The sequence below is a fragment of the Eubalaena glacialis genome, chromosome 9 (assembly GCF_028564815.1).
Source record: "Eubalaena glacialis isolate mEubGla1 chromosome 9, mEubGla1.1.hap2.+ XY, whole genome shotgun sequence".
Lineage (NCBI taxonomy): Eukaryota > Metazoa > Chordata > Mammalia > Artiodactyla > Balaenidae > Eubalaena > Eubalaena glacialis.
In genome coordinates this window covers 118,174,593-118,246,681 of record NC_083724.1, presented here as the reverse complement: position 1 = coordinate 118,246,681, position 72,089 = coordinate 118,174,593, and the positions used below count along the sequence as shown (strand labels likewise).

At 38.2% G+C, this 72,089-nt stretch overlaps 1 protein-coding gene and 2 long non-coding RNA genes across 6 annotated transcripts; 2 read left to right on the top strand and 1 right to left on the bottom strand.

Moving 5' to 3' along the window:
* The first annotated feature begins 1,332 nt into the window (after positions 1–1,332).
* On the top strand, positions 1,333–17,202 carry LOC133097564 (uncharacterized). The gene is made up of 3 exons (XR_009702029.1): positions 1,333–1,369; positions 1,482–1,521; positions 16,871–17,202. It is a non-coding gene; the product is annotated as an uncharacterized LOC133097564 (long non-coding RNA).
* A 5,257-nt stretch (positions 17,203–22,459) lies between these two features.
* Positions 22,460–62,422, top strand: LOC133097563 (uncharacterized). Its single transcript, XR_009702028.1, has 4 exons — positions 22,460–22,552; positions 29,443–29,517; positions 58,214–58,305; positions 62,385–62,422. It is a non-coding gene; the product is annotated as an uncharacterized LOC133097563 (long non-coding RNA).
* On the bottom strand, positions 24,997–52,481 carry HPGD (15-hydroxyprostaglandin dehydrogenase). 4 transcript variants are annotated; one of them, XM_061199484.1, is made up of 7 exons: positions 52,165–52,481; positions 51,747–51,870; positions 48,511–48,617; positions 40,962–41,058; positions 28,960–29,036; positions 26,205–26,368; positions 24,997–25,214 (listed from the first exon to the last, which is right to left on the bottom strand). In XM_061199484.1, exons 1-7 carry the CDS (start codon positions 52,255–52,257, stop codon positions 25,076–25,078), a joined length of 801 nt encoding a protein of 266 aa, XP_061055467.1. In that variant the 5' UTR covers positions 52,258–52,481; the 3' UTR covers positions 24,997–25,075. The 4 variants fall into 4 exon arrangements, with proteins under 4 accessions (XP_061055467.1, XP_061055471.1, XP_061055469.1 ...); XM_061199488.1 differs by lacking the exons at positions 26,205–26,368; positions 28,960–29,036 and having other exon boundaries at positions 25,152–25,214; positions 52,165–52,478; XM_061199486.1 differs by lacking the exons at positions 24,997–25,214; positions 26,205–26,368; positions 28,960–29,036 and adding an exon at positions 31,532–31,715 and having other exon boundaries at positions 52,165–52,479.
* Positions 62,423–72,089: the final 9,667 nt, after the last annotated feature.

The window sequence follows — 72,089 nt, the reverse complement described above, 5'->3', positions numbered from 1 at the left end:
TTTAATACATGGAGATTTCTTTCACATTTTTATTGAATATATATTACACACATATATATATAATACATATATACATGTAATATATGAATATATATTCACATAATCTTCAAACACCCATATTTTGAAAATATTCTGAGAATTCAATAGAAAAATTCATGAATGAGTTTTACAACAGTTTATATATATTTAGATTCAGGAACAGCCAGGCTATTCACAAATAATTTCAGCTTTGGGTAAATGTGCTGGGATGACCACAGTCATTCTGCCGAAATTTCCTAATCATTTTTTGGGAGGGGTGGGGTAGGGTAGGAGTAAAGGTCTATGCAGGCTGCACTGAGGCCCTGACAGTCCCTGACCTGGCCAGCTGGTGTTTCTGAGCTCAGTATTGGACCTGTTGGGATAAATGCTAATAAAGATAAAAATAAATGATACAAATTAAAAAATAAGAATAAAATAAAATTACTTGAGCACTCATGAAACTTACACATACATATAGGTAATATACTACATATACTATGTTATATATATATATATATGATATATGGCATATATATAATTTCTCTTTAAAATTCACAGGAATCCTGTGAGATAGTTATTATTAATTTGATTAACCCAATTTTCTATATTAAAAAAAATTAAAAGTAGAAAGAAATTAGTTACTTATAGTAAATGGAAATTCTCCCATTCATTACTACCCAGACCTGGCTTCCTGGCCTGGATTGTGCTAAGGTCCTCTTGCTTATCTGTGTAGGAAGAAATGTACTAAAACGTATTTGGCAGACTCAAGGCCATATTAGGCAACTGATGGACTTGAAGTTAGACCCCAAGGCAACAGCTAAGACAGTTCTTTCTTTAGATAATAATTATGCAGGGAAAAGCAAGGAGCTGATTTTAAAAATCAAAATGAGCTCTGTCATGAAGGAACAGAGCTCACACCCAGAGGGAAGGAAAGTAACCGTAATTGCTGTGACCTTCTGCTGTTACTCAGAGGCCTTTGGACTCTGTGTCTGAGGTGGCTACCTTATGAATTGGCCAATATATAACCTAGTGGAATGAACTTTAGACATCCATGTGGGAGGCTGAGGTTCTAGACTTAGCTCTACCAGTGAGTCAAGTAGCTTGAAGAATGTCATGGGAACAGTGGGTAATCTATTAACAGGACAAACAAAAACAACATGCTCAAATGCTTTCAAAGAAAGACATTTTAAACACAAGATATTATCATTATTGTTTTTAGAATAAGAAAATAAAACCCATTGCTGTAGTCCTAAAATATTTCCTCTGGAGCTTAATTTTCCCAGTGTTTAATGAACGTTTTCGTCCATTTCCTTGCAAATGTGTGAGAAAGCCAGAGGAGAAGTACAAGAAGGTAGGTACCTGGGTTATCCAAGAACAGCACGGTAGGAAAATACAGGAGCATTTAGATATTCAAAACCTGAAGGTTGCCGTTGAGCTACATTTATTATTTATCTGTTTTTTAGGATTTAGAAGTTGTCTACCGATGTTTGGGTAGCTAGAAAGGTAAGAATAATAAATTATTTTTTAAAATTTAAATGTATTCAGTATTTTTTCCGTATAAAATCTCATGACTTCTGTAGTTGTATTTTGTTTTTGTTTTTTTTCCTCTTGGAAATATGACTATAGTGAAGGTTAGAAGTCATACTGAGGAATTACTTCTCTAAGATTTTAGCAAATGTCATATTTTAAGGCTGTCATTTACACAATCAAAGCTTCTATCTTTGAGGTAGACATTTTCAGAGGGAAATGAAAAATAAGTTCCTCAGTTTGCCTTATACCATTATTTCAAGTTCTTTCTGATAAGTACCTCATGTATTTTCTAGAAGTTGGATTCAGATTCTTTGGCTATAAGAATAAAGTATAATTATCAACTGATCACAGGGGCCATCGTGAGAATGGTGTACTAATGAACTTTCTAAATATTAATTTTTCAGCATCCTTAGAAAATTTTTTTAGAGACTTATAAACCAATTTAAATAGATCTTTCTGCTGAGTCTAGGATTCTCTGCTACCCTGTATCTGATTTAGTAACTTCAAGGTTCCCTTCTGGGTTGCATTACTAATTTCTAGGGTGGGAGTGGGTGGGTTGGGGAGAAATGAGGGAAAATTAAGACTGTGGATCCTGTGGCTTGATAAACTTTGATATTCTACCAGGCTTCTACCAGAATGCCTATGGAGGAGAACAGGCTACTGGCAAACCTGCTGATGTGGAACCTAGAAGCCTAAACAGTGTAATTTTAAATATTTCCCGATTAAACAAAGTAAAAGGTCAGAATCTCAAAAATAAGACGATATGACATTAATCTACTGGTAAATTGGTACCATGGTTCAAATGAGGCTTGAATGGTATACCTTTCTTCCTGAAAGCAAACCATAAACCAGATATATAGGACAGGAGTTTTCACTTCCAAAAATTGTACATGGCATTAGTTTTTCTTAATATTCTAATTTTACACACCAGAGAGTTTTGTTACTGTTATCATTTTTCTATATAAAATATTAACTCAATACCAAGTGGTCAGGTTGTAGTTTTATACCTTAATGTAATCTCTCTCTCTCTTTTGGTTAGAAAGAAATTAAAACATATTTTTTTAAGGTCTTTTATCTGTAGGGAAAAAAATGGTTTTCCCAAACTGAATTTATAGACATTCTTCTTTCAAGCTACTCCATAAATATTTGGAAACCTCCCTTAAATCAAATGACCTTTTATTTGATATGTTACAAAAAAGGCAGTTAAAGATGTAGTGGATAGATAACAGAATGGAAGGAAAAAGAAGGACCCCATTTCTTTTGGAAAAGCAAAGTTTATTAAATGAAAGCTCAACCAGCTTTTAACTATGTCTGGTTGCAATTCTAGTAGTTAATCATTGCTTTTTGTCCGGTGAGACAAGTAGAAGTTTTTCGCAAAGCTGGTTCCTTTCCAGTTTGGATGGAAAGTGCAGCAGAGAAATCATGTCAATATCTTGCAAGGACAGATTGCCAAGAAAGTCATTGACTGGCAGCATCAGGTGAAGTGAGGGGGTGGGGAAAGGGGGTAGGAAGGCGAAGCCTCAGGTTTAAAACGTGGCATTGATTCAGTTTGTTTGTAGCAGGTTTTTGGCTTGAACCCTCTTCTACTTCAAGGACATGTTCTTAGGACTTTGCCAATTGTTGGTGTCAGGGTTCATACTCAAATGTAGACATACATAGTCCGAATATTAAGATATCGTTTATCAACGTTCTCTACATAGACTGGCTCTGGAGAAAATTACAGAAAGTGAGGTTAGGTTTTTGAATACCCTTTGTCACTTTACTACTCTTTCCTCACCCCTTCCTTACGATCTGGTCTCCCCTGAGACCTGCCTTTCCCCTGCAGGCTCGCAAGATCCAAAACTCTCTTCCACCCCATTCCTCCACCTAATAACATTTGTATTCCATTTCCTGAGGGTTATTTCTCTGCTGGAGCTAATCTGATAAGGTAATGCCTGCTCAGTTGTTAAGTAATAAATAATTGCCCCTACTTTGCCCATCTAAGATTATAATTTTGAATAGTAAGATCTTTCAAAGCTTTATCTTTGAAAGCATGACTAATGTTGGGTATTTTATAGACTAGAGAAGCTGGTTAGTAGAGAGGACATATTAGATTAAGCAACCTCCCAATGGCGCACTACCCTTTCTGGGCATATTCTTCAAACAAGACTTTCATAGTTGGCATCCAACATTTATTAAAAAGCACTTGAATTGATGACCACATATATATACTATCAAAGGAGTGCTTGGTCCTGATAAACTTAGTTGCTTTCCATCTAATATTCTTGAATTCATGAAATGCTGCAGTGAGTGAAAATAAACAGTAGTGATTAATTTAACCTTTGCTATATTCTAGTATTTGCTCTCTGGATAAGTCCACCTTCCCAGATGATTTATGTATTAGTTGGGATGTTTTTGGTTGTAAGTAACAGACCTCCAACACAAATTAGCATAAATAACAAAACAGATATACTGGCTCCCATGTCTGAAAAGTCCGGTTGTGTTTTGATTAAGGCGGTCTCCCAGTTTCTGTGATTCCCTTGGCTGTGCCCTCCTCTGCATGCTGGCTTCATCCCATTCTCACTCTGGTTCCCATCACATTCTCAGAATGGCTGCCAGTAGCAACCAGGGCAACATGTTACTTGATTCACATCCAAGGGGAGAGAGATTGTCGCTCCTATAACCATTTAATAAAAGTCTTGAGATTTACTCTGATTGGGCCAATCACTGTGGCCAGGAAGAAACCAAATGCTGATTGATCTGGATTTGGGTGAAAGCCTCTATTGAACCAACCTTTGTTTTAAGTGGGGAAAAAATAATATAGCTTGGAGCTGGGATGGAGTCAATCCATCCAAAGATCATGGTGGATGGCATACTGAGTGAGGGACATTTCCAAAGAGAATCTGAGGGCAATTTGCCAAAGTGGAATAAATTCTAAGTATGTAACCAAATATTATTCACCAAGTTCCTTTATGTGGAGTGCATTCTTTCAACTTTTTGACAAATGCACAGGAAAACAGAGGTATAGAGTTAATTGCTTGTCAAACAGGAAAATTGTATGTGACTCATATCTAGCTCAGCAAAGAAAGCTCCTTTTTTTTTTTTAACATCTTTATTGGAGTATAATTACTTTACAATGTTGTGTTAGTTTCTGCTGTATAACAAAGTGAATCATTTATACGTATACATATATCCCCATATCCCCTCCCTCTTGCGTCTCCCTCCCACCCTCCCTATCCCACCCCTCTAGGTGGTCACAAAGCACCGAGCTGATCTCCCTGTGCTATTCAGCTGCTTCCCACTAGCTATCTATTTGACATTTGGTAGTGTATATATGTCAGTGCCACTCTCACTTTGTCCCAGCTTACCCTTCCCTGTCCCCGTGTCCTCAAGTCCATTCTCTACATCTGCATCTTTATTCCTGTCCTGCCCCTAGGTTCTTCAGAACCTTTTTTTTTTTTTAGATTCCATATGTATGTGTTAACATACAGTATTTGTTTTTCTCTTTCCAACTTATTTCACTCTGTATGACAGACTCTAGGTCCATCCAGCTCACTACAAATAACTCAATTTCGTTTCTCTTTATGGCTGAGTAATATTCCATTGTATATATGTGCCACATCTTCTTTATCCATTCATCTGTTGATGGACACTTAGATTGCTTCCATGTCCTGGCTAGTATAAATAGTGCTGCAATGAACATTGTGGTACATGACTGTTTTTGAATTATGGTTTTCTCAGGGTATATGCCCAGTAGTGGGATTGCTGGGTCATATGGTAGTTCTATTTTTAGTTTTTTAAGGAACCTCTCTACTGTTTTCCATAGTGGCTGTATCAATTTACATTCCCACCAACAGTGCAAGAGGGTTCCCTTTTCTCCACATCCTCTCCAGCATTTATTGCTTGTAGATTTTTTGATGATGGCCATTCTGACCGGTGTGAGGTGATACCTCATTGTAATTTTGATTTGCATTTCTCTAATGATTAGTGATGCTGAGCATCCTTTCATGTGTTTGTTGGCAATCTGTATATCTTCTTTGGAGAAATTTCTGTTTAGGTCTTCTGCCCATTTTTGGATTGGGTTGTTTGTTTTTTGATATTGAGCTGCATGAGCTGCTTGTATATTTTGGAGTTGCTTCGTTTGTCAGTTGCTTCGTTTGCAAATATTTTCTCCCATTCTGAGGGTTGTCTTTTTGTCTTGTTTATGGTTTCCTTTGTTGTGCAAAAGCTTTTAAGTTTCATTAGGTCCCATTTGTTTATTTTTGTTTTTATTTCCATTTCTCTAGGAGGTCAAAAAAGAATTTTGCTGTGATTTATGTCAGAGTGTTGGCCTATGTTTTCCTCTAAGAGTTTTATAGTGTGTGGCCTTACATTTAGGTCTCGAATCCATTTTGAGTTTATTTTTGTGTATGGTGTTAAGGAGTGTTCTAATTTCATTCTTTTACGTGTAGCTGTCCAGTTTTCCCAGCACCACTTATTGAAGAGGCTGTCTTTTCTCCATTGTATATTCTTGCCTCCTTTATCAAAGATAAGGTGACCATATGTGCATGCGTTTATCTCTCGGCTTTCTATCCTGTCCCATTGATCTATATTTCTGTTTTTGTGCTAGTACCATACTGTCTTGATTACTGTAGCTTTGTAGTATAGTCTGAAGTCAGGGAGCCTGATTCCTCCAGCTTCGTTTCTATTTCTCAAGATTGAAAAAAGCTCCATTCTACTCTAGTAACCAAATCTTTACTCTTTCTTAGAACTGGATACACATACTTAATCATGTGAGAGATTCCAAGGAGCACATGGTTAAATGACACTTCTAGCCCCCAGCTGTGTGGGTAAGTTCTGAGATGCCGCATATGATTAATTTAAGAGGAAAAGATAGTAGCCAGCCAAAGTTATGAATTCCACATAACTGGTGTAAGATTTATGTGCCCCTCCTGAGACTGAATGCAGGGCATGTATGTGTCTCCTATTTATAAAAAGGTAATTCTGAGGAAAGAACACATTCAGTGCTTAAAGAGTTGCCTAGGAATCTATTTCCTTTATTCTCATTTCTCTTCTTGATTCTATTGCTATGTCTTCTAAAAATCAATCGTTAGAAATTTTAATTTGATGTCCTTATGATAGCTCTTACTTTATTACAGTGAAGGGAAAAGGAAGAAGAAAACCTGTCTTCAACTTTCAGATCATCATGTTCAAATATTTAAGACAATCCAGGTAGCAGAAAGCAGCAAATAAGTATTTTTCTGCTTGGTATTGACAGGTAGGCCTAGAGAAGCCATGCTCCACTCCCCAACTTTATGGCTACCAGAGTCTCTACATCTAAAAGTACCTCTTTATCTTCCTCTAGTGCCTAGAATTCTTATCTGTAGGCTCACTCCTTGTTTGCTTTTAGACCTTATCCCAGCAAGTTACTTTTTAGAATTCTTAATACAGACTACAGAGTAAAACATGCTGTTCAGATGCAACTTAAATCACGTGCCAAGCTTAGAATGTAATATGTTTGGCCCTTGCATATCTGGCCCTGGCTGTGTGTCTTTTTTCATTGGATAGGACATACCTGAACCAGATCAACTGGAATCCTTACAAGAGTTTTAGAAATAGAAACAAAGTTAATATCTTTCAGAATGCCAGACATGTAGGTGTAAAGGTAGAAGCATGGGAGCTATTAGTGGCCATATTTTCTACTCTGTGGACAGGACAAGCCAGGATGCAGTTACTACTGTGGTATTTGAGTCAAACAAAATCATGAAGGATATGCAAGCTCCAACAGATATACCTAAATCTAAAAGAAAACAAACAAAAAAATACAAAATCTGATTAAGTGGTGAAAAAAATATAGCTAAAGCCTCAGGTGGCAAAATTCCATTTATCCAAATCAGATAGAAATATAAGCTAAAGGAATGTCTGAAGCCTGCTTTCAGAGGCAGGAATGGTATCAGTCTGTATGTCTGCTGACCCAGACCTTTCATCCTGACCCCAAATCACACAGGTCAATAGCAACCTTGACACACTGAGATGACAATACCAGTTCTTCTCTGAATAACAAAACAATCTCCTTGAAGAGGTTTAAAGTTAAATATAGACATGGTTAAGTACATACTTTGGTATTAAGGTAGGAAAAATATGCTCATATTTGGTAATAAGTTATTTATAGTTTTAATATATGTAAATTATTTATTGATGCTATGATGGTTGATTTCATATGTCAGCTTGAGACTTGGCTATGGTGCCCAGCTGTCTGGTCAAACACCAGTCTAGATGTTGCTGTGAAGGCATTTCTTAGATGTGATTAACATTTAAATCAGTAGACTTTGAGCAAAGCAGAGGACCCTCCATAGAGGGGATGGGCCTCAGTTGAAGGCCTTAGGAGAAAAGACTGAGGTCCTCTAAAGAGGGTGGAATTCTGCCAACCACCCCACCCTCAACATGCTCCCTGCCAGACTGCTTTTGGACTCAAGGCTGCAGTGTGAACTCTTTTTGGAACTACCATCTGGTCAGTCTGCCCTTTGGACTAGCCAGTTCCCTCTGTCTCTCTTTCTCTCTGTGTACACATTGCACACACACACATGCACACACAAGGTATTGGTTCTGCTTTTCTGGAGAACCCTGACTAATACATATTTATAACAAATGACTCCAAAACTTAGTGGCTTAAAGGCACAAATATTTATTATCTCACAGTTTCTGTAGATCAGGAATCAAGGTGCAGCTCTGCTGAATACCTCTGCCTCAAAGTCTCTTCAAGGCTGCAATCAAGGTGTCAGCTGGGGCTGCAGTCTCATTTGAAGGCTCAACTGAGGGCAGAGAGAGGGCGGTTCTGCTTCGAAGTTCATTCACCTGGTTGCTCACGAGATTCAGTTCCTCGTGGTTTGTTGATCTGATTGTCCCAGCTCCTCACTGGCTGTTGCCTGAGGGCTTCCCTCTGTTCCCTGCCAGATGGGTCTTCCATAGGGAAGCTCACAACACAGCAGCTGGCTACCTCCGAGTGAGCAATCAAGAGAGGTAGGAGGTCACCAAAGACAGAAGGCAGTTTTTTCATAAACTCATTTTGAAAGTAACATAGCATCACTTCTCTTGCATTCTATCCACTAGAAGTCACTAAATGCCAGCCTTCCAAGGGGAGGGTATTGCACAAGAATGTGAATACCAGGAGGGGAGGAGGGTCATGGGGGGCCAGCTGAAAGTTTGCTACCACATTTAGCTTGTTGGAGAATCTGACAGTTGAGGTTTTTTAATTCTAATTTAAAATCATAATTAAAGAACTGATTTGAACTTGGGATGTATGTTGCAAAACAGGAGAGACTTTTTTTTCTAAGATTGTAAAGACTACTGAGATGCTTGAAGGGACTTCAGATTTATCATATTTATGAATTTAATATGTTAGGTTTACTACAGTAGTATAAATACTTGAGAAAGTACTTGGGGGAAACTTCACTTGTCAGATCAGGCAACAAATGTATTAATCTTACGAATGCATCTAAAATGTTGAAGGCAATTACATTAACTAATTTGTGAGAAGCCTGCGTGTTTAGTGAGTTCTGTAACTTGAGTGACTCAAAGAGCAGTCAAAGACCAATTTGAAAGTTATTGTTAAATTCTACTAAATTTATAAATACAAGTATATGATGTATATACATATATATATGATTAGGGGCTTAAGGGAAACTAAAAGTTTTAGAATTTTTTACTTTAGTAAATTGAATATCAATTTAAGAGAATCCCAGTATCTATAATTTGTCCTTTCTTTGAAAAATAATTAATGCCCTCAGAGAAAATGAAATCTGACATTGATAAAAGCAAGTCTTCAGAGAGAGAAACAGAGAGAAGATTCAAATAGATGAGAAGAAGTGGGCAGTGCTGATATTTTGGAGATCTTGATCCCAGGTGTTCCTGCCCACCATCAGCTGCATTCCTGCCCTTGAGTTCTGGAAGACACCTTGGTGTCCGTATAATTTTTTTCTCTTGAAACCAAGAGCCCAAACTCATGTTTTTCCCTAGAATCTCTTCTGCAGAAATGTAATTTGTGAAACACAAACTGGAGACACTGTCATCTCTAATAATAGTAACTATGAGAATCAGAAAACCTCTCCAGGATGGGAATGATGAGACACTGTTTCAGTCTTGACCTGCCATCCTTTTTTCCCAGATCTGTCCATTTCCCTATTTATTAAAAATAAGTAGATTTGATAGTTGAGCCCTGCCTTATGTGGCTATGGAGGAAATAATCAATTTCAAACTGTGCTGAAAAGAATGATTCTGGGTCAAGGTTGCTGATATTACCGTTGCATTTCAGTGACGCTGATGATGCTTTTATAAACTTTGTTTTTTCAACTTTGAGTTGTCTTCCTTGTCACTGCTCATTTCTCACGTGGCACTGCTGATTCTGATTCTTAACTGTGCCCCTGTCTGTGTTTACCTCTTCATCTCCATGGTTACTGCATGTACTGAAGCCTCTATCATCTCTCCTATGGAATTTTGTGATATTTTCCCACTTAGTTACCCAGATTTTCAGGTCAGCTTTTATCTGTTCCATTCTGAACCCACCCCAAGCTCATCTTCTCAAACACAAATAAGTCCATATTCCCTCTTCTCAACGTCCAGGAAAGGTCCCCCCAACTGCCAAAATAAAGTGCAGACCTCTTAGAATGACACACAGGATGCTTTACACCAGCTTTCAACCCTAAGTTTTATGCTGAAATCATAAGGAACTGATTTTAGTTTGTTGAACCAATTATGCACTTTCCCTCTCCTTGGAACCTCTTCCTCCAAATTCTTAAAAATCTGTCAAGGCTGGGCTCAAGTGTCTCCTTTTTATGAAGTCTCTCCTTCCCTGACACACCCAAGCAGAGTCTCCGTTACAATATTCCCATCCACCTTGTACAGAAATCCGTTACAATCTTTATAGCATGGAATTGTAATTTTTTCCTCTACATGTTTGCTTCCCAAACATGATTGTGAGCTCCTTGAAGGCAGACACATAACTTATTCATCCTTGGCTGCTTGGTTTCTAGGGCTGTGCTTGAAACAAGGAGGTTATTCAATAAACGTATGTGAACTGGAGGTAGATCTATTAATATTCTTGGAATTTACAACATTAAATGTAATTTAAATTTAAAAATTCACTCAGGAAATATCCTACTTTAGAGCCCTAAGAAAATTATTTAACTTTCCTTACAAATTTCTCTTCTATGGGTAGAAAGGACTGGTTTAGACTGTAACAGAGCACTAAATTAAAGTAAAGCAAGATTGTCCCTTTCTTGAGATAGAGGGACAGGAAAGAATAGAAAAGTACTTTATTGCTTTAGTTTTTTACATGCAGGTTGAAATGTCATTAAATTAAGATTTGTCACAAATAAGCTGAAACACAACAGGGTTGATTGACTATATTTAAGTTAAACAAGGGGGAGTTTAAAGAAGGGCTAGTTTTCCCCTTTATTTACCTTTTGTTTCAGTGTAAAGGGGGAGAACACAAGCAGGGATGGACTCAGGGAAGCTTATGACTGAGAATTACTCGGGCTGACTCAGCCTCTTCTCTTTTCTATAAAATGCTTAAGGAGCCAAGAAGAGGTCCATGAAACAACATACTAGCATTTGCCTTAGAAACCTCTAAAAATGAGGAGCCTATTAAAAGAGAAAGTCTTAGAAATAGAGTCACAGATGTAGAAAACAAACTTACGGTTCCCAAGGGGGGGAAAGGGGGAGGGAAGGATAAAATGGGAGACTGGGACTGACATATACACACGACTATATATAAAATAGATAATAAGGACCTACTGTATAGCACAGGGAACTCTACTCGATACTCTGTGATAACCTATATGGGAAAAGAATCTAAAAAAGAGTGGATATATGTATACGTATAACTAATTCACTTTGCTGTACAGCAGAAACTAATACAACATTGTAAATCAACTAGACTCCAATAAGAATTATTTAAAAAATGAGAAAGTTTTATTGGAAATCTGCCATTTCTCTTCTTTCTGGCTTTCTACCCAATCAAGTTGTGCGTTTGCGTGTCTGTGTGTGTAGAGCTCTCCAAATAGTGCTATTCTGCTTAGGTTTTTTTGTTGTTTTTTTTAAGTTTTGAATATTTTACAGCAATGACAAGAAAAATGGGATTGCTCGGAGTTCAGCAATCCTCATTAGTCACTCACCACAACTGGTAATTAGATGAAAAAGATGATGGGAAGCAGGGACTAAGCAGGACTCTGTCATCCTGTGTGTGAAATGATGCTGAGACAGAGCAACCCAGCAACCCTGGTGCCTGACTTGTTTTAAACGTTTTAGAACACAAAGAAAGAATTGTCAGGGATAAAGCCCTACGGTGGATGGGCCGTTTCGGGTTATGACTGATCACCCCTCACCACTAAACAATTCAGGTGAACCAGCAAGTAAAAAAGCACTTAACTATGTGATAAGCACTTAACCAGCGAGGTATTGGACACCATGGAAAGGCCTGCTTTTCTGTCTTAGGTGCTGTGATTATAATAAGAAAAGCTTATTCATTGTTCAGTTGCATCTGAATCAACAGTGATTACAAACATCTGTATGCAGATAATTCAGAAATCTATTCCTTATGCTTTTATACTAGGCTAAATATGAAAACCATGTTTCTCTGAAATTTATCCAAATTTTTTTCCTAGCATCTTTACCCTAAAACTTCCATCATCCCCTCCCCCACCCCCAATTTTAATTTTCTTCCACTTGCAGGAATTCTATCCAAAGCATCCCCTGGCACATTCTCCTTCTCCTTTCAATATAGGGAAGATTTACAGATGAGGATAAAAAGGAAAGAGAATAAGCAAAAGCTGGGGTGGGGTGGGGCTGGATTGGGGGAAGCCTATAATTTGATAAGGATGAGCTCAGATAAGGCAGGACTGGTGAGTGGTGGTCAGATTGGGAAAGGTCTGGAATGTTCGGCTGGAGGTCTGGACTTCATGCCTCTGGAAACAGAAGGCAGAAGGTTCTGAGCCGGGGAGTGACCCAGTTAGAGCGTGTGTTAGGTTACACCAAATCAGTATTTCGGATTAATAGACTAGGACAGACACTGGGGACTTAAGAGCAGTTAATGAGAAAAGTAAAAATACATTAGCACATGTAGGATGTTATGAGAACTTGATTTGGGGCAGTGGAATTGGGTCAGAGGGATGAGGAAAACAAAAGGTCAAAGACTAGAAAGATCCAACTTTCTGACTCAGTTTCATACAAGGCAGCATGTTCATCCCCATAAAACCCTAGGTGTCTGCTTGTGTTGTTCCTGTAAACTTTCAACATCCCCTCACTGGTAAGACATAGGAAGTGACCAAAAAAATCATTTTTACCATAATACTTGAGCAGCCATCAGATAAGGGTGATGAAGTTTACTTAAGAAAATGTGCTCAAAACATCCACCTTGCCAAGAGAACCTCCCCCCTCCCATCCCCATGGGCAGGAAGAATGGAGCAGGCCATTTATCAACTAACATTTTGTGAGCCTTGTGCCGCACAATTGGAATAAAGTAGTCTTTGGATTTATCCAAAATTAGGCAGCCGCTGTGATTCATTTGAAAAGGTCCCTGCCATAGGCTGGAAGTAGGCACCCGGCTATACGATGGGGAAGCAGCAAAGTAGGTACACAGTTCTGGAAAGCCTCCTACCAAATACTTCATCTATTAAATAGATAGGGGAAACCAGACATTAAAAAAGTTAGAAAGGAAGCAAAATAGTGCAGGAATACCATAATGACCTTTTGTGACTAAGGAAAGTATCAACATTATCATGGATGGTATTTACTTTGTATAAACTAAACTGCAAAGACCATTATATAGTGCATAGAGTAGAAACAAAGTTAAAAGAGGTTTAAAGCTCTTTTGGTCCAATTTCCCACTTAGGTAGAAATGCTGTGCACAATATCCCTAATAGGTGGCTAACTGGTATCAGCCTCCATCATCTCAATGAGCAATGAATTGTCTGCTTCCAGGGCAAATGTATTTCATTTGGAGTATCCTAATTCTGATGGTACCTTATACCACATCACTTGGACCGCCACTTATTCACAGTTATGTTCCTTGGAGAAAACTATGTCTATTCTGTCTTCCTTACAATAACTCAAATGAGAATTTTTGTCCTAACTGCAGGGGGAAACCAAGGGGGTTGTAAAGAGAAGTGTGGGATGACAAATTACGATTTGCTCACTCAAAGACCTGTTTGTCTTCTGTTGGGTCCACCATTATACGTACTGTTTTTTCTTCTTTCCTTTGGACTTATCAGCTAATTATTATTAAGATCTCTTCTAATTAGCTTACTAGTTATACATGATTTATCTTATATATTACCCTAGGCATGCTTGATTTATTGATATCTAATATTAATTAGTGGTTTTTAACCAAATTTTAGAAAATACAGATACCTTAGAGCACCTTAACTGTATTTACTCTTAACTTTTGTGCTTTCATATATGTTAAATCCTGGAAGTCAGTAGTTTCATTGCTTAATAAAATAAATACTTATTTCTATTTCCTCACTTCCCTTTCCTTTTCCAATATCCTTCATATCTCCCTGCATTTCTTTTCCTTCATCTGGGGATCCTTTCTGCTGCCTGAAAAACTCCTTGCTTGTATTTCTTTGAATGTGGATCTGTTGTGATAGGTTCTCCCAGTTGTTTTTTTTTTTTTCTGGAAATATCTTTATTGCACCTTCAATTTTGAAAGATTTTTTTTTTTTCTGAATGTAGAACTCTAGGTTTTTTGTTTGTTTTGAAACTTTGAAACATTATTTCATTGTCTTCTGACTTAGGCAGTTACTGGTAAGAAGTCAGTTGCCAATTTTATTTTTGCTCCTTTGCTTCCCTCTGGCTGGTTTTAAGATTTCGTCTGGTCATTGGTTTTCAGTGGGTTTTACTATCTATTTGGCAAGGCGTGCTTTTCTTCTTGTCATTTGTATTGATTCTTGAATCAGAAGCTTGAATTACTTTTGGAAAATTCTTGAACATTGGCTTCAAATATTGCTCCTACCTCAATTTCTGTTTCCTTCTTTTCTAGGACTCTAATTGCACCTATGTTAGACTGTTTTAAGGTCTATATTTCCTTTATACTGTTTTCCGTATTTCTCATCCCCCTTCCTCTTTTTGTTTCAGTCTAGACATTTTCTGCTGACCTATTTTCTTATTCACAGATCAGACTCACAAATCCTCTCTTCAGCTATGTCTAATCTTTAATTTCATCTATTGTTTTCTAAATTTCCGTTATTTTCAGTTCTAGAACTCTTCTTTTTTTGTTTCTAGTTCTTTAGCAAAATTCCCAATCTTGTCATCTAATTTTTAAATATACTAATCATAATTATTTTAAAGTCTGTTTCTGATGACTGCAATATCTGGCCCTTAGGGACTGTCTTTAAAAATACATATTATTTTATCACTATCTGTTTTTATGTGTATTAATTTGTATTGGAATGCTAGAAATTGTGTATGAAAAGTTATGGAAGCTTTGGCTGATAATTTTTCTCCAGAGAAGGTTTTTAATAGCATATGGCAGACAAGGAGAATAATAGTATATCAGTTAAATCTAATACGATATTAAGCTGATTTGAGTCTGGGTTTTAGTCTTCATAAGGCCTGGTCTCTATTTCTGGTTTGCCCTTACTTATAAAGTATAACCTTTTAGGGGCCTCAGATGAAAGCCTGGGCTGTTTTTTATTACCTCACCACCATAGTGGGAACTGGCTCTTACTTTTTTCTCCCTCACGTAGTGATACTGATGAGAGCTATGCTTAGCTTTTCACCAAGTTTGCCTGTCTCTCAAACCAAGCTGCAAATGGCTTCGGGGGGAAACTGGCTCAGATCGTTGTGCTTTCTTTTCTGTATATACTTTCTTTCCACGATCTTTTCCTCTTAAGTCCTGGCTCTTTGGTAGTCCTAAGCTCCATTTCTCCATGCCATGTAACTCTGTAAGTCTGTTCTATTCTACTTCTCTGCAGTTCAGCAACCATGCTCTGCTCAGTAAAAGCATCTCTGTGCTTTTACAAATTGGTGGTGTCTCAACAGAAAATAGCAAAAACACCAGGCTCATTTCAGTGGGTTTATCTTCTCTCCAGCATCTTGGTCCCTTAAATTCTGATTGCCTGGATAGCTTTCCTATGCCATCAGTGAGATGATTTTTTTTTTTTTTTTTTTGCATTCAATCAAGCTTTTTTTAGTTTTCTTTCTTTCTTCCTTCCATTTCCCCCTCTCCTCTTTTCTTCTTCTTCTTCTTCTCCTTCTTTCTTTCTTTCTTGAAGCCCATCAAAGCCAGAGGCTACTTGGTAATTTTTATGCTGTTGAACATACTATATATATGTTTTTTCTGTTTTTAGGAATTTCTCATATTTTTCTATACTCTCTTTGTTTTCAGAGCCTTCCTGCATTAGTTAGCATTTGTTGCATAACAAAGAACCCATACATTCATGGATTAAAAGAACAATTTATCTATCTTGCAATTCTGGAGGTTGGTGATTTGGGCTGGGCTCAGCTGCTTTGAGTCAGGCTTGGCTAACCTTTCAGTGGGGCTCACTCATGTATCTGCTGCCGGCTGTGGGGATGGCTGGGAACTGGCTAGTAGGAGGGTTTTGGTTCTTCCCTATGTGAGGTCTCATCCACCAGCAGGTTAGCTTCGGGCTTGTTCATGAGGTGGCGGGATTCCATGCACAAAAGCAGAAACATGAAGAGACCTCTCCAGAAATCACACAATATCGATTCTCCTGCATTGTTGTGACAAAGGTGGTCACAAGGCCAACCACATTCAGGGTTGGAGAAATAGACTCCACCTCTCACTGGCAGAAGCTGCAAAGAATTGTGGCCATTTTTTGGTAGTCTACAATGCTAAAGTCATCGTTAATTCTAATAATTTAAATTTCTTAGACTTTTGCTCATTGATAGTCACATCCATTGCAAACAATGATAGTTTTGTCTTTTCCTTTCCAATTTTTTACAATGCCATTTCCCTTCATTGCCTGATTGCACTGGATTGACCAGTCAGTACAATTTAAAATAAAAGGAGAGAGAGTGGACATCCTTGATTTGTTCCCAATTGCAGAAGAAAAGATTTTGAAAAACTTTTCAATATTAATATGCTGTACTTTGTGGATACTTGTATTTTTTCTGCATATATTAAAATGATCATATGATTTTTAAAGTTATTTTGTTAATATGATAATTTCACTGATTCAATTGACTATTAGACCAAATTTAATTACTATTTTAACCAACTTGTTGATTTCTGTTATTTTTTGCTGTGGAAGAGTTTTTTGCTAACTTATTTAGAATTTTTGTATTTATGTTTATTGTGGCACAAGTTTTATTGATCTACACTTTTTAAAATAATGTCTTTGGCAAGTTTTGGTGAAAATTAATAAAGGAAAACCTCACTAAGATGGAGTCAGGAAGCCAGAAGGGGGAGCTCTCAAGCAGTACCACCTGATGTCAATTACAGGCAGCATTGTCAATTACAGACCCCAACAGAAGAATCATCAACGGGAAAGAATCATCCATCACAGGTCCCAACAGGAAAAGATGTACATGGTGTCTCCTACAAGAAATTGACTACCCCAGCAACTCAGCCAGTGAGAAACCGTCATCACCCTGAACTCTCATTTTTCTCCGATGGACTTTTTTCAAAATAACCCCTTCCATCTTGCTCCTTTTCTCTCTATAAAATAACATTCCTCTTTGTTGTGTATTGGACTTGCCTATGGCTTTTTCCATAGCTTGCTTTTCCTGAATTGCTATTCCTCTGCTATTCCCGAATAAACCCATTTTTGCCGGTAAGATAACTGTTTTATTTTTAAGGTCAGTATTTGAAATCAAGGTTATAACTTGGGAATTGGCTTCTTCTGTATTCTGGGAGAGTCAGCGTAACATTGGAATTGCTTCCTCCTTAAATATTTGAGAGAATTAACCAGTGAAGCCATCTGGGTAAAGACTTTCTTTATGGGAAGTATCCAATTATAGATCAAATAAATAGGCTAGTTTGCAATCTCTTTAGTAGTTATCTGACTAATCCAATTTTCTTTCTCTACTTGTGTCCATTTTAGTAAGTTGTATATTTCTAGGTATTTTCCCATTTAATGTAAATATGCAAATTTACTATTGCAATTTGTTAATAATATCCTTGTACTATCTTTTCATTTTCTACAGAACCTGTTTTTATTCCTGACGTTGTTATTCATGAATTCTCCTTTTACTACCAATAGTGTGAGATGTTTTACCCCAGTTTCACCTAATTTAAACTCCATCGACAGGGTGCTGCTGAGTGAAAGAGTAACAGCTCTAGCTAATAGTCATTTGATAAGTTTGAGCTTATTATAGTTCTGGCAGGAGAGAAATGGCACTCTCAAACTGGGCAATTTGAAGAGAGCTGAGTAAAACAATTATTTATAAAGTTCTCTGTGGTGTTCAGGGAAATAGCAAGGGGGAGTGTAGGACCCTGGGGTAGTAACTGCAGGAGATTATTACCACCAAGGACCTGGAGAAGAGAGTGGTTACCAGGCTGTATTGTGAGTAGCTATAGGGAAAGGACTCCCAGACAGACGCTGATACCAGCAACTCAGGAATGAAGCCAAGAGAAAATAGCCCGACCTCGCTTTCCTCTGGTCCTCCAACCTCTTTTGAGAGCCTCCTGTTGACTCAACCAAATCAGGTGCTGACAGGCAAAGGAGTAGTTAGTCTTTATATGTCAGCAACCTGGGAGGGCAAACACAAGATATGCAACACATTTTGGATAGCCATTTTGGTATACTCCTCAGCAGTGTCATTGGCTTAGTAGGTGAGTACTTAGTGAGGCTGCAAAACTGGAGGACCTTGTTAAGCAAAGATGAAACATTTGACAAGTATATTGTCTCCCCTGCCTACTCAGGCTGATTTCTAGATGAAGAGGTTGGAAGACAGAATGCTAGTGGTATCTTTTGGTGTTTTCTGGTTACCTTTAGCAAGGAATAGAACTAGGAGTTAAGCTCAGGCTGATATAGGTTAGTTGGCAGTAAAAATGGAAAGAAAAGGAGAAGAGAGAATCCAGAAATTTGGAGCCTTTTGGATTGAAAACTCAAATGGTTTTAGAGTCCAAATATGAAAAGGTAAGATTCAGAAATGTTTTCTGCATTAAAGATCCATTAAAGCAGAGCTCTGCCACAAACTGCTAGTGTAGAATTCCCTCCAAGCTGGCTTACCTCAATGTAACTACCCTTATGTTGAAAGAAGAGAAGAAATGGGGGGAGGAGATTCAAAGAAATACATCAGCCTGGAGGATTATGATTAGTAATTATGACTATTCAAGATATCTGGGTGTTTTTCAGGCAAATGAAATCAACTGGAAGCAAATAGATCGGAAGCCTACTCGGTTTTCTTGAATTGCTCAGCTAAAGAAATCACACGCCGGACTGAAAAAGCCTTTAGCTGTTTAAGACTTAAAGTAAACCTTGGGTTTTGAAACTTGCATTGACAGGATAGCGTGTGTGAAAACTACATCACTTCCCAGAAGATCTGGTACCAAAAAAACCCCAAAAACCCCAAAAAACAAACAAACCACAGAGGGATAATACAGCAAAAAAGCCAGAGTCCCCCTCCCCCTTAGGGCAAAGCCAGAGCCACCCTCCCCCTCCCCCTTCCGGCACAATGGTGAAATCATTAATCCCAAATTGAAGACTGTAGGAAAGTCAAGAAAGTCCCCACTTCAGGGCAGAGACCTCACAATGCCTTCTTGTAGGGTTGTACCATGGCTATTGACCAGTGATCCCATCCTTCCCTTTTCTGAATGAGAGATCTGATTGTAGACGTGCCCTCTGCTCGTGACTATAGAGTGTGTGCTCAGGCCAGATAAATCGTCCCTTGATCACGAGAAGCCACAGTGTCCTAAAGGAGAGGGCAGTGCCGCTATTGGAGATCTGGATTTGAGTTGGGTACAGTAACTGCCTGGGATTTTAGGATGTTTCCCTGGAGTGGGAGTGAATGTACTCAGTGTGAGGAACACGGGATTTATAGAGACAGTAGATGTGGCAAAGACAAAAGATGTGTTTGTCCCTTGAAAATTCATGCGCCCTTTCTATTGTGTAGAGTTGTTTCTGGGAGGCATGTATGTGTCTGCATTTCTCAGCATCTAGATAGGACTTTTAGACTAGTTCTCACCAGTGGGCTATGAGTAAAATAATGAATGTTATTTTCGGGCTGAAATGTTTAAGAAGCAGGTATACGTTCTCCATTTTTTCTTCTCCAGTCCACTGGCTGGAACTGAATGACTGCAAAGCTCTAGATGGTGGAGCTACAAGGCGAAGAGCCTAAACCACCTCGTGGAAATATGCTCACTGAATACCAGCATTGGACTCTGTGTGAGCAAAGAAAAACAACTCTATTGTGTGAAGTCATGAATTTCAAGGTTTATCCGAATCCTCTGCTACTCATACTCAATGATTACAAAGTACACAAAGTTCTATAAATTACTTTGTGGGTCCAGGAGCAAATTTATATCTATATGTTCCTCTCTATATATCACACATATATAAATTTAAGGGCAAAGAAATAAAAATTTACTTAAGCTTATACATTTAGATTTTAGATAATGGTGTCTGATTAGCATTCAATTGCTTTAGGGCAACCTAAATCTAGGAATTTACCAGTTTATCCTCTTACAATTTAAACTCGGGAGGTTGAACCCAACAATGTGATAGGATTTAATGACAGTCAACATGTTTTAATATCATTGTATCCTTCACAGCATCTATACAGTGATGGAGAGACAGTATTTCTTGAGTATAAGACAAAGAAGGAATTAATAATAAATTAATAATAAATTCATGCATCTGTATGCCTAAATGCATAGGCTGTTACATACATGCACGGTGACTGTAAGGTCACTAGCTATTGTGGAATTAGACCCCAGAATATTGCACCATTATATTATTATGGAGTTAGAGTGATATCTTCACTCATGACTTTTAAAAGCAAGTTGGTGCTAAAGCTCAAATCTATGACTGTAGCAGGGAAAATATCCAATGTATGTCATGCCTGTCACTTGCCTATTTATTCTCAAATCCATTCCTTTCCACTACACTGCTTGGCTCTGTATCACAAGGGGCTGACCCTGCAAACTACATTTTCCTGACCCCCTTCTCAGCTGGGAGACACTGACAGGATACTGAAGGGCAGGCAGATGGGAGATTTCCTCTTACTTTCATTTAAGGTGGCATCCCTGGCAGGGCAGGTGGCATCCCTAACGCCCACAGGACAGCCCCTGCTCTGTAGTCCCAACTTTGCATGGCAGCCTCCCTGGTGGTTCCTGGTGCAGCTGATACCCTACATCCCACCAGTTCTAGAGGTGGTGGTGCCTTCCTGCTGGTGCTGGATTACTTCATCATCCCATGCTTGGCTCCTCAGTTCTTCCAGTACCGTTGTAACTGGTTCCTCATATTAGAGTCCTTCAGACTTGAATGCTGTTTTCCAGATAGGACCCTAATCAATATATGTGTGCACTAATGGCTACATAGAACACCATATATAACACAACTTGCATATATAAACTTACCAACAAAATAACTTTTCAGTGATTATTTGTTGAATGAGTGAATATATGTATGGAAGGGTTACTTGAAAACTGGGGGGAGGGGGAGATATTTTAATGTTTCAAAGTTAAACCTAGAAATCTCTATTAATATTTTGTGTAACTGTTACCAAGTCCAAGCTTGTACTGCTCACCGCAGGACAGGCCAATAAATCGAGAGACGACTTGTTGGGGCAAGGAATAGCGACTTTATTTGGAAAGCCAGCAGACCACGGTGATGCTGGACTAGTGTCCCAAAGAACCATCTTACCCGAGTTAGATTTCAGGCTGCTTTTACTAAAAGGGAAGGGGGGTGTGGCTGGTTGTTGCAGACTTCTTGGTGCCGGAATCCTTTGTTCTTGCAGCTGTCCAGTTAGGTCTGGTCACAATGATCCAATAAACCTCCAACAAGACAAATGCTATTCTCTGTTCTGCAACTTTTTATCTCTAAATGAATGGAAAAGTGTTACACCTTCAAAGGTCAGAGCCTTGAGAATGGGCTATCCTGTATATTCTTTTCTAAAAGGTGCAGAGCCAGCATGACTAAGCACAGGCAATAGAACACAAATGTTAGAACTAAGGAAAGACTTAATAAGGAGTCAGATTTGCTCTTCTCTGTTACATAACTATATGCTGAGGAGGAAATTTTAGTAAGAGGTGTTAGAAACGGTGCTAATAAATTTGAATGGAGCCCTAGAATTAAAATGGTAATACAGTCAGAAATTCAAAAAAGAAGGAAATCTAGAGGGAAAGATTACAGCCATTATTAAAGCAAGTAGCTTTTCAACCCTTTTCCACTTTGATTCACAATAAGAAATATATTTTATATTGAGAATAAGTGCAATCATATATGCATGAGATGCCTGCTATATTTTCTATTCATTTTCTTCTCTTTTCTTCTAGCATATCCTACCCAGTGTGACACAGTTTGAAAACATGGGTCTCAGCATATTACAGGAACCGTGATCATCTTTGAAAATGTATCCAAAGGATTAAGGCATAACTCATCCTTTGCTCACTCTTTCTTTGTCTTCCTCCAGAGTGGCCACCTATTGTTTTGGTTATCTCAGCGTGTGTTCACTCCCTTTCCTCTTGGAAACTATCCCTCTCCTTTTCTTAGTCCATAGCGTTCAGGTCAACTTCCTGCCCACCTCTCCTGTCCCCCCGACTCTCCAACTTGACCAGCTCTGGGGGAAGCATGTCATCTGGTTTTGGTCAAGCAGAGAAGCCATCTCTCTGACCACAAGGAATGTCTCAACAGTTGGCACATAAGCTAAGATAGGCCAATGAACTCTCACCAAAAACAGTTTCTTGTTTGGCCAGACTGGAAGCTGGTGAGAATCAGGGATGGATGCTGGGAGCCATCAGATGGAGAGAGCTGCTTAATAGAGAAGCTACCAAGCGGGAAGGGATGGAGGGACGATGACATTTGTGATCCTGGATCCGGTCATTTTTCCTGAGCACCAGTAAACTGAGTTCTGAAATTCTAATGTAAGTAAAAAGCTATTTACAAATGATACTTAATTTGTGAAATGACTTAAATTAGAAATGTATACTTTCAGACCGCTTCAGTATCCCAAATTTATAAACAGATAGGGCAAAATTAGACTGAAATCATCACATAATCACTTGTATTTTAAATGGTACTGCAAATATTTAAAATTATGTTTATAATTTTATAAAATTGGGTTGAATATTTCAATGGCATTATCCAGTCTCTTAATCTTTTTTCAGTGCCAACATATTTTCAGTTTTGCTGCACTGGGAGCCCTACATCATTTATTAAGAAAAATAGGTTTGAAAAAAATTATTTACATTAGGGTTTTCACTGAAAAATTCAACTAAGGAAATTAAGACTCCCCCCCCACCACCGCAAATTTAATTTTTTTTTTTTCTCAACCAGTAAATAGAGGTACCCTATTGTTGTGGTCCGTGCACGGGTTGGAAGAAGAGTTTCCAGACACTAAGTATTTTAGATGAGAGTGAGTTTATTGAAAACGAAGAGAGAGTTAGTGAGGGGCGCTGCCAATACAGGGGCCGACTTCCTGATAGACTAGGAAGAGCCCACCCCCTTTGTAGGCTAGTAGCCAACTTTTATAGCCTCAAGACAAAGAAAATTCCTGCTGGCAGGATGGCATTAGGTGATTGGTCAGGATGCTACGTGGTTGCTACGTGGTGAATATTTTACCTAATATGGACTCAAGGGCTGTCCCGTTTAGGTCAGGAAAGCCCATGGCAACAGTTGCTACGGGGGCTCAGTTAATTCCGGAGATTTTTGTCCTGTGCCCTTGATATAGGGCTCCACACCTATAACATTATAGATTTATTTAAAGCTATTTATATAAGATACATTTTAATGTAAAAATAACTTTTAAAAATATAATGCATATTTTTTTTTCAGTTCTACTCAGTATGTGGTTTTAAATGTCTGCATAGTTTATTGATTTAAAAACAATAATTCAAAGCACAAAGTATATTGAAGGCTGCCAGTGCAAAGACTTATCCGCAAATGAAAAGTTTAAGCTATAGCTTTGAACATGACCGTGGAAAAAAAGAGTTGAGATAAATGATATTCCTCATACCTATATCATCGACTGGTTAGTTACTGCCACAAGGTATGAACAAGTTTGTGCCTAATTATACAACTTCTCTTAGATGTTCACTGATGTCCACTACTTGGTGTTTTTCAAAGACGTTATGTGGACATCTAGACAACAGTTACTCATATTCAACGCACTCCCTAAAAGCGAAGGCAACAGTTCTCTGTGGCAGAATTAAAACAGAGCAAGATCTGACAAGCTGCCAGTATCTCTAGGAATCCTTATTCATCTCGCGTGGATGGATTTTGCTCCCACCTGGCAGCTTTGGCGTTAGCGGGCAGAATGTGTTACTTCTACAATATTTCTATGAAGAAATGATTGATTTGGAAATCTTGTGCTTTCACTATTATTAGCATTAATTATTGCTTGCAAATAGTGTTACCCAAAGCAGGTGCATTTCATGATCCTATCTTAAAATACCTGACAGGGAAAATGGCAAAACATCACACCTATTTTTACCTCTTGTTATTACCGCTTTGAAAACACAAAAGCATCTTCAGCTGAGGTGTTGACAAAATTGGTTTCTTCCTCTCAGTAGCTATACATAGAACACTAAGTAACTTCTGAAGATTAGAAAAAAAAAGTTTTATTGAAAAGTAGGCATTTTTGAAATTGGTACCAATAAACAAAGAAGTAATCTGAAAAAAATTACATTTGTATTTTTTTCTTAAGCATGTTTTAGGAGCACTAACTATCCTTTTTGCTATAACTATTAAAAGTTTCATTCCTGAGATTTTTGTAGTCAAAATTCTTAAAGTAAGCAAAGAGGAAAGAAATGTTTTCCCCAGATGGGAGGCTGAACTGTGGATTAACATCTCAGCCAGTTAATTTCTGTCACTTTTCCATACATTAGATTTTTCATTTAGGATATATTCACACTGTAATTTATTCCTTACCTATGGGCCCCCAAAGGTGCCACATCCTCGAAGAGCTGAAATATTCAGCTGAAAGATGGTATATAAGTAAAAGTTATTGTTACTAAATATTTGCCATTGTAGGTAGCTTCCTTCTTTTAAAGTGCGAACATAGAAACAAAATGAGTTTTTCACATCTGGTTTGATATAAATAACAATTCAAGTATCTCCTTTAAAATGATGTTCTGAAAAACATTAACATTTATGAATCACAAATTTAAATATATTCTCTGCAAGGCAGAATATTCCTGGAATATCCTTTGTTTTAATCATTACTTAGACTATAAAGATCAAAACCTAGCTTTGGTCCACGTCATATTTTTGATAGTTCCTCATTTTTTAAATCTATATACTTAGCTAATCATTTAGAAAAAATGAACATCACATGCATGAAAGGAAAGCTTCAAATGATAACATTTCATTTAAAAAGCTGTATTCAAATGAAGATGTGGTCTAAGTCATTTGTGCTTATTTTCAGTTAAAGCTGACATATAAGATGTTCACTGAGCTTTCGTGTGAAATGGGGTTGTATCATAATCTTGAAAATGAATTCCCTTAGAAGTTGTGATCTTCATTATAGCCCCATTCAAAGCGTCGTCTTCAATGAGTGTTATTAATCCATTGGCAATCATTGATGGGCTAAAAATAAAGGAAACATCAGGGTTTTAAAATTAAAGAATGAGGCATAATTATCACATTGTCTTATTTTTGAAGTATCTATCACCTTTAACATGTAGTAGGGAAATGTATATCGTGCAGCTATTGCTACCTTCGTTTTTTATTCAATTAGGTAACTAAATTATAAATTTAGTGGTAGATTTCCACACCCACCCTTCTGTTATTTTATAGCAAGGATCCATAAATTTATATTTATTATTTACATTGAGTAATTGATTATTTTTCCATCTTTAACCTATCAGTAGAATTTAGACTTATCAGATAGAAATGTTTATTAGAGTAGAAATTTGAAGAATTGTAGCTAACATTTACTGAACGTCTATTATTTATCTGCTACTGTTTTAAGTACCTTACATACATCAACTTATTTGTGGACTTTCCAAAGTCCCCTAAGTTTGTTTTAGTATTATCCCCATTTTACATGCAAGAAAATCAAGGTAACTAGAGGTTGATGGATAAGTTCATGGTGGGTGTGGTGGAGTCAGGATTAGATCCAGATGACTCCATCCTGTGAGATGCCAACTGCTCTAACTCAGACATGGTTCCCCAAACATGTGTGTTGATCAGTTGTTTCTTAGGAAAGTGGTTGAAGTCGGGGGGCATATTTAATTTCACAAAGGGTATGTATGAATATTGCTTGGAATTTAGGCAGATAAGGTATCATTGCTTCCAAAGACAACTAAACATCACCTTTTAAAAAAAGTATCTGATCATGGTTGAAGGTATTAATGATGCATTCTTTATACCTAAAAGCAAAATTCATGATGTGTCAACATATTCTGTTCAGAAACCCAGAAGAAGTATTTTTTTTCAGAGATTTTGTCAAACCAAAACTTTGAAGCTTGCCTGAGTTTCTAAAATTTAAAAGCTAATTTTTTTCCTTTTGATTGCTTATGTCTAGATAGCACTTTGCTCCATTGTATAAAGGAAGATAGGTATAGTTTTACTTACTCCAAAATTCCATAGTATTTCATCATATCCTTGATATGATCTGTGTATTCTATATATTGTCCCATGTTTTCTTCTTTTTCAATGGATTTGAGGATGGGTGTATTAACAAAGCCTGGGCAAATGGCATTCAGTCTCACACCACTGTTCATGAGATTAGCAGCCATCTGCCAATTGGAAGTAGAAGGTTGCAGATTTCAGGAGTTTTGTAAATGTATAACATAGGATAAACTGATAATTAAAGCTAGTTAAAAGACTGATGTGAAAAGTACTAGACAGCTATCCTAGCTATATAACGATGACAATGGTAAGGCTGACTGGTGGCAGAAAGTAAAAGAATACATAACTAAAGTGCTGAACTAATTCTTGCAAGCCTCACCTAATTACTTTTTTTAAAAAATCAATATTACTGGGCAACTCCTGAAAATACTTGATTATCTAAAGCACTCTTTATCTACTGAACACTGCAGGCAGCTAAAGGTAATAAGCTGAGGCTTAGAAATGATATCCCAAGTTTTCTTTGAAATTGGGGTTGTATTAAAGAGAATACTTACTTAAAAAATACTGTTAGTGGAAAATTTTAGGACTTTGATTGATTCTAAAGACACTCTTAGTAATTTGCACTATCTGGAAGACAATTTTAATTATTTTTAGACTAACCTTTGGCTTTTATTTGAACTATTTATAAAACCAAATGTAAGTCAATTATTTGTGGATTCCATTTGCTTTCTTGCTAAAATTTATTCATAACCCCCCTAATCAATATTTGTGGTGCTTTCAAGGTTTTCTGTGGACAAGCACAGAGTAATAAGAAATTTGAGTTGCCCGATGTGGACTAAGGTCAAATAAAACGATACTCTGCTTTCTTGTTTCAGCTCTTACACCATGAACAAGTGTCCTTTTCGCGGTACTTGCCCATGTTTTTCTCATCTTTGTGCTTGTGTTGGTGATTTTGCTATCTGAAATGTCTTCAAGGCATAGTGCTGAAGTGCTATCTAGTATTTCTAAGTGCAAGAAGGCTGCAATGTGCCTATGGATAAAATACACATGTTAGAGGAGCTTCCTTCAGGCATGAGGTATAAATGCTGTTGGCCATGCTAATACAATACATATTAAACACAATGCATATTAAATAAGGTGTCTTTAAACAGAAATATACATAAAACTAGGCTATGTGTTGATTAGTTATTCAAAATGTTGTAGCCAGAGGTTCACAGGAACTTAACCCTGAATTTCCCCTATGAGCAACAGTTTAGTACCCTCTAATTCAGTGTTTGCAAGTGACTTTATAGAACATAACTAACAAATAATGAGCATCAGCTGTACAGGTGTCCAGTCTTATAACTGTAAATGCAACAGTTCTGGTCTTTGCTTTGTAGTAGTGTTATGTGGTCATTAAAAGTTGAATTAAAGATTAAGTCTTCGCAAATTAAAATTTCCAAGCAATTTCAATTAAGAGTGTGAGAGCTGCCAATCTTCCTTTTTGACTGAACATTTACCATTCACCATCTGCTTTCTCTATCCCTAGCGTTTCTTGTTATCAATGATTTCCTGTTCGTCTGGCCCCTCTCTCCATTTCACCTAGACTAACCACTGTAGAGGTCTCCCAACTGCTCTTTCCTTTTCTGCACTTGTCCTCTCTCATACATTCTTTCTGAATCTCTCTTTTTTTGTCTTTTTTTGGTTTTTTTGGCCATGCCACGCAGCTTGCAGGATCTTAGTTCCCCGACCAGGGATTGAACCCAGGCCCTTGACAGTGATAGTCCTAACCACCGGACCACCAGGGAATTCCCATACATTCTCTAAAGAGCAGCTAGAATGGTCTTCTTCAAATGGAAATATAATCTTGTCACTCCTGTGCAGAAAAGACCCATTGACGGCTGCATTTAGAATAAAATCCAAGCTCATGACCCTGACTCATAAGCCACCTTTTGTCTGGCTTCTGCTTACGTCTCGTCAATCACCATGCTACTTGCCCCTTGCTCATCAGGCTCCATTCAAGCTGCCCTTTTTTTTTTTTTTTTTCAGTTATTATAAAAAGGCACTTCATGCTATCAATGCATGTGGTCAGTTAGTTCTAAAATAGTTTTCTAAGCTCTGTACACTTTCACCCTAGGTCTCCATGGAGACAGCATCCTTGACAACCCTATCAGCTAAACGCGGGCCGCACCCCTCCTTCCATCCTCCACGCTCTCACTCATTTTTACCATATCTTCAGGGACAAGTAACACCTGGGGCATACTGCATGTTCCATTTAAGGAAGTCTTAAGTTAATGATTTTTAAATTTGGAGTCAATTTCAAAAAATAAAAAAAAAAATAAGGAATATCTTCCCATTTTTTACCCTTAAGGATATTTTTCAGTAACCTGTGTTTAGAATCTACTTCATTTTTAAATTGTCTATTCTAGGGACTTCCCTGGCAGTCCAGTGGTTAAGATCTGTGCTTGCAGTGCAGGGGGCACGGGTTTGATCCCTGGTCGGGAACTAGGATCCCACATTGCCGTGTGGTGAGGCCAAAAAATAAATAAATAAATAAAATGGCTAATTTCATGTTAATATAAAATTATCTATTCTATATTTGGTCCTTTACATGATCTGAAAACTATTTTTAATAATAAATACTGAAGTAGAACTTATTTTTCTATCTTTAATCCAGATGTATTGAATTCTGACTCTGTTGCCCTCTACTTCATAGAACTCGTGCGTCACATACGCACAGAAAAGAGAAAAAGAGACACTGCGGTCGTTGTATCCTCACCGCTGCCGAGCGTGTGAATCCAATTATGCCATGTTTGGAAGCACAGTAAACAGGCTGTTGTGCAACAGGCATCAGCCCTGAGACAAACAAATAAAAAACAAAAACACTTTTATTAAAAAAATAAGCAGACAAACCCCAATACTTGCTATGAAAATGAATAATTTGTGCCTGTTCCATTTTAACATTAATCTAGAAAATACACTAAGGTAATCACTGGACAACTTTGTAAAACTCACTAGTCCAGGCATAGTTTATTCCTCCTATAACCTCTCCTATACTGTCCAAAATTTATGGTCAGTAAGCTACCGCCTAGGGATGTAGCCAAGAGTGGTACATAAGTTTTTCTGCTTCCCTGATGAAGTCAAGAGAAGTCACTGTTATCTAAAACACCGAAAGAATCATCTTGAAATCCAGTAAGTTACTACCTAACTTTCAGTTTTTATGTCTGGATTTTTAAAAAGTGTATATTCTTTATTTTTTAAGGCTTCCAAATGGCTGAAGGAGTTTAAACTGCTTAAGCGGGATCTGGAGAGCATTATTTGTCTTCATTATAAGTTGGTAAGCATTTCCCTGTCACGAATTGCACTGAACAATGCCGCTAAGTGTTTAAGAAAATTAAAAGTTAACTTCTTTTGATTCTGATCTGTAGCAGATGCCTAGATCTTCTCATCCCATGACTTAGGAAAAGAAAACCAGAAATAAAAATGTTTGATCCTATTTTATTTCCTTTCATAATTATGTACTCAGCAACAGAATTCAAGCAGCTTTAGAATTGGCTTAATTTTCCATTTACACACAATAGTAACTGCTCAAAAATACGATTAAATCCATGGTGTGGAGAAAAAGTGGTACTGCAGCAGGTATGGCATCTTTTCTCTCCTATCTCCCAGCCCGACGTTACCCCCTCCCCGCTACCAGAAGAAACAAAACAAGAAAAACTGATTTTGCTGTAGTTATTATCACTATCAAGCTTATTTCTCATAATGGTCAATTCTCTATCTCAATCAACAGTGAAACTTTTAACTAGAGCCATTTGTACATCTTGGCTTTTAACTAATTTCTTGAGTTAACGCGTTCTACCATTTTTAAAATTTGTGATTTCTCCAAGGAAGAGCGATCCCTGATTACTTTAATGTTATTAATGTCAAATGTCATGATACTACTGAATGATTCTGCTGAGACGTGGTCATCTCCACCCAGCTAACTAGTCCCAGAACCCCACCGATGGAAAGCGTGTTGTACCAAAGTGCAGTAATAAAGGCGGACCTTAACCACTCCCTGGGTGCCTGCCAGGCCTCAATTTATGAAGTACGTTTGCTCAAGAGCAGTTTAAATCCCTGGGGATGGTAGATCACACAGAGTGCCTCCTCCCAATGATCTCAAAGTATGTAACGTGGTTCTCATTTGTTTTGTTTTTTTCGGTTCAGTAACATGTGTAAGTTAATTACGTTTGTCAGTGTCAGTCAACAAGAATTCATGATGCCTCCACAGGGTGAACAGGTGTATTAGGAGATCGAGATAAACAGAATAAACTGGTGCAGCCAGGCGTTGCTGCTTCTTGTTCTTGTAAGTTAGTCACTGTTCTACCCGCTCCTTCAATGTTTATAAGACCAAGGTAGTGGCTATAGGTGGCATTCACGGACAGCAGGAAATGCAGAGTGAACCTGAGTCAGAGATGAACTGTGGACAGCCACAAAAAACGCAAGGATGTCAAAGATGAATGGGAATGAATTTCTGTTACGTATGTGCAGGCACTGAGCTTCCAAACCCAAACTGGTTCAAAGTGTCACAGCAGCAAAAGAGAGCAAATACTGTTGTGTTGGTTCTGTCTAAGAAGCCAGCTGCAAAACACATACTTTCCTTTAAAGGTAGAATTGCAGATGCAATCAGAATTTGTTTGCATTTTTAAAGTGGCACTTGGTTTTATGACTCTCGTGGCACTCCAATGACATTTTCACTGCAATCCTGCAGAATGTTTCCTCTTGCATTGCTTTCACTCTCTGGCATTAGATCAAAGGCTGCATAAATCCATGTCAGACATTCAGAAATCAAGCATCCTTTTAAGATATTTTTACAGCTCTTTGGTATAACTGGCATACAATAAACTGCATATATTTAAAGTGTGTGGTTTGATAGGTTTTGACATAGGTCTACACCCACAAAACCACGACCACAATCAAGATATGAACACAGCCATCCCCTAAAAGTTTCCTCGTGTCCCGTCATCCTGTCCTTCTGCCTTTCCCCTCCCCCTAAGCAACCACTGATCTGTTTTGTGTCACTATAGATTAGTTTGCCTCTTCTAGAAGTTTATATAAATGTAATCATACAGTGTAAACTTCTCTGTCTGACTTCTTTCACTCAGGATAATTCTTATGGGATTCATCCATGTTGTAATGTGTATCAATAGCTCATTTCTCTTTCTTCCTTTTTTTTTTTTCTGAGTGAATGGTATTACACCATAAGGATATACCTATCAATTGCATATACATTGCTCTTTTGATAGATATATTCAGTTTTGGGGTCTTATAAAAAAAGAGAATTCTATTTTTCAATTATTTTATTTAGGCAAGTTGTAGTTAATTTAGTTAAGTAGAGAGTTTTTCTTTATCTCCCCAGTACATGTAGATTTTAACTGTGGCTCCTTATGGTTCAAACCGGTAAAGATGTGTGGGGCTTTGTCCCCAACTTGCCAACTGACTTTCAACGTAGAAGTTTGCTCTCTCTCCCTCAGTTTGCTGCTTTGAAAAGGGAGGCTGAAGGGAGAGAGAAAAGGTGTTTTTTTTAAGGCTTTTCTTTTTGACAATGATTTTAGTTGGGGTGGAAATGTTTCAGAAATCCAACATTTTCTATTGGGTCTCACGATCCATTTCTCCCTTCCAAGTATAACATTACTGCTGTTGTGGTCAACTTCAGTATCGTATTGTTTAGCCATACCTCTGTTACCAACCTTAGACCTGTAGCACCAACATATAATGTTTCCATTATATGTTGCTTCAAATAAAAACCTGTTCTGAGGCTAGTAATAAGGGTCAGCTCAGAGAATTGTTCAGGGTGTGTCTGATATGACTCTGGGGACACCACTCACATGGTAGTTTGTGGAGATTGTGCCCCACAGAGTTCCTGCAGTTTACAACCTGCACAACTGTACATGGCAGCCCTCCATGGTAGAGGAGGATGACAGGGCAAGAGACTGAGAAGGCTGAACCAGTGGAGGTAGGAAGAAAACAAGCTAAGCATCATGTCACAGAAATTAAAGACGGGAATATTTTAAGAAGCCTAGAGTGGTTACTTGTATCACGTGCAGAATCAAAAGAGAAATGGCTTTTCTTTGAGATATGAACGTCTCAAAATCACTCATCTAAAAATAGTAGCCCTCTTGGTTTCACCTCTTTCTCCAGCTGCCTCTCCACTGCTGCACAGCTCACCCTAACCAGGCTTTCCTCTGACCAGTCCAGTCCAACAGATGTTGTGGCAGTTGCCAGTGACGGACGTCTGCTAAGGCCAGGTCTTCATCGTGCTTGATACTTTGCTCAGTAGCAACCAACACAGTGAATTACGCTCTCCTTGCAACACTTCCCTCCGTACGCTGGTGTCCTTCCACCTCACACTCACCAGCAGGTCCTCTCCACGTCCTCTGCCGGCTGCTCCTCCTTGACCAGACCCAGAAATAGGCCGGGGGACCCGAGAGCTGGTCCTGGTCCTCTCTGCTTTTCTATGCACACTCTTTCCTTAGGTGACCTTATCCACTCCTGTGGATGAAATTCATTCCCTCCATGTCTCTTTCATTCTCATTCTCTCTCTCTCTCTCTCTCTCTCACACACACACACACACACACACACACACACACACACAAACACACATAATTTTCAAATTTAAATTCCAGATGTCCAGCCAAGATCTTTTACTCTGTCTTGAGATGGGAAATTTAGTCTTCTTCCCTTAAAATACAGTGTGTGCTAATTCAAAAGGTTTTATAGGAGTGAATTCATTTTAGAAATATGTGTTTGGTACCAAGTAAGCGCCAAATATAATGAAAGCATGTTTTAAATAGTTAGTTGAAATGTATAAAACCAAGGGGAGGATCACCATTTGACCAGAATGTTATTTCTTATACTACTTAACCATTTAAAAATGTCCTTTTAATTGAATTAGTCGAGACAGATTATAGCACAGTAGTTTGGATTTGGGGTGCCAGACTGGCTGATCTCAAATCCTGAATCCACCACAATGAGCTCTGTTACCTTTGGAGGGGTTGCTGCTGCGTACCATGGTGTTTTTCCTCTGTGAAATAGAGTAGTAATAGTAGCTATTGTGAGTCCTGAATGAGCTAATTTACATAAAATACTTAAAACGGTGCCTGACACATAATAAGCATTACTGTTTGCTATTATCTTTATATAAATGTAATCATTTTTCCTGAAGATGAAACATCTCAAGTCTTGTTTATTGTTTTATTTACCTGTTTACCCACATCGTACCTTTTAATGAAAATGTATCTTTTGCACTAAAATGCCACAAATCTGGTACAGCATCCTAACTGGGTTTGGTTTCCGAACCTTGGCAAACCGTGGACTCTTGCTAATCCTAATTCAAAAGTATTACAGAAGTGCATTCATTTAAGAACTATGTATTTAGTAACTTTAACTACAAAGGATATTGACGTAGTATTTTAAATCTGCTCTATTGAGAGCCCCTGGAGCAGGGGTAGGGTAGAACTTTGATATCTGACCATCCAGATCACCCCATCTGACTTCACAGGGAGTTCTGCCAGGATAGTGACTACAGGCCCAGTTGCTGGAATGAATTTGGATTTTTTAAAATCTTGCAAATTAATTCCCATATGCACAGCAAAATTATATCGTCTTCATGTTAAAGGATTTAAGAATAACACAACAACGGACTGAGACCATGAGAGAACAGTCTCTAAAAAAAAGTCATTTTGTTTGACGTTGTGAGGAATCCTTAATTGTGCTTAAAAATGGATGCCTTATATTTAAAAAGTTAAGAATAGATTTTCAATACTTATTTATTCTGGGCCCAGCACTCTGCAAGTTTACTTAAAGAATTGTGAAATGGCTCTCTCTCCAAAATACAACACGTGTAATTAGTTGCAGGTTTATTTCCGTCCTAACTGTAGATTAAGAAAAATAATCTCAACAGAGGGAGAAATTCTACCCACGAAACAGAGAAATATTTTCTACAGCCACTCAGGATAATAACACCAAATGGCACCGACTGATGGGATAATTATGAAAAAAACTTTTAAATACCTGAAAATGACACATGTAATTATAGAACAAATAAAGAATTCATTTGGAAAAGTAAAATATCATTTCCCTTTCCACATTAGTTCCTCTATCTTTGATATTCTTTCTACCTGTATTTACAAAAGATAACTTTAATATCTACATTTCACAGAAGGTAAATCGCTCAAAAAGTTTTTGTGCAAAAAACTGAAATCTGCTCAGACGGCAGTTGTACTGAATCCTTGAACATATTTCCTTTTAAATGGATAGAAATTATGTAAGATAGACTATACAGAAGTGCTAAAGAAATTCAACTTAGGAAAGGAAATTGAGAATCTAAGGATCCTGATCTTTGCATGATAAACTTGAGTTCAGCAGCTGTGCTAAAAAGCAGGGATCGAAATTCCTCACATTTTCTTTACAATCAAAAAAGAAATGGTCTACCCATCTTTCTGTGGTTAACCAGCACTTCTCTAATAAGGAAAGAAAAGAGAACTGGTGAGAATCCATTTATCTGTGTTTGTGCAGAAAGTGGACCAAAGTAACTGGTGGACTTCCTTATTAGATGCTTTTCCACACAACAGAACACCTTATCTGTGGCTGCTTTTTTTCCCCTCAGTCGCATGCTTGCCATTAACAAATTATGTCTTAAAGTATGATCTGACATAAAAAGTGGCATAAACTTCCACAGAGCGACTACATCTTCTGTGATAAAAATCTTTCCAGAAAGGTAACCCCAGCAGCACTTTCCAGGGATTGTTAATTCTCAGAAAGTTGTCCCTAAGGGCCCATCACAATCCCCCTTCCTAAAAGTTCAGTGATTCCCTACGCTGTGATCAGAGGAAACCAAGATGAGCTTTCTCAGCCACTCAAAGAATGTCCCTGTGCAAACTAGAGGCTGGCTCCTCAAAGTGTGGGCCAAGGACCAGCATCAGAATTGCGGGATCCACCCCAGACTTACTGAGTCAGAATCTGCCTCTAAACAAAGCCCGTAGGTAATGTCTCTCATGTTGAATTCTAGAAGACTAGTCATTTTTCTTAATAGTCTTTGTGGCTAGGAAACCCTAAATCTTTTATCCGTTCCTCAAAAGGCCAATTTATAAATATTTAGACTTTCCTACTGATTCCTTTTCGTGTGTGTCTTCTTAATAATTTTAAGCCATAAGACAGCAAAACGGACACCACAAAGACTTTCGCTGGTGCTAAGCGAGGGAGGTGGCCCACGTACTCATAGCCGTTGACATCTGACCAGTTAAGATCCAGATAATGCAGATTCAGCCGTTGTAGGATATACACTAAAATAGAGCAACATAAAATTGCTTTTATTCCTTCTGCTAATCCTCACCACCTTTCCCATGTGCTGCAGCTTGTTTGAGAGGAATTGTTCCACTATAAATTGGAGGTAATTAAACGGACTTCTATCGCAGGGATTTGTAAAAGTTAAATGTGATATCGTAGAGCCAATAGTTCATCACAGCACCTGGAACTTGGCACTTGCTAAATATGTTAGTCCCGCTTCTTTAAAGCAAAGATAGTTGCAGAGGGTTGTACCACGTGATTACCTGAAATTTCTGGTCTGCTGTGACATTCCAGTCCGACTGATCTTGAGGCCACGTGAGTTCTACAGCCTTGTACCTCTCACTGGGCTTCTGTTTCACCTATGCCACGCTGACTAGTGCTGCCATGTTGACGAGACGCGGGCGTATAGCCCTTGGGGTAGAAACTCTGCCAGTTACTTTCATAGCCCCATTTCCCTTCTGTCCATGTTTAACATGTTTGGTTAACTTGAATGTGTTATTTAAAGTGGTAACTTTAGCACTTCTACTGTAACAAACTAATTACATTGTTGTAGATACAACTTAGAGCTCAAGTGAGTATGTCACTGGGCTGGTTTTTAAGACATGCTAAACAAATTCTAAGATTTTCAAGTATTTTCTTGAGACTCTAACGTTTTCAATTCAGAGCAGATACGACCTTCGTGGTGTCACTCACGAAATGCTACCGAGTGACTTATTTTTGAGGCATAGCAAACACCAAGACCTCAGTAGCTGAGCAGGTGGGAGCAGGGTTGGTGGGCAGACTCCTTTTCCTGTGATGACTACTCTTCCTTTCCCACTAAGTGTAGAAGAAGCATAATTGACTCCTATGGGATGTCTCATGGGCGCAGAGCTGTTTATCTGCTTTAAACCAGACTTCACTCTTCTCTCTTGTTCAACTTTTTCTTGTTTGATAGTTAAGGATGGATGTGGTAAAATGAGTGCAGGTTTATATATTATGTTTATAGACAAAAACTCGTACAGAAGAATCTATGTGGTTAAACAGAGGTTGGAACAACTTCCAGGGCTTCCAGGGACAAGCACACCCTTCCCTCAATACACCGAGGAACCACTCTCCACTGTGACTACTCCTCTGTTTGTTCAACTTATTAATTGCATCTGATACTCGGTCTGCGTCAGCGGTCATTACTCATTAACTTCTCTGCCGAAACCAATGTGTCAACTTGAGGTTTCATTATGACACTAAATGATTCTGCTGGATCTGTGCAAGAGGTCATGGGATGGACTCTGGTTGGGTTGAATGTTAACCACCATTCCTTCAGCAGAGCGACCAGTAGGGGGAAGAGAGGGCAAGTCTGAGAGGAAGGGATATTTGGAAAACACAGAGGAAGCAAGCATTAGAACTACTCTTCCTACAAATTTATTTGTCCATTATCCCTCATATAAGCTGAGGAGTCAAAAAAAAAAGAATTACTTTGACTCCGGTAACCCCTCAAAAGACTTTTTTGGTCATCTGACCTCTGCCGACATGCTCCGACTTCAAGGGAACAAAATTGTTGATATGATTTCTGAGGAAAGTGTGAGGATGTGAGACGTCTACATTTATCTTCTGCTACTATTACAAAATCCTGTATTTTTATCAAACTGATCTCATTATGGGAAGAACAGAAGCTCTTGGTGAGTGGATAAAATTCAAGACAATACATTTTAATACTCTTTGTGAGATGAGGACACCTCAGTGACAAAGCCCAGGGTCAGAGGAGGGGTAGCAGGGGCTGTCTGGATTGGCCAGAGGCAACAAGGAAATGGTGTAGATGCCACAGGTATGGAGGACGGGCATTATGAAGGTACCCAATCAAGTATAACGGACAGAGACGAACTACTGAACCATGATCAACAGAGTTACCCTGCCTATTGGGAGGAATATCAGCGGGAGAACCAATTTGCTTTGTTTGTTTGTTTGTTTTTAAAATAACTTTATTGGAGTATAATTGCTTTACAATGTTGTGTTAGTTTCTGCTGTATAACAAAGTGAATCAGCTATACATATGTTCCCATATCTCTTCCCTCTTGCATCTCCCTCCCTCCCACCCTCCCTATCCCACCCCTCTAGGTGGTCACAAAGCACCGAGCTGATCTCCCTGTGCTATGCGGCTGCTTCCCACTAGCTATCTGTTTTACGTTTGGTAGTGTATATGTGTCAGTGCTACTCCACTTTAGACTGTTCTGCTATTCACTAGACTGTAAGAGTGTCAGAAAGGTAATTCAAAGCCAAAGTGGTCTCCTCGTTGAATTTATATCCATTCATTGTTTTATCTGCACGATTAGAGAAGGATCCACACAGGGTTCCCAATACTGGCTCTGAGATAGGTAAGAAGAAAATTCACACCCAGGATGGGTACTGTGACAAAGCAAGCTCTTAGCCAAGAAAGCCAAGTGGACATCTAATTGTAATCCCTAAATTACTCTTCTCTATGGCATGTTTTGACTTGTGATGTTGGTAAGCTCCCCAAATGGTTCCAGGGCTTTACTCTGTGTGTGTCAAATGGGGCAAAAGCTTAAGCTTTCGCTGAAGGTTTAATAAATAGTCCTGAGATTAAAGTAGTGCCCAGGAGGCCTGAAGATACTAGCAAATCGCACTGGCTTAATCAAGTTACAGGAATTCAGTTTCTCTTTCTTTATAATTAGGCTAAGATAGAGAGACAGACTGACAGACTCATAGATAGAAGAGAGAGAAAATCAAGTGGTTAAGAGCAGGGGATCTCGTATCAGGCTGCTAGCATGAGAACTGCAGCTCCCCCGCTTCCTTGCATGTAAGCTTGTGCAAGAAACCTAAGCTCCCCAGGCTAGGTTCCCTTATCTGCAAGATGAAGATTATAGAATCTACTTCACTGTGCTGTTGAGAGTATTAAATGAGAGAACACACACGCAGTGTTTAAAAGAGTATCATGCAAACGGTGAGTGCTCAGTGAAAGTTAATTTTTACGATATATTTAAATATTTTTATTGGATAAAAGGCAGTACTACCCTGCATTTCTCTATTCATGCTCTTTGGGGCAAGTAAGCCTCTTCCGGTACAGAGGCTCTCCCAGGGAGTCCTACATTGATTCAACCCTGAGGCCTTCTCTCTTTCCTGAGATTGAAATCAGTGCCTCCAATGATACAAGGTCAAGAGTCTCCTGGTATGGTGTTCATGGTTCTCCAAGTGTTACCAGCCCCCTTAACTTTAAGAGAGAATTCATGGAATTATGTCTTAATCACCACCCTAGGTTCTTTTGTACATTTATATTTGTATTAAACTATTAAATATTTCTTATTAATTCTCCAATCATATATATTTTTTTCTTACGATTTCATTTCAAAATAGTGTAGATTTAGCCGTGACAATTTGCCTTTTGGGTTCCAGCCTCTGAGAATCTAAACTTCAGCCCTCTCTGGGGCTGAATATCTCTTTTAAGTATTGCCCATGCTTTCACCTTTTAATGTACTCTTGGACTTGAAATGTTATAATTTATAAGTAGATGACATGTTAGGAAAAATAACCAGATTACCCTGAACAATTTATAGAACTAGGGCTATAATAACTCTAGGGATGGCATTTTTGTCTTGAAGGAACTCAGAAAATGAGATGCGGGTTTACTTTTGAGAACTTCTGAAGAGGGAGATGTCTAAGTTTCCACTCGTGCTAAGTTCACAGTGGTTTAAAGACCATCTGACGATGATTCCTGGAGGAATGAGAAAAACGCTGAGCCTCAGACACTAGTGTGGTCACAGGTACCTCCAAACCTGACTCCCCCAGTGCCACTACAGCCGGGAGGTGGAGGACAGGATGGAGGGGGGGTGGCGAGGAACACCGATTCTGCAATTACCACAATAACTGAAACCAACCAAATGACTGAAGAAAGTCTCACTGTTTTTTGGACACGAATAGTTTAGACTTGCTGTCAATATTGGTCAGTGTTCTAAAATTTCATGATTTCACTTTAACTATTCAAGACCCATTAATGATTTTTTCCTAGAATTTTCAAAGTAAAGTCTTTCTGCTCCAAAAGTTCCTGCCAAAGGTTTATAGCTAATACTGAGTAAGACGACATCAGCTGATCGTAAATCACACTGCCCCGGATAAAACACAGTTTGGATTGCCCTTTGTGGCAAGGATGATCAGCTCTCCTCTGACATCCACCCTTAGACACACAGCTAGACTACATTTCCCAGACTCCCTGTCGTTAGGTGAGCCATGAGGTCAAAGCCTGTAGGAATGTGAGCGGAGTGAGGTTTGCCATTGCAGGGCTGGGGTTTAGAAGAGGAGCCACACCTCCTCAGGGTTCTCTCGCTCTTTCTGTAGGAGAGAAAGGAGTCCCCCAGTGCCAGCGTAACCCTGGAAGTTCCACGCTGAAGAGCTTCTGCCAGCCTGGTTTCCCAAAAGACTGCGTACAGAAGAGGTTCCCTGCGGCAAGGATCTTGCCCTGGGCTGATATATGAGTGAGGAATAAGCTTACGCAATGTTTAAGCCATTACACCTTTGGGTCTATTTATTATTGCAGTTTAGCACTGAAAGGAGGTGGAATATGCCACCCAAAATATGTCACATGGGCATAAGGGTGAATTTGAGCTAAAGGCACTTGTAAAACAGCAGGTGCAAGGGAGCACTTTAATCTCCCTTTTCTTCCTGAAAGCAGGACACAGAATCCCATGGAAAAGATGCTGTCCTGGTACCAGAAGGAAAGAAACCTTATTGCTGGAGATGGGAGTCAAGGCCAAGAGACATCTGTACAGACGTTGTTAAAATAACTTTATCTTTCTTTAGTCTCCCCATATATTTTAGTTACTTTCCCACAATTGCCTTGCTTTGTTCAACCTAGTTTATAAACACCGAGGCCTTGCCATTTCTTTGGGTCTTCATTTTCCTATGGGGGCTCTCGTGGACGTGCAAAAACCTGTATGCTTTGCTCCTGTTTGATCTATCTTGTGTCAATTTCATTCTCAGGCTGGGCCAGAGAGGCTGAGAAAGTAGAGATCAAGTCTGGCTTCCCCGACAGTATATCCCAACTAACTATATATGCCATATTTTAAAATTAGACACGCTTACTAAAATCACACAGGAGTAGAGATACCTTAACTTTGTTTTAGCCCTTTTTAGTCTATCAAAGGTGCTTTTACATGTTTTACTGCTTAGGAATCTCACAATAACCTTTGACAAATAGCGACTCTGGGAAAATATATATACGTTTTTTTTTAAAATAGTACTGCATAAAGATAACTTTAAAAAGTCACAATTTAAGATAATAGGAATAAACTTAGAGTTTGAACTTCTGATATTATACAACAGAAAATTCCATAGAACCAGTTAAAAAAAAAAAAGGAAACCAAGTTTCAATTTCAAACCTGAGTTGATAATAAATACACTTTGAAGAGTTACTTTTGTGGTCCCAATTACCAGTAAGAAATCATTATTAACATGATAATTGTCCTTACCTGCTAAAGAGGACATATTAATAATGATGCCACCTTCACCTCCATTTTGCTTGCTCATGTAATCCAAACCCAGGTAGGTTCCACTGATGACAGAAACCTAGGCCAGGGACAGAAATGGGAAAAGCAACAGAGCTATTATACTTCATCATACGGTCACACACCAACGTTTTTATTGCTATCCCAGACACCGAGGGAGATTCCTGCACATGTTATCAATGAAAGATTTTGAAGTGGCTGTGTTTCTTTAAACGCATTGACTGGATTCTCTTTTATTTGCCTAAACTTGTAGAGCTCATCACATCTCTGCAAAACTTCACTTAGTTGCCTGCTCTTGAGATTTTATGATAAAGGTTCTATTCCAAGTGTCTTGTTACTTTCACTAATCCTCAGCATCTTCAAGAATTCTGTATATTCTTTTTATTTTCTAAATACTGGATACAAAATGCATTCACCCTTCTTAGCACACCGTTCTGTTGTCCAACTGTTCCGCATCCATCTGCTGTTTCATTCTGTTGGATCTTGGAATATGTAATAATGGATGCCCTTGATTTCCTACACAGTTTTCATTTCCTCCTTCTATTTTGCATTTGCATCTACTTCTCCTGCATGTAATACAGAGGAAGGTGATCTCCCCTGTTTTAGTGCAAACAGCGATTCATCTATTTCAATCACAGAAATCCCATTCCCCTTGCCTGTGACTGGTTTAGGAGCCAAATGTGACCATTTCTGGCGAGACCTGAGAAGCAGTCAGCTGGAGGTGGGGTCTGGGTTGGGGAGGGTGACGGAAGAGGACTCTGCGGAGAAAATTGTCATTGCTTTTAAGAAAACCAGGAAGAAATGACTGCGTTACTCCTTTTTCATTGCTTTGTATGGGGGCGATGGCTGGAATTAAGTTATATTGATAGCATCTTTAAGAGGAAACCACCATGATGGCTGGCAGATGGGAATGAGATCTGGGAGCTGCGGCATCAAGCAATCCTGAACTCTGTGTCGTATGAGATCACATAGCTGTTGTACCCAGTTTGAGCAAGGGATTTCGGTTCCTTGGACATATGGTCTTCAGTAATGAAATCACTTCATTTTGTTCATCACTCCTGCAGCTGTCCTTTTGAAAGCTTACTCTGCTTTGCTACTCACATCCATGTATAGGCACCTTTTTGGTTTTATTCTAACATTTAAGAATTAACCACTATCAAAATCAACTTGTGACATGAAACATATTTGAAACCTTACATTCCCTTTTAGATTTAAGAACTCCTCTCCCTTCCAACTCAGACTTTTGAAAGGTGAAAATTTGCTTTCCACATCTTAATTCCTACGTCTCTCATTCTTTACAACACTGCAAAGAAAATGATACAACAGATAATGAGATAACGAGTCTGAACCTGAGGATATATATTGGTGGTTACCTTCTTTTTATTTTAAAAAGTCCTTTTGGAGTTTTTTTGACAAGGATCCAGAGTTGCCTCTCTACCTAACAGTAGTTCTAGCACAAAAAATGTAAGCTGAAGATTCTATTCACTTAAGCCATGCATCAGTTTGATATTAAGTAGGCTTAGGGAGAATGAGTAAAACCTGCACATGATTCCCTTTAAAAAGGAAAAACAAAACATTAATGGTTTATATAAGAAGGAAAAGAATGTAGATGGCTGAAATTACTGAAGTCAGTTAGATTCTGTGTGTTTCTGCCCAAGTCTCCAGCATGTCGGAACAGAATTTCTGTTTATGTGTATTGGCGCTACGCTTTTATTCTCAGGTATTTACAGCTTTGCTGACACCTGCTTTTGTGTTTTCAACATCTACAAGATGCAGCCAGATAGAAAATTTGGGAATGTTTTTAATTTTTTTTTAAAAGCCAGATTTATTTCCTGGTTTTTGATGGAGAAGGCAAAGGATTATCCTGCCATCCATTATCAGGTTAAGAACTGAGTAACTTTTCAAATGAAAGGCTTCTTAGGATAAACCTGCAAGACAAAGGCTAAGGTTTTAGCTGTACATATAAGAAATTTTCACCTCTTTTCCTTTACTTTGACAACCTCTTCCATATGCCAGATCATATATTAATGGAATTGTTAGAAAAACATAGAATAAAAATGTTTCCTAAATATATTTGTGGCCTTTTGGCAATGTTTATACATTGTATAGATTGGGTCATTGTAATATCAAGCATCCAGGGAAAAAAAGAAAACAAAAATTACAGATATGTTCTCGCTACAAATACAAAAAAGCTGGAATCTATAGTATTATTTTAGTCCATTTTGTAAAGGTAGTTAAAATTTTGTATTTGACTCTCAAAAATAGAGGAAAATCCAATGTCTACTTTTACTTAGTGAGGATAAATGAAAATTCAATTATTGACAAAGTGATATAATTAACACATGCTTACTCAACATTTTTAGTTACGAAGAGACAACTTTTACATGTAATACTGAAATTGTATAGTATTCCAAATGTTAACATACTTTTTTTTTTTTTAACAAGTTAAAGCATTCTATAACTTAAAACCACTCTCATAAATTCCCCTATCCTGGAAATAATTCTCTAGTAATACAGATAAATGATAAATGAACTTGTTTAACTCCTCTTATTAGGCATAATGTCTTCCTATTATACACACATATATGTATATATGCTCCTATAACATTTGTGTGTATGTGTGTGTATGTGTGTATGTATTTACTACGGAATTTTCCTAATCTGTCATTTCCTTTATTTAATTTCCCTCCAGTCTGCAGTTGCTTTTAGTTTATTTATGGTTCTTGTGCTACACTGTACTTAAAGCAATTTTTTAAAAGATTCTGTCATCTAAATCATGAAACTCTGCCTTTCAGGTTTCTTGTTTTTTCTCCAGCCAGTTCTCAAGGGATACTAGTATAGATGATCATTTTTTTCCTGAAACCTTTTCTCATCTTTTATTCTTCCATGTTCAATCTTTTAAAATTTCTGCTTATTTAGGGGGTAGATATGATTGTCTTCCCCCTTGCAGAAGCTACTTATAAAATTTAGCAAGCTCTCCCTAACTATAACATTTCAATGGGATCTTTAGATATGGCAGAGTAGCAATAACAGAAAGTAGTTACTAATTTAAGGTGTAATCAACACCCTTGGGAGCCAAGAAAAAGGAGTACACTTGACAACACTGTTTCTATCCATTTCCTCAACTCTTCATTAGAGGCAGTATAGAGCAGAGGGGCCCACCTCGTTTAGAAATGAGATAGTGCGAATGAAGAAAATGTAGGTTTTTAGTCTCTGGATGAGAAATGCAATTTATTGAGTGACCGCTATGTAGTAGCACTGTGCTGGATGCTTCATTACAAATTATGGTTTATTGAGGCTTAACCAACCTTAGAGGTAAGAGGATTACCTTCATCCTTTCACAAACTGGGAAATTCAAGATCAGAGACATGAAATAAAAGTTCATGAATTTTAAATTCAGGTCTGAAACAAATCTTTTTTAAAATCCCCAACAATAGCCACCTATTTTGTTTAATTTTTATTTGAATATACTAAAGGAGTCAATGTAAGTTAGTCATATGTCCAAATTAGGTTGTAAGTCCCATCTGAGTGGGAATGAATTATTTAGGTTTATTAAAGCTTCAAAAAGTAAAATAAATACATTACCAAATGGCCTTATCAATATTCAGAGTTAAGTCTACCTCTGCCCAATGGCCAGACCAACCTTTGAGAGTTATACAAAGACTCATTCTTTCCTGAACATCCCCTGTGAGCCTGAGCAGCTATAAATAAGGCAGCTGTGGCTGGTTTCAGAGTGAGGAAGCACAGAGGAGCCTAGTGGAAACAAAAGGCTGGGAAGATGTTTACTGTATCTCTTGTGTGGGAAGAGAGGTGAGAGCTGCTGTCTGAAGAATAAAGAAAGGGCAAATTTGCTAAGGAGTAAAAGTGGAAGGACATATATACTGTTTGTCATACACTGTTTGCAACACTGATGTGTTAGGAAACCATCCAAACATTGTACTGAAACACACAAATGAATATCCATGTATGCAAAATATCATAGAATAGCAGTTTATTTTTCTAATACACTTTAATTGAACATCTATGTATGCAAAACAAAAATTTTCTGCCTTCAAAGAATTTACAGTAGACTAGCATAAGTTATACATGTATAGAAATAATTCTAATAAAATTTAAAAACTGACATGCCTTATAAGGATGGTATAAACTATGTTGTATAAAATTTCAGAAGAGGGAAAGATACATGGTGAGGTCCTTTAAGCCGTTACTCTCTGACATAGACAAGAACATGGAAAAATATGCAAAAGACCACACAGGGAATTGTACAAGGAGGTAAATTACATCCAGAGCAGAGTTGAAAAAATTATTATACAAACCACACACAAATATTTGCATTATACTAACAGAGATAATCAAGTTCTAAGGATAATGATCGGTCAGACTCTAATCTACTTTTGCAATGGGTGTTGTAAGTAGGAGGGGAAGTAACTTGTTTTTAAGTTATATATGGGTAACAAAGGTTATACCTTGTTCTTTTTATGTAATATTAAATAAATGTCATCAGTCCCTGGAGTTAAGCTAAGGAGTGGCCTTTGTCAGCAGAGTTCAAAGAAAAGTAAAGGCCAGCTCCAGGAGAGTGAGTTGTAACCAAACAGGGCAAATAAAATTCCCGTCTTGCAGAATTTTCTATTTGCAGATAATGCAGGAACTTTCCAGATTGGAGCAGGTGTTTATTCACCTGTATATTTATTATATTAAAGCAAACATGCCCTCTCTGCTGGATGAAGATAGATAATTCGAATCCTATTACCTCTGAGACAATCTCTTCACTATTTTCATGTTTCTTTATATTAACTCTAATCATTGCACATGTTTTCTGACAGCTGATTTCTCAGAAGAAAGGCACAGTAGGTGCCCATTATGAATGCACTGAATATAGGAACTTTATACCCTAGGGACCTCTATCTATAAAATATCTGTAGTTTTACTGATGAAACTAAAAATAGTAGTGATGTTCTAGGGAGAGAGCTGCTGTGTGATTTGTGCTTTTTCATTAGCATAGCTTGATTCAAAAAAAAGTCTTGTCACTTTATGTGGTTTTGGAGAGGGGCATACGTTTATAAAAACATGTTTTTAAAAATTCCTGCAGTTTCCAATTGGTTGCATATTCCAAAAAAAAATTATTTTAAATCTGGCAACCAAAGGATGTAATGAAGTATGGTTCATAATAAGTCAGGAATAACCACCAAAGTTTGCATATAAAATGTATGGTTTTCTTACCAGCTGAAGAAAATTAAAGTGATCCAATGGAATTTAAGACAAGAATGGAAAAAGAACATAAACAGAAAATTTAGTGAACATAAAGTATGAACTAAAGTGGAAGGAATAAGTCCTAACAGAAGAGTAAAAATAAATATGAGTGGCTTAAATTCACTAATATAAAAAGCATTTGTTTCTAGATGTGATTTGAAAAATAAGATCTCACATTATACTGTTAGCAAGAGACAAAATTCACATAAAAGGTTACTTTCATTTTCAAAATAAAGAAATAGAAAAAGATATGCCTAGGTAAATGTGAATCAAAAGAAAACATAGGGTACCAATATTATTTCTGGAAATACAAAACAAATCAAAATTCACAGGTTGCAAATGGGGCTACAACTTTAAAAAATCAAAGATCAGTAAATTATAATCACCAGCCATTTATGTAGAATTCACACTGACAGAATGACTGAAAGAGGTAGGCAAGTTGACATTTGTCATTTGAGATATGACTACATGCTATTCAGAAACGGACAGATCAAGGAGATAGAAGTAAGGAAAGGAATAGCTGACAGCCAAACCAAATAGAAATATTTTAAGAAAAGAAAATTATAAGCTCTTATCATTTATAACAGAGAGACACAAATATAAAATTAAATTAGGTATTAACTAAGCAAATTCAATGGTATCTTAGACATGGATATACCGTGATAAAGTAAGATTTAGCCAAGAGATGTAAGTATGGTTCACAGTATGAAAATGTTTCATTTTATTTCACTACATTATTAGCCTAAAGTAGAAGAAAATCATAGAATTATCTCAGCTCAGGAACAGCAGTTGTCATGTCTCTAAACACACACACACACACACACAAACACACACACACCAGAAAGATTTTGAGGAACACTTGAAAAGTAGGTTTTAAAGTTATTTTGAACTATAATGATATCCAGGAACACTTGAGACAAATTTTAGAAAGAACTGGAAGGAGAGTGTTTGTACTTTAAAATAGTACCTTTTGTTCTGGGTCAAAGAATTTTAGGCATCTGTCAAGCTTGTACCTTATCAAGCTTGTACTTGTACCTTGTACTCACAGATTCAGCTTTCTTGTGAGTTAGGGTAATTCTCATTACTCCTATCAAGTTATTACAGTTAAGTCATTACTCATGAGAATGTCAATTCAAGTCAAACATTTATTGACTAAGCACTATCTTCAAGGTATTGTGTTGATTACTGAGAGAAGAACAAAGAAAAACATCACATGGTTCCTGTTTTTAAGGAGTTGGATGTGGTGAAGTAGGGACCACTCCCTGTGCATTTATACACATACAGCTGCCCCTCTGTACTTTACATGTGCCTGCTTTGCAAGACTAGTAAGAAAGACCTTACCAAAAACAGGGTGACCCCATGCCCCGCCCAGCTCTGACATTTGACTTTAGCTAAAGTTTGTTACTAAACCCCAATATCTTATGTCAAGTCTGTTTATAAAATAAGATAATCAGCAAGCTTATGATACAACGAATAAAACAAATTTTATTTCCTTATTCTACATGTTTACAATTCAAGGAAGAGCTAAATAATCATCAAACATTGTGGGAATTACACACACGCATGCACACACACACCGGCATTCAGGATAAAAATCTTAATAATTACAGAGTCCAACGGTCACTTTAGCCTTGTTTTCTGTTATAGTCCTGGAATTAAGATTTATTTTTTAAGTATATAAGCCAGGGGTTGGAAATTTTTTTTTTCTATAAAGAGTGAGATGGTAAACATTTCAGGCATTGCACATCATAGGGCCTCTGTCACAATTATTCGATTCTACCACGGTAGCATGAAAGTAGCCAGAGACAACATGTAAATAAACGACCTTGGCTGTGTTCCAATGAAACTTTATAGACACTGAAATTTGAATTTTGTATATTCATATATTTCTTTTTTTTCTTCTTTTTCTTATTTTTTCAACTGTTAAAACATGTAAAGCCCATTTTTAGCTTGCAGGTCACAAAAACAGGTGGCAGGCTCATTTGGCCTGAGGGCCATAGTTTGCCAACTCCTAAGTTATACAGTAAACGATGTTTTCTTCTCATATTTCCTTTTAATACTTTAAGACAGATTTATTTTCATAATTGAAAACCTCAAATGTCTTCCTATTTGTAAAAGGAAATGCTTTTTTCCCCAGCTTTTTATAACTTCCCTTTTTCTATATTGTAGGTCATTGTATTGTTTCCATGAAAAAAACCCTTTTTTCCTTTTAAAACATTTTATTAAATAATTGTAGACCATGAACATGGCTAAGACAGCTTACCAAATTAATTTGCAGAGTTTTTTCCCAGTTTTTCTCATTATTCACTCCAGCATTATTCACCAAAATGTCCAGTTTTCCAAAGTGGTCTACAACTTTCCTAAAAGTATCTAATAAAAAAAAAAAGAAAAAAGACATCATAGATACGTTCTTATTTTGCACAGACACATTTATCACAGTCTATGCCCGGAAATGAGGTTTTAATTCATCCACCTTTCTCGTGAAAGTTATACTCTTAGACTGTGACTTCCTGCCTTGCTTCTCAAGTGTGGTTTGTGAGCCAGCAGCATCAATCAGTATTACCTGGGAACCTGCTAGAAACACAGAATCTGTGGCCATCACAGACCTATGGAATCGGAATCTTAACCTTAATAAGATCCGCAGATGATTTGTATGCACATTAAAGTTCTGTAAGCAGTAACTTAGTGGTGTAAATTTTAGAGAACTGAGCATCCTATGCTAAGAGCTCTTAGAAGTCAGTCTGGGCAGCCAGCATCTCTGTCCCTAAGAAGTTACTGAAGCTCTGTGGCTTAGACTATGACAAGCATCCCTTTAAAAATAAGCCATATTTTCTTCATAAAGTGTCATATTAAACAGTTATGTATCCAGATCCATTATGATCATTTCAGTGCATTTGGATATCCTAGTAAGTCTATTTTTCATTCAGTTGATTTTATTTGATTATTGTAACTTCGATGTTTGCCTTTTCTTTTTCTATTTTGACAGCTTTGTATTGCAAGTTTGTATAACAACTATGTTCAACTAAGGTCAAGTCTGCATAGATTCTGAGGTTTGAAGGTCCCTCATTACGTTGTCCAACCACATTTCCAGTCCTTGCAAACCCTCCTTGACCTTAAAATTAGGCTTTACCCCTTGGTATTGAGAAACATTATTTCTCAAAGTAGCCTTTTACATAGTTCTATTGTTTCCTTGGGCCTTTTACCACTGGTTCTAGTTCTATTACTTGAAACTGTAGATAACAATTGCGGTTATTCTTCCAAATGATAGAAATGTGTTCTCGGATCTTGGGTCCAACATATGAGTTCCTTGAAAAAAATAGATCCGCACAAACTTTATATTGATTGAAATAAAATTAAAGAATTATTAACAACCACCAGACATATTGAAGATGGCATGGACTAATTTGCCAAATGGATAAATTACTATGCAAGTTAACTGCCAAAAATATTGCCAAGACTTTCTAATATGTACCCTTTACAGTACCTTTTACTGTACTGGAATGGAAAACAACAGAATATATAAAAACTGTTCACTTTTTCAAAGAATCTTTAAAATGCTTCTTAAGATCTCAAATTGATTCCAGAAAAGGTCCTCCAGTAGAAAAGATCTAAGGACTATTATTATTGTTAATTTTTGCATTTCATCTTAAATATATTCTACTCTTCAGGACTCCACATCCACCTTACAGGAAATTAGGTTGTCAAATATGGACGTCTAATTGCTTCTTTTCTTTTCTTTCCTCTTTCGGTGTCCACTGTATTCCTTATACTCTGCCCTTACCGATGTATAACACACCAAATTATACATCGGTGTATTCTTCTTTATAACACACCACTGAATTTTGGGCTCAAGCAACTTACAATCTATTGATAACTCTTGCTGACATTTATATGCTGTGGTACTCTTTGTAATTTGCCTAAACTCTTCAGGTTGCATTTTTCATCTGTAAGTCATCTCCAAGAACTTTTTCACCTCTGTATTTTTATTTCAGTGAAGTCTCTTTGGCCACATGTCTAAGCAGTTTTAAAAGTTGTAGGCAGCATTAAATCCTGACACTGGAAGAGCCAATGCCATGTTTTCCTAAAATGCAAGTAAACGCTGATGTCCAGACAACATGTGGATTTCTCACAACCAACATGCCTTCTGCTGGTCACTCATTATGTGTCTGGTTTCCTCCTTCACAATCACTTATCCTTAAGGAATGTGTTTACAGTCAAGGTACTAATTTTAAATACTGGGAAGCAAAACAATTAAGGTTAAATGTCACATGTGAAACTACATAAATTCAGACAGAAATAGCTTTCAGGTGATCTATAGGGAATCTGTTCCCTATTCCATCAGCACGGCTGTTGGGATTTGACATGACTTTATCCCTGATGAAAACTATCCTGTGCAATCAGCAAAACTTTATCCTCCAGCAACTAGCACTATGTTTACAGGTCTCTTCTACTCATGCTTGTAATCCACGTTATAGGTCTTAATAACATTTTCAGATTTTAATTATATAATTTCCTTTAAAACAATTTCCCTGAACAGCAGTTGGTTTCCTTCTAACATATAGCTCCATTTTCACTCTCTCATGGAACAGCCCAACATTTTCGAAAAAACACACATCCACGTTAAGAACAGAAGTACCAGAGTGACTTTTATGAAGATATTTTTTGCCCCTTGACTAAAGATGTGTCTAATAATTTACTTAGTCTTTCAAAAAAACTTTGTGAAATACAAATATTTTATTTTCCCATTTTTCCCCAGAAAAATATGTATGTTTTTCATACAGATCTATTGGGTTTCTATATGACCAAATCTGTTCATTGTCTACACCAATACGGTCCCTGATATTTCACAACTAGATTGGTCTATTTTAAGTGAGTAGACGGAAACAGGAAAGCATTGAGGAAAGTCTGGTAGAAACTTTTCTTCTGCAATTCTAAGACTACAGTACAGCTATTATTGTTTTTAAAGTATCATTTCATAGGGGAAACACCAGAGAGAGCATGTGGTTAAAAGCATCCAGCACGTCTGTGATGACAACCCTTGACCTTTCATTCTAGTATGTTCCAAAGAGAAACACTGCCACATTTGATTGTCATTGGACTCTGTGTCTTCCAGCTTTCTGGGAGAAGTTGTTTGCCATACTCGCCTAGCCTACTTTGTCTTTCCCAGTTCCATCTGCAAGTTCAATCATTTAATAATTACTGTAGCAGCACCGTCTTGGAATACACCAAGGAATCTTGATTACATTATGTGCGGCCAAATGACTAAAATAAAAGGATTTCTCAAGCATGCTTGGCTTTTCTTCCCCCTTAGCTTTTAGGGCTACTGGGACGTCAGAGGAAACGTAACAGTCCCAGCTATCTCTTGCAGCTCAGAGGTAGCTGCTCTCCAGGAGATAGCCGGCCGCCCGCCCCAGGCTGGATCTCTGGCCTAGGGTTGCCTTCAGGTTGCTGCTTGCTCAAGGCCCGCTCCGCGTGGATGGATGGATTCCCCGCCCTTACCTCTTAGTTGTTCCTGATCGGCCACATCGCACTGGATGAAGAGAGTCTTCTGAGGTTCAAACTGCTCATCCAGGGCAGCTTTACACTTTAAACCTGCTTCACGATTCCAATCGACAAGCGCTACCTACAGACAAGAGGAGAGGAATCGAGATCCTGCGCGGCTCTGGAAATAGACCAACAATAAAGAGACCACAGGACGCTCCTCGTTTGGACCTGAGATGGGGCAGTTTACAGTTCGGGTTCTCTCCCGGCGCGTTCGAGGTCCGCTCGATCGCGCCAGCCTGGGCAGCTCTGGAGACTGCACGGCGGGCACCGGGGGCTCAGCCTCGGTCGCTGCCCCCATCCCCCGGGGCCCCGGCTTGGGGGCGGGTCTCGGGTGGGCCGGCGAGGTTCGCGCCGTGCGCCCTGCCTCGCTTACCTTGGCGCCCTTGAGCAGCAGCGCCTCGGCGGAGGCTCGGCCGATGCCCTGGGCCGCGCCGGTCACCAGCGCCACTTTGCCGTTCACGTGCATGTCGCCGCCTGCGCGCGGTGGGCGAGCTCGGCGTCTCCGCGCGGCCGCGGCTTTTAAGGACCCTGCGCGCGCGCGTGCTGCCCGGCCGCGCTCTCCTGCCAGTGGGCGGGGATGAAGCTGTCAAGCAGCGCCGGGCACCCACGATTGTGTCACCTGGCCCTGAGCGCTCCGGCTCCGCGATCTTTGCCTTCCTGACTCGCAGCCAAGCCCAGATCAGAGCCTCCCCTCTGCCTGTGGCTGCCTGACTGGCCGTGGGAGGCACCAAGCAGAAAGGGTACTCCCCAAGAAGTGTTCCCTTCAGTGCGCTGAAGACCACCCCACAAGAGAAGGGTGGAGGAGAGGCTTGAGAGCCTGGATTCCTCCTCTGCGTCCAGGTCCTCCCCTCTCCTCCCCCATCCCCCCCCCCAAAGAAAATAAAAACGGGAAACAAACAAACCCAGCAAACAGTAATGCACAATTTTAGGGATGTTGCTTTTTTGTCTAAGTTTTGTCTGAATTCCCATCTCCTGGACATTGGGATGGGGACGGAGGGAGCAGAGGTCACGAACACCGTTGTGGGTTTTTTTTTTTTCTTAATTGTGTTTTGGACAAACCTGTATAGATATTGGAGATGAAAGGTGCACTGAGCTCGGAACAGAAACCCCTGGATCCTATCATTTCAAGGCTGGAACTCTTGAATCTTGGAAATGGGAATCTTATTGGCACTTATGTTTCAGATCAGTATCAATCCTGCGTCATCCTGAGAGTGCCCAGCAAGAATTGTCACCACTGACTGCACAGGACTCCCAGACTCGCTGTCAGCCTGGTGAAGTGCTGGTTCAATGGTATGCTTGCTGGCTGAGTCATACTAGCACTGGAGGCTCTGAGTTAAGTATGAGACAGAGGTTCCTGGTCCTCCAGGAACTTGGGCTTGAGCTGTGAACTGAGATGCCTTCAGCCGGGAATATTCAGCTGACCTAGTCGGTCTGTCTGTCTTTCTCTCTCTCTCTCACCTGCAGGCTTCAATTCTAATTCTGTAAGCTTAATACCTGCTTGGCATTTATTTTCATGATCAAAGAAATTTAAGTACCTGGGGAGGTGGGGGTCAGGCAGAAAGCTTACACAGCAGAATGAATCCTTTGCGTACTTCTTCGTCACTGGCAGACGAGGTGACTGGCAGGGCAGGCATGTTTGGGGAGGTTGTGTGAAACGTATGTTGTCAGTAAACCACTGAAACAGAAGTCTTCACGTTGAAGGAGAACAGCAGAGGATTTAAACAAACATAGGAAACAGAAGAAAACCCAACACCTCTAGGGGCATGCACAGAACATAGAAGGAGAAAAGGAACTGTTTTTCTTTATCAAGAAAGAACACCTTAAGAGCCAGAGAAGGAGCCTCTGGAGTGACCCAGGGACATGTTGGGAAAGCAAAGTGTTGCAGCACATATGGGGAAAAGAGTTTCAAGAATAAAGGAGTTGTTACTAACACAAAGTACTCTGATAAGCGCAGGGAAGGAAGGATGAAGAAATACTTTGAATTTTTCCAGACAGTAATCAACGTCAGTAAATTTAGATGGCACAGAAGCCAAATGGCTGAAATTTAAGGAAAAAAATGTCTGATGAGAAGATGAATATTGCAGAGGCTCCAGACCAACATGATATGGAAAGCAATAGATTGGACAGTAGTTGGAAAGATTAGTAAGCCAATAAGTTATTCTTTTAAGGAAGGAAGGGGATGGATTCAGGTTAAAAGGCTGCCAGTCACTGAGAGAAAAACCGGAAACAGGAAGCAGTAAGGGGGTGGGTGGGTGAGCTGGAAGAGCAAAGGCTGTGGATTCACACAAAGCGGGTTTGGATCTTGTCTCTCTGCTCCTGCCAAGCTGTGTGATCTTGGGCAAGTCGCTTCAACTCTGTGCCTCAGATTTCGTGCAACAATGAAATTACGTCTGGCACAAAATAATAACAATATTAGTTCAACTAATTACTGCTGGGTCATTAACAAATAATACACATGAGATGGAGAAAAATGTGGGAAACAGGTTTATTAGCACAAACGAAGGACTGGGATCTACCCCCAGCCCCTTTCCTTCCCGTTGGTTTCCATGGCCACTGCCTTTGTTCAGACCCTTATACTTTTTCCTGTGACAGCAGCAGCAGTTAGACTCCTGAATGATTTCCTTGCCCCCAGATTTCTTAGATCCAGTTCGGTTTCCACACTCCTCCCAATAAAAGTTCTAAAACACAGATCTGATCATGTTTAGACATTCTGATGTTTAAAACCCTTAAACTATCTCAACCCCAGGGCATGGCATAGGGGGCATTCCACTCCCCATATTTTTCTTGTAACCCCTCTTTACAGCCTGGGAAGCCACATCAGTTAACACCTACCCCACTGTCCAGGCTCAGGCCTTTGCCACACAGTATCTGCTCCCCTGAGTACGGTCCCCTCCTGCTTTCTTCACCTGACTTCCCACTGAGCTGGAGAACTCTACAGTGGAAACACTTCTCACTCACATTATTGTAATTACCTTCCTGTCTCTGAGTGTCTTCAAGCTGTGTCCTGAGCATCCAGGGCAGGGTCTGTGCTTAATACATGTTGAATAAAGAAAAGAACAGATAAATATAAGATATGTGTTTGAGAGAAGATGGAAAATGGTGAAAATTCTCATATACTGTGACTACCTTTTTATATAACTTAAAAGTAAGACGAAAAAATACGTGGGTGTGGCGGTTTGGAAGAAGAATGTTTTGATATTTTATATTAAATGTACATTTTGATTTTAAAATATCTAAAGGACATTATGTATAGTATATTTGAAAACCAAAAAAAGCACTCTTTACCCAGTAAACAAATTCCCCATTCCTCTGTGGTTTTTTGATAAACATTTCTCATATTCCGTGCTCATAACATTATTTAATTTCATTTACATTAACTCTATAATTCTATCGTCAATGTAATTTGTGTAATTAAAAACATAATTCTTAACTAAAACTAGGTTAAATCTGAAACAAACCATCATTCATATAATTTTGTGAAAGCATTCCTATTTATAGGTTATGTTTTACTTAGTTTGTGGTACAAAGTTCTCTTAAAATAAAAACAAAAATTAATTAACCGTCGAATTAAAAAGGATTATTTTTACTATTTTTGTCCCACCCCTAGAGGGGTGGGATAAGGAGGGTGAGAGGGAGACGCAAGAGGGAGGAGATATGGGGATATATGTTTATGTATAGTTGATTCACTTTGTTATACAGCAGAAACTAACACACCATTGTAAAGCAATTATACTCCAATAAAGATGTTAAAAAAAAAAAGGAATTATTTTTCCTTTGATGCAATTGCAGGTGTTTGATATTTACTCAGGGGCAGTCATCCCATAAAGGCTAAAAGCACAGCCTCTGGAATCCAGCTTTACCGCCTACTGGCTGTGTGACCTTGGGCAAGTGACATAACTTCTCTGAATCTCAGCTTCCTCATCAGGAAAATGAGGATGATGATAGTACCTATTTCATAAAGCTGTTGCAAAGACTATACCGAGTTAAATAAGTACTACATATGTAATTGAATTTGTTATTCACTACCAAACTGTGAGGTGGTTATTATTGTGGTCATTTTACAGATGAGGAAAACAGGTTTGGGGAGGTTAGGGAATTTGGCCAAGGTCACTTATCTAGAAAATAGAAGGAGCTGGCTTTGACTCCAAGTGTGGCTGACTCCTGAGTGGTACTCCTTCTTCTTCTTTTTCTTAAATTAAACTTTTTATTATTTGAGATAATTGTAGCTGAGCAGTACTTTTCGCCATGATTGAATAGTGATGTCTTTAAGAAACACAAGTTAAAAACAGACTTAAATTCAAATCAGAATTGATCACGTTATATTTTCACACACACACTAGTGTTTGTAGCTCAGCCCTGACTTGTTAAGACAGGCCAGTCTCCGCTTGATTTTCCTTTGTCCTGTGCCCAGGGGTGAGCACAGACATCCCAAAATGTACCTAGTCACAGGCCCCAGCTTGTGAGGGCCCCAGTCTATCAGGTGACTGATCTACGTGTAACAGATCAGTCACCTGATAGATAAAAGCTTGTTTAATTTTTAAATGATCACATATAAAGCAACACAGAAATAGGCTTTTTCCTTATTGAGACCAAAAAGCCCTGCTGAAATAAGGCAGTTTCTGCTAACACCAGGGTCAAGGATTCTTGTCTTGGCTTTGCCTCTGCAAGCTACAGCAGAGGAGCTGACCACTTTTGGATATCTACTATGTTCTCCGTCTTCTGCATGTTATCTCATTGAATCCTTTTTCCAATCCTGCAAAGTAAATATTACTCCCCTCGTTTTACAGATGAAGAAACTGAGGCTCATGTAATCTCTCCCAAGGTCAGACTTTGAGATTTAGCAACACACCTGGGTTCAAACCCAAGCCTCTGCTCCTTCCAGCAAACTCAGCTCTTTGACAGATGTGCGTTCAAATGCCGTCACCACCTTTGTGCTGATGGTATGATCTTGGGCTGGTTACTCAACGTCTATGGCCCAGAGTGCCTTGGACTGTTAGGGGCAGAGTAAACTGGCGTTCTGTGAAGCACCCATTACAGGACCTGCCACGTATACTTCGACCAATGAATCCTTGTTATTAGGTTCTTCCTTAATGTTCATATTTATTTCTGGATTTAGAGATAAAAGACAGGTAAAAATGGAAAAGCAATGCCGATGAGGGTAAACTTTCGGCTCCAGAATACAGGTGAGATATTTCTAACCTTTCATAGCGTACTAGTCTGCTCCAGCTGCCATAACAAAATAGCATAGACTCTGTGGCTTAAACATCAGATATTTATTTCGCTCAGCTCTGAAAGCTGGAAGTCTGAGATCAAGGTGTTGGCAGGTTTGGTTTGTTCTAAGGCCTCTCTCCTTGGCTTGCCAAATGTGGGCAATAAATTTAAATAGGTGGTTGTATTTGAGTTTGTATATCTTTATTGCTAGTGTAGTTGGATATTTTTCATATGTTTACTGGTCACTTTTTTTTTTATTCTGTGAATTGTCAGCTCCTTCACCTTATCCATTTCTGGTCATAGTTTAAATATTTTTATTTTGTGTGATAGTTACGAAGATTATGAAATTATATTTTAGAAATGCACTCTGAAGAGGTTATGCATTAAGTGACAGGGTGTTTGGAATTGTAAGTAAAATAACCCCGTAACGTGGTGGACACCAGTGAAGCAAGAATGGCCGTGGGATACAATGAGGACTAGGGCTTCATAGCACATTCCTGGCTATTTGTATGGACGTATGAATATCCACTCCATGTGAATATCCTCCAAAAGGTAGGATATGTCCTTGTACCAATAATTTCATGAGTCACAAAGGATGGATTAAAAAGGCCAAAGGACACCTTTGGTGCCAAAGGACACCTTTGGTGTCAAAGGTTTAAGCATGTATCAAAACATCAAATTGTACGTTTAAAATTTGCAGCTTTATTTGTAATAGCCCCAAAATGGAAACAGCCCCAATGTCCATTAATAGCTGAATAGATAAACAAGTACTGGTGTATCATACAGTGGGATACTGCTCAGCAATAAAGATAATGAACTATTCACAAAAATAGTGTTTATGAATCTTAAAATAATTATGAAGCATGAAGGAAACCAGGGTTTTTTAAAAAAGCAAACATGTTATGATTCCAGTCATGTGAAATTCTAGAAAATACAAACTAATTTACTGTCAAAGAAAGTAAATCAGTGGTTTCCCGGAGGGTCAGTGAGGGCAGGGAGAGATTACTAAAGGGCAGAGGGTGAATATAGGGGTGATGGAAGTGATCATTAGAATGGTTACAATGGTTTCATGGGTTTATATGTACATCATACAAATCCAATTGTACACTTTAATTATGTGCAGTCTATAGCATGTCAGATGTCAGTAGAACTTTTAAAAAAATGGTTCAGTAAAAGTTTGGATCTACTTCTTTTTTTTTTTTTTTTTCCAGAAACCGGAAGATTTCTCAAGCTTATATTGACTTGACCTTCTGTCTCTCCATGCCTTGGGAAGGGTAGCCCTCCTTAGTGGCCGGCAACATTGGTGAGCAGTAAAGATCATTTCTATCTGAGTCAACAAAACTCTGGCTGGATGATAAAAGACTATAGGATTTCCCTTTCTTCTCTTTTCATTTTCTTGTCTGTGCAGTAATAGCCTTGAGGTGAACAGTTCATAGGCTACAGGAGTAAACAAACCCTTATTCACTCTGACAATGACCTCAACTCCAGGAAAAGCCCCGGTATGATACGTACACACTCATGTCTTAGAACCGTAGTCACCAAGACATCTGTGGATGCACTTTCAGAAAAGGCACTGTCTCTCTAGTTTGGTAGAGTCTCCTCCAGACCCTGTGTGATTCATATCACACACAGCATCTCTGTACCAGTTATGGTTTCAGCTTGGCCCCTGTAGTCTTACCACAAGTGACTCTAGCAAACCAAATTCTGGACATCAGGGTGCACGTTCCTTTGTAGTACCTGGGAACAGCCCCCCCTCTATATGCTGCGTGTTATGTGACATCTCTTGGGAAAAAGGGAGTCAATTCATCCTTCTCCCCAAACCACTAGAGGTTGTCACAACAACTTCCCCCTCCTCAGGGTGACTTCTGGATCCTCAAAACACCCCGGCATCCAGGCCACAGAAGGGAACCACAAGTGCTGTAGTCTTTCCTAGGTGGCATTTGTCAGCAAAGTAGATCAAAACTGGGAGAAGAAAAAATTCTTTGCAAGTTGCCAGCAATATCCAGACTGGGTCTATTTTTTTTTAATTTTTAAATTTTATTTAATTTATTTTTTTATACAGCGGGTTCAGACTGGGTCTTCTTGGCCAAAATGGGGTCAGAGAGGAGGGAACAATGTCCCCCTAAGGGGTAGGTTAGGTGTATTAAATGCATTATTGACATGATATTTTCAACTTATGATGGGTTTATCAGGACGTAACAACATCATAGGTCGAGGAAGATCTTTATATTTAGCCAATCTTTGACAAAGGAACATAGGCAATATAATGGCGCAAAGATAGTCTTTTCACCAAATAGTGCTGGAACAGCTGAACATCCACATGCAAAAATAATGAATGGTCACAGACCTTCACAGTACCCCTTCACAAAAATTAACTCAAAATGGACCACAGACCTAAATATAAAATGCAAAAATATAAAATTCCTGGAAGATAACATAGGTGCACATCTAGGTTGACCTTGGGTTTGGCAGTGACTTTGTACGTCCAACACCAAAGGCATGATCCATGAAAGAAAGAATCAATAAGTTGGACTTCATGAGGCTTTCAAACTTGCACCTCTAGATCTTTGGGCATTCTCCTTCTTGCCTATCAGACCTCTCTTGCTTTTCCCCATTCCTCATCTTTTCTAGAACCCACAACCCATTAGTGCATTACCTTCTTGCCAGTAACCTTTGTGCCATTGTCCATCTACTGGACCTATAACGACACAACTATCCAGCTTCTCTGTTTTCAAATTCAGGCAGCTAGGGTGCTATGAGGGCAAATCATAAACTCTAACAATGGGAGTGGCTGTCTCTGCTGTCCTCTCTCTCATGCCCGATGGCAATTATATAATTCAAGTGTTTGCATTCTCTTCTAACCCCTTTATCGCTATTCTTTTCCTTTCACTGTCGGGAGGAGACCTTTAACTTTCCCTGAAAGTATAAAATGGAATTTCCTCTATTATTATCAACCTACCTGTGACTTTACTTCCTTTCTCCTTGTATCCAGATCATGCTAACAAAGTCACTTTGGTGTAAGTCTAATCTCTCCATCTGTACTTTGAAATCTACTTTCCCTCTTCATGGCAATGCTAATTCACCATTTATCTGCTTTCTTTTCCCCTTATTTTCAGTTCTTCTTTCTCTGCTAGCATCAATGCTATGCGAAAATTTTCCAGTTTCTTTTCTGTTGAATTAGAAAAAAATCTCTTGCTGTCATATTTAGTTAACGTATTTTCATATTGGTATATATTCATTATCTTAAATCCATCACTTTCCGTTCATTCTTCAATCCATTAAAAAAATATGTATATTTTTTATTGTCTGCCTTCCCTACCTCTGGAATGGGTACACCACAAGGGCAAGGAGTTGGGTCTGTTTTGTCTTTGATATATCCCAAACCTGAAAAAGCTCACCTTTTCTTTTGAAAGAACTCCATTTCTTGGGACATAATAGGCCCTTAATAAATATTTTCTGAATAAGTGAATGGATGGTGGTTAGTGAGCTGGGCACTGAGAGTGGGCAGATGAAACAGAACCATCTTAAATTTCCGTTAAGATGATGACAGGACCCACACCGCAAGGCCCGAGCACGTTTCGGTCTTGATCACGTTTACTTCTCTTCCCCACCTAACCCTCTTTATCACTTACCTCTTGAAACATTTTCTTGCCTTGAGTTTCCTGACCTTGCACTCTATGCTTTTTTCCCTCTAATTTTTGAGTCTTTTCAGAATTCTTTGCAAGGTCTTCTTCTGTTAACCTGTTGATGTCAACTTCTAAATGTTAACGCCTTCTCTTGTTTTCACACATTACACAGACTCGCTGGTTATGCACATTCGTTTCCTGGCGTCAGTTTTATCTAAATGCAGACCATTCTCAAATCTAAAGCCCAGTTCTTGCATCTGAAATTCCATCTGCATTGATCACTCTCCCCTTCTCACCTCCAACAGGCCCCAGAATCAGGTCCTGCTCCCATGCACCATGTCTTCATCTCTCCACTTCCCCAAGTCAGAGACCATCATCATATCCTTACTATTCCTCCACCTTTTCTTTCCTTTCCTAATCATTTTTCTTATCCTTCTATTTTAACTCTGCAATATCTTTCAGACTGGCATAAAAGCAATAGATATGTGAACAATTTTTACTCACTAAAAATCTTAAACTTATCCATTACTGTAGAAATAATTGTACTGTATTATAATTGTCTGTTCATTGGTCCCTTTCACTCAAGAAAGTGTAAATTCCTTAATGGTAGGAATGTTCTCTGTTATCTTCTCAGCTTCTCACAGCTGGTCTGGAAGTTGTGTAATTTAAAATATTTTTGGAAGGATAAGAGATTCTAGATAAATTATAATTTTAATTTATTTAATTATTTCAGTATTTTTGAGTTTAATAGTATTGAGTACACAATAGCTGAAAGTATATATTGTGGCAGTCTTTTAAAGATTTATCATGATGGAGGAAATAATCTAGGCACTATAGATTTGAGTCAAAAATATACTATTTGAATATAATCTATTAGTGTAATAAATTTATTATACAAGTTATAAAAGCTTCACATAGAATCCTCAAATAAATACTACTATGACTAACCATGAAACTCTTCCCTTGTGTGCACATATACTTTATATTTTTATTTTTTTATTAATTTTTATTGGAGTATGGTTGCTTTATAATATTGTGTTAGCCTGCACTGTATAGCACAGGGAACTCTACCTAATATACTTTAAACATTAGCAGGCTGCTGACAGAAAAGTATGTTTAGAAGTAGGGAAGATTCCTTCTAGAAAAATGGTACAGGTGAACCAGTTTGCAAGGCAGAAATAGAGACACAGATGTAGAGAACAAACGTATGGACACCAAGGGGGGAAAGTGTGGTGGGGAGTGGTGGTGGGATGAATTGGGAGATTGGGGTTGACATATATACATTAATATGTATAAAATAGATGACTAATAAGAACCTGCTGTATAAAAAAAAAAAAAAAAAGAAGAAGTAGGGAAGATTCCCTAAGGAGAGACTTGCTTTGCCAAGTAATGATTACTGGCAGCGTGTCAGAAATGTAAAGAATCTGAGACATTCAAACTACAGCTTGGCCGAATTAATCTTAATATGCTGACATTAGAGTTTTTAAATACTCTAATGGCAGTTGTAAAGTTTGAGAAAAAATTTAATATGGCTCGGTCACATGAAACAAAATCTTGACCCCTAAACATTTTATTCTGCAATACATTTTTAAAGTGAACAGATTTCATTTTTTAAAATTAATTAGTTAATTAATTATTTGTTTTGGCTGTGTTGGGTCCTCGCTGCTGCGCACGGGCTTTCTCTAGCTCCGGCGAGCGGGGGCTACTCTTCGTTGCAGTGTGGGTCTTCTCATTGCGGTGGCTTCTCTTGTTGCAGAGCACGGTCTCCAGGCACACGGGCCTCAGCAGTTGTGGCACTCAGGCTCAGCAGTTGTGGCGGAAGGGCCTAGCTGCTCTGCGGCATGTGAGATCCTCCCGGACCAGGGCTCGAACCCGTGTCCCCTGCATTGGCAGGCAGATTCCCAACCACTGCACCACCAGGGAAGTCCCGAGCAGATTTAAGTTTTTAAAGCAGTTTCAGGTTTACAGAAAAACTGAACAGAAAGTACAGAGTTCCCATGTAGCACAATAGAAACGAATTATCTGAAGAGGTGGGTAAGTGCAGGATAGTTTATTTGTTTCCCAGAGGAAATGATTTCTAAGCTGGGTTCTGAGAGGATGAAGTTTGGCCAGAACAAAAGAGTCATCCATCTCTAGTTTCTTTATTTTGATAATTCCAGGAGCTGTTTACACTAAATACATTTCCTACATACAACCACTTGAAAACCACTCCCTTTCTGTATATCCTTGATACGATTTAGGATTATAGTGGCAATGTAATCTGGGCATATGACAAATAGAAACAAGGGAGCAGGATTTAAAAGACTTGCCATGCATATGCAAATCATGATGCTATTGGCCCAATCTGCTTGTACTTTGACTTGTTTTTCTGTCACTGATGATAAATTTGTGACCAATACAGCTGGAATCCTTTAACAGTGTTGTCAGAGATTGTAGAAGAAAGTCATCTGTCACACACCGAGGCTAAACATATGACCTTCAGTCCTATGCCAGAATAAACTGTCAAATGACTTAATGGTTGTTTGTTCAGAGATAAATATATGCACATATAGGTACAATATCTGTCCAAAAATATTCCTGATTTTTCCTTTAGGCAAATTTCTACAGAATTACAAAATTCTACAATTTCTGACAGAATTAATCCACTAAATGATTTTAGATTACTTGAATTTTTAAAAAAAAATTTTCCATGCCCCCTTAGTATGTTTTGGGTGTCTGTAATTACGAATGAGAATTGGATGAAAACACTCATAAATATTTGTAGGATGAAAGCAGGAGTACAAGGTTTACAATCCAGAGAATAAAAAATGTGAAACTATATCACACTGAGATTTTTTAAATTTTTGATATTTCCTCTAATTCCTTATTCAGCCCCTCTAATTTAGACCATACAGTCTGGATGACTGCAAATAACTCAGTCATAAGTTGATGATAAGATAGGGGTCTTATCATCAACCTATTACTTTACGTAATTGAAGTAATAACTCTTTGGGTTAATGTGCACAGCAATCTCATGGAGAAATTTGCAGATGATGGGCATAGCTTTAATGGGCTATTTGCCTCGGATCTGAAAGACTCAACCTTTAGTCATGCTTTAAATAAAAAGAAATACAGAGTGGCTCAAGTCATTTCCTGTGCTTCAAACATTTGGCAAAACTGAGTTCCAGGGTTGTTATAGCTGGCGTATTCAATTTGTGCAGCTTCTTTTGTCCTTAGGATACGCTGTAACATCTGCTATTCTGCAGTGCGTATGCTAATCACTAGAGGCCTTGTCTTATGATTGTGGTTTTTTTTCAATCTTTATATAGGAAAAATAAAACTCACATCAACCTTTTAGGGTGAATGATATGGTCAAATTATCTGTTTGCAGCCAAGTTTGGGAAAAAACACATTTTTTTCTCTTCATTTAAATTCTAAACATATGAATTGAACACCTATGTATATGCACACACCAGGGCTGTAGGACGCTTGGGTTAAAGAACGTCTCCTTGTTCCCTAGACCATGAGAGAAGCTGCTTTTTAAAACCCAAGACTTTTTGTTAGCAAGTGAGTCGCTTGTAATTTCCCTTCAACATATAGCTCATTGACAGTAGAATAGCTGTTTGTTTTATAATCACAGAAACAGCTGCACAAGGGCTCCTGTGTCTCACGGGCTTATCTTTCCTAGCTAGAGATACAAGAAGTGTCCAGGTCTGGGAAGAAATTTCTTAAGAACTGGTACTCTAGGTATATCGGTGGGAGTTAAAGTTGTAGGGGAAGAAAAAATATCTTTTCCCTCTACCCATTTTAGGTTCACTGGCTAGGGCTCTGTCAGTTAGACTGACAAAAGACTAATTAACAAGAAAAAAGCCAGCGGAAGTTTATGAACATTTTTATTGCACATATACACGGAAGCACCCAGTGATGAGTAACTCAAAGGGGTGGTTAGAACTTGGGTTTATGTAGCATCTTAACAAAAGAACGATAATATTATAGAGAAATGGCAAACCAGAAGAAAAAGACTTTGAGCTTCTTAGGGCAGCAAATTCTGGGAAGGCAAATATATGGGAAGATGATGGTAGATAAGAGCTAGTTCTAGCAAAGTTTGTTATATAGATTCCTCTGGTACTGCCTCTGGGCTGATATGGGTCTAGGATTGTCTCCGATGATTATTTCCTGTTCTTCCTGGTAGAAAGGGGAGAGGAGGCACCTTTAAAAATTTGTGTACTGCTCTTGGGCAAATAATGGGAGAGCAGAGAGCTTTTCTTCTTCTGTTGCCTTCAGATCAAAACAATCCTTATGCCAAAGGGATATATTTTGGGGTAGCATAGTCTGCTACCCTTCAAGGTCATCACAAACTGTCTTCAATAATGCAGTTCAGGAAATGTATTTCTTCATTTTATTAGGGTCTTTGCATGGAAAAAAAAAAGAAATTTTATTGTCATATACACATGGATGTGTGTGTGTTATATGAATTAAACTTCATATGAGTAAGATTTCAGATGCATCGTTTGCTAGAGTGTCATATATGCATATATATATTAAACAGTTGTTTTTAAAACAAATTTCATTTTTGAAAACAGTTTTAGATTTAAAGAAAGATTGTGACAGTACAGAGTTTCCCTATACTTTGCACCCAGTTTCCCCTATTATTAACATCTTACATTAGTAGGGTACATTTGTTACAGTTAATGTACCAATATTACCTATTATTATTAATAAAGCCTGTATGTTATGCAGATTGTCTTAGTTTTTAACCTAATGTCCTTTTTTTGTTTTGTTTCCAGGATCCTATCCAAGATACTACATTACATTTGGTTGTCAATGTCTCTTTAGCCTCATCTTGGCTGTTAAGTTTCTGACTTTCCTTGTTTTTGATGACCTTGGGAGTCTTGAGGAATACTGGTCAGGGTTTTTTGCATATTTTTTTTCATTAATCACTCTCTTAAAAAATTACTTTGGCCGTGGCCAGTGGGTAAACTTCCCTTTGTGTAAGTTAAGGGATGAATGTCCCCATTGCCAGATCTCATTTGCAAGAAGCCTCTTTGGTATAAAAGACTAGATATTATTCCAGAATTCCTGCTGTATGAAACAATATCCTTGCATTTGTTGGGGCCCTCTTTTTAAAATACATTTTGTGCAGATGTCCTTGTAAACCGTGAAGGTACTTCTGTGATGATCTAAGTGGCTATTGAGGCAATTATGAGCTTTTCATTTGATAACATTCAGGTATTATCAGGTGCTATTCTGAATCTAAAGCCCGGCTGCCCTGGGGCTCTCACCTGATGGAAACACTGCATTATGTAACCTGTACTAGGAAATGTAGCACATGTGTGTGTGTGTGTGTGTGTTTGTGTGTGTGTTTCCAGCAGAATACTTTCGGTCATTCAACAAATATTCATTTATTCCCAGTTCTATGCCAGACACTGAGGGCCATTGTCAAGTCTTTTTTTTTTTTTTTTTAAACATCTTAGGCATTAGTAGTTTTTTTTTTTTTTAAAGGAATTCCTTTATTTTTTTTATTTATTTATTTATTTATTTATTTTTGGCTGTGTTGGGTCTTCGTTTCTGTGCGAGGGCTTTCTCTAGTTGCGGCAAGCGGGGGCCACTCTTCATCGCGGTGCGCGGGCCTCTCACTATCGCGGCCTCTCTTGTCGCGGAGCACAGGCTCCAGACGCGCAGGCTCAGCAATTGTGGCTCACGGGCCTAGTTGCTCCGCGGCATGTGGGATCTTCCCAGACCAGGGCTCGAACCCGTGTCCCCTGCATTGGCAGGCAGATTCTCAACCACTGCGCCACTAGGGAAGCCCCATTGTCAAGTCTTATTCTCTTGATTCTCCCGCCTCCCTGTTCTCTATTCCCTGACTGAGTCTCCCAGGAAACCCTTGAAGATCAAAGCTTAAAGAAACCAAATGAAAATGACTTTACCTTATAAACAAATAAGACAGAAATAAATATTTTTAAACTGTAAGTGAAAGATGCAAATTTTACAGAAAGTTAGCTTTGTACCCAGATTATAGCCTAAAATGTCTGAAAGCAAGACCTTATGATTACAAATGTAAAGCATTAAATTGGGAACAAAGGTTACACACTATGTGGGGTTTCTTCTTTCTTTTTCTTACTTCCAAATCATCTGTTTTTCAAATGTCTTGTAAATCAAGATTTTTAAAATTTTGTAAGTCAGTGAATATTTTTAGTTTCATAGTTCTGGCAAGTAGATTGCACCCTTGTTAGCATCCCAGGTAATCAATAAATACGGTCCACTAATAAAAAGGACAAAATTAAAGGGTTCTGTATCTCTGCACACAAGTTTTTAAGAAGATTTTATTCTTACCGTGCCATTTATGTTTATTTTGTGAATTCTAAGAATAAATTTATTCACTTTTTATCATGCCTTTTGATAGATATGAAAGTAAATTACTGCAGTCTAACATTAGAAATATTGAAAACATCTTACAAAATATCATACTCATTAAGAGAGTATCTTGAGTGAATGGAAAGCAAAGAGGAAAATTTCCCATTTTTCGTGGTTTTTTGGTAACTTTAAAAAATACCATGTGCTCCAAGGCCAATTATTTGCAAGTGCCTTGGAAATAATATAACTTAAATATACAATATCAACATAAAATAAAGCAGACATTAGCTCCTGACTTTGGAAATATTTAAAAATTAAAAATAAGTAATTTCTGCAAGAGCCCAACAGTTTTGTCTTTTGTTTTTCTAAGTTAAAAACGTTGTGGCATCATTTGTAGCATGAATCAAATTAAATCCTGCTTATTTTGTAGTGTGTCTGTAGAGATACAAAATCATTATTAATCGGTTAGGCACTTAAATATAAGGTCACAAATTAATCATTCTTTGGAACTGGGTGTATGGAAAGGGAAAGCGCCAGTCCTCTGTCCACCATTCACATGATATTTTTCCTTCTAATGGGAATATTGATGCATTTATGTGCTCAGCTCTTAGTATGTTTCACTAAAGCATTTACCATCTTTTATTATAAGATATCTGCATTTACACATTAAAGAAGGATATGTGTATTTGTAGATTCCTGCGATTAAATTTCTTTTGTTCAGGGACCATGCTAGGTCATTCTAACTCTTCCTCATATATTTAGGGTGAAATTTGTCCCTCTTTTTAAGGTTTCACCTAGGACTTTGCTCCATACAAGAGCAGATTGGATTAAGCCCTAAGGAGACGGTAGTTTTCTTTTTATCAATTACACATTTGTCCCTCTGTCTCTTAAGAAAGTAGTAAAAGTTCAGAACATCTATTTTTCTGGAGTGGAGAGCTTGGAAGTTCTTCAAAGTAGTTTCACTGTGGGATGTTCCACCAAAGCCCTCCAAATTATCTATTCTCTAACCTGAGCAAGAAATGCCAGTTTGGGGTATAGGACTCTTCAGACACTTGAATTTTTCACCTTCAAACAGAAGGCTGGAAGCATTGTGGATAAAACATAAATATTCACAGAGCATTGCATTTATAAATGTGTAGTAAGAAACGAATGAGCACGTGAAACCCACAGACCACTTTGTTTCAACATCATGAAAGTACTATCTTACAGAGATTAAAAGAATGAAAGTATTGTCTAACTCAGAGACGGGAGGTCCCTCTAACATTGTGCAGCTCCCAATTAGTAACAGCTATGTTTCTCAAGCTCAACCAACCATAGAAAGAAAGGAAAAAACAAAAAAACCAAAACGCACATCTAATTGATTTCTTCCCTTATTCTGATGCCAATAAACCAATAAAATACAGCAACTGCTGGACCAAGGAACTAAGCTATAAGGAAGAGAGCTTAATAAAAACAGCTTCTTGTATTCGTTTGCTAGGGTTGTGGGATCTTAGTTCTCCTACCAGGGACTGAACCCAGGCCCCTGCAGTGAAAGCGAGGAGTCTTAACCATTGGACCACCAGGGGAGGGATAGATTGGGAGTTTGGGATTGACATGTACACACTGCTGTATTTAAAACAGATAACCAACAAGGACCTGCTGTATAGCACAGAGAACTCTGCTCAATATTATGTAATAACCTAAATGGGAAAAGAATTTGAAAAAGGAATAGATACATGTATATGTACAACTGAATCACTTTGCTGTACACCTGAAATTAACACAACATTGTTAATCAACTATACTCCAATATAAAATAAAAAATTGTAAAAAAGAAGTAGCAAAAATAAATAAATTAAAAAAAAAAAACAGCCAAAATTTATGGTCTCACAATTCTGCAGTTTAGAAATCTGAAATCAGGTGGTCGGCAGGGCCATGCTCACACTGAAACCTGGAGGTGAATCTTCCCTCGCCTCTTTCTAGCTTCTGGTGAATTGCTGCCAGTTGTTGGTGTTCCTTGGTTGACAGCTGCATAAATCCAATCTCTGCCTTCGGGGTCACATGGCATTATTCCTGTGTGTCTCTGTCTTCACGTGGCCATCTTCTTAAAAGGACATCAGTCATGTTGGGTTAGGAGCTCACCCCTAGTTCAGTACGACCTCATCCAAACATAACTAATTTCATCTGCAATGACCCTATTTCTAAATAAGGTCACATTTGGAAGTACTGAGAATCAGAACCTCAGCATATGTTTCTGGAGGCAGGGGGTGGGCAGAAACAGAATACAACATGTAACACTTAATATGTGTTTTTTGCCTGACTTGTTCTGAAAAGTGGAGTTACATTTACAACTGTGCTACTCATTCAGCAAATCTGAGAAGGCAACATCCGGAGACACCAAGAAGAGAGACTGCCTGTCCTTAAGAAGGTTAGAATCTAGTTGAGGAAACAGATCATTTACAACTGTTGTAGGTAAAATGAAAATTCCTATAATAGCAATTTGCGCGAAGTGCTGTGAGAGCAGTTGATGGATGACATGTTTTTTGGCTTGAAGTGATTTTTATTTTCTTTATGCTTTAATGTTTGCTAAGTTTTCTGCAACAAAAATTTACTTACCACCGAAAATTGACTCGAGATAACTTGAGAGTTAAGCTGCCTCAAAACTTTAAAATAAAAAACTCCGAAAATAATATGCTGTCTTTTCTTCTACGATCTACCAAGATGGTTCCTGAGGAATGTATAAGTAGGTTTCTACGTAAGAACCTATTTCTGAATCAGGACTAATTGTGACGAACCTCTTGTGATGTCTGCTTTATTATGAAATCTTTGTTTCTTGTTTAGCAATAACTCAAACAGGCTTTGCAAGATGCTCAGAAATGGTTTCATGGGTGTAGCTACTGACTAAACAGGTAGACAGAGAAAAGAATTAACTGGCCCCGCTGGTTCTCAGAAGCAGCCCTGAATATTGTAAGAAGCCTTCATTAGGAGAGGTGCACCTCACAGCCAGTCACCCAGCTGTGGCAACAAACCAGCTCACTTCTCTACTTTCAGGATTTAATCAGTCTCAGTGCTGCAGGAATCAGTGATAAACCATCACCATCCTAATGCGATCATCCTGTAAGATTCCTCATCCAATATTTGCATGCCTTGGGCTGCAACCCTCATTACTATCGTCCAGGCTTCCTTTCACACTTTCAACGATGAAAAACTCACTCCCTACCCCAGGCGTCTGTGCTTTTGTTGAAGAGTGCAGCTATGAAGTTGTTTGTTATGTTGAACAGCAAAATATTTCCTAACTAGAAAAAGGTCTATTGTTCTCATTCTATCCCCCGGGATGACAGAGACCCACTCGGCTCCCCCCTTCCTCCTGTTATTCTTTCAAATACTTGGAAGCAACCATGATATTTTGCCCAAATATTCTTGTTTTCATCACAGATATTTATAGCTTGTTCATCATGAGGTTTCAAGTCTCTTTACAGTCCTCGCCATTTTTTCTCTGGCCATTATTTTGAATTAGACCATTTCCCAGATCTGAACACGAAATTCTAATGATACGTGTGTTGTGTGTAGTAATGAGTGGTCCCATCAGATGGTATGATTCCTATGATGCTTACAGCTAAATGAAAGTGTCAACTATTTTTCAGATACATTATTATCTTACCTCTTTCTCTGTATTGTACTTTTTTAAAAAACTATTTCTTTTTACTCAATATTTGAATTTTACTAACTCTGTGAAATCTGTTGTTATAATGTCACCATCCAGGGATACTTTGGATGTCAAATTTCTCATGCAAAAACTTGTCAATCTTGATCAAGCTTATAGAAATTTGGTTTTCCTTTGTATTTGAAAATGATAGAAGCATTGGTTATGCTTCATCCATTTCACACAGTCTGTAAAGTTGTACTGTAGGCTTGCGGCTGGTGCCTGTTCTGATTTCTTGATGCCAGACCAGTTCTTAAATATTTTGAATGTCACTCACTCCTGCTTTTAGATCTACATCAAAGGAATTGAACATAGATTGAGAGCTAGATTTAACATAAAACATCAGAAAAATACCCCTATGTGCTCTCCTCTGACATGATGGAGAAAATAAACTTATAAATGCTATATTGTCTATAACATCCACATTAAGTAAAGAGTTGGGGAAAAAATGATTTTAATTAGTCAATTTATCTATTTTTCAAGAGATGATAGTTACAAAAGTCACATGTTATCCAACCTTCAGGAGTACATGTATTTGATGTTTTTTCTTTAAAGTGCATCTCTTTTCAGCAATGTGTGTTATTTGGAGTGTTGAGTCTTTTCTGGGTAGTTTGGTGAAAATGTAAACTAATGTTCTCAGTGCAATGCTTCTCCGTCCCTATCTTCTTTCGATCTCTGTCCTTCATGCAGTTTTGAATCCGGCTACATCATTTTACTGCCATACGTCAGTGCTTACTTCTCGTTTGTTTTCATTTCCTGCTGCCTTCAGAGCTCTACACGGTGAAGGTGCTGGATCTACCATCCATAAGACGTGTGCCTTTCCCAGGCCGATTGTTTATTTAAGGAAAAAGATAGAAGAGAGGTCCACTCTATTTGTTTGGAGTTATATAAATATGCTTAAAAAGGAGGATTTCCTCATGTATCCCACTTCAGTCTTCCTGTTCAGGGAGAGTTTTAAATGCACCTTTTGTCACTATACGATGACAGCTTGAGTTACAGTTTTATAATTGTACCAAATATATCAGAGACGTTGGAAATCAGGAAGGTAAGGTGGAATAATAATTCTGAATTTCTCTCCATATGTATTATAAATGTAGGATTATCACATATATATACACTCAAAACCAGTTTATCATTATAAAGCAGCAGATATAGTGCTATAATAGTAGCTGAATGTGGATGTAAATTATGGAAGAAGAAATTTATAAATAATTGTTCTCTATAGTTTTATTTTCCCCTTTATTTCACATTCTTCTTCACAGGGAGTTTGCTCACCAAGTTGTAGTTGAAGTAAAAAAATTCTTTAAAAAGGATCATAATAGAAGAATATTTTCAATCAGAAACTATTTCACATTCCCTTGGACATTATCTTGTGACAGAAGTTTTAAAATAAACATAGAACTCAGATAACATTATTAATAAATCTTAAAATATTTTACATGATTG

Coding starts and splice junctions, on each gene's coding strand:
- HPGD (XM_061199484.1), bottom strand. CDS start 52,257: ATGCACGTGAACGGCAAAGTGGCGCTGGTGACCGGCGCGGCCCAGGGC. Junction 51,871..52,164: donor TGCTGCTCAAGGGCGCCAAG/GTAAGCGAGGCA, acceptor TCTTGTCTGTAG/GTAGCGCTTGTCGATTGGAA. Junction 41,059..48,510: donor AAACTCTGCAAATTAATTTG/GTAAGCTGTCTT, acceptor TCCCTGGCCTAG/GTTTCTGTCATCAGTGGAAC.